Source organism: Malaya genurostris, chromosome 3, assembly GCF_030247185.1.
Source record: "Malaya genurostris strain Urasoe2022 chromosome 3, Malgen_1.1, whole genome shotgun sequence".
Classification (NCBI taxonomy): domain Eukaryota; kingdom Metazoa; phylum Arthropoda; class Insecta; order Diptera; family Culicidae; genus Malaya; species Malaya genurostris.
In genome coordinates, this window is record NC_080572.1 from 246,715,216 (window position 1) to 246,787,304 (window position 72,089).

The 72,089-nt window shown below is 37.5% G+C and overlaps 1 protein-coding gene across 1 annotated transcript; it reads right to left on the bottom strand.

Moving 5' to 3' along the window:
- Positions 1–6,145: 6,145 nt before the first annotated feature.
- LOC131434277 (UPF0746 protein DDB_G0281095-like) lies at positions 6,146–56,204 on the bottom strand (the record flags this gene model as incomplete). The annotated part of the gene is made up of 2 exons (XM_058600941.1): positions 6,146–6,191; positions 55,741–56,204. Coding segments are annotated over 2 exons (510 nt in total), but the record flags the coding sequence as incomplete, so codon positions are not given.
- Between the last annotated feature and the right edge of the window lie 15,885 nt (positions 56,205–72,089).

The window sequence follows — 72,089 nt, forward strand, 5'->3', positions numbered from 1 at the left end:
GATAGTCGATAAATATATAAGCTTTTCAGCCGATTGTTGTGCTTTCGGGCGCTTTGGACGAGGTTCACTAGTTACTGTCCACTCAGATGACGATCGTTTCGATTCCGGGGTGAAGTGATGAATCCATGTTTCATCCATTGTCACATATCGACGCAAAAATTCCGGTTTGTTATGTTTAAATATGGTCAAACACTGTTCAGAATCATCACCGCGTTCTCGTTTCTTTCGACAGCGAGCAAGCGCGGCACCCACTTTGAACAGAGCTTTTTTCATAAATACGTTTATTTCTTAAGGCAGTTTACATAAGTTTTTCTTCGCCGTAGCATCACTTTTACATAAAATTCTCATTATAATATAATTCTAAAATAGTCACAACGATTTAAATTTATTAAAACATATTTCTCTTATTACTTAAATATCATGTTAGGTAATTCGTCATTAATTATGAAATCTACTCGGAAATATTATTTGAACCAATCGATGACCTACCGAAAATTATAAAATAAGCTGTTATTTTCAGACATTTTGTTGATAATTTCATAATCTATTTCGAGTTTATTTGTATCATTACATAATTTCTATTCTAATTCTATTCTATTAAATTGAAACTAAAATTTTCTTTATGAAATGATAAAGAAGTTTCATGTATGGAAGGTCACGACAGTCTAGAATGTCGCGAACTGGGACATTCGGTAGTCTACCTTGGGCACGCAAAGAATTTATTAGTTGAGATCTGACATCACGATACTCCACGCATGTCCAAACGACATGATCAATATCCCGATAACCTTCTCCACAAGCACAATGATTAGTCTCGGAGAGCCCAATTCGAAGGAGATGTGCGTGTAGTGATTGGACATGAGTCTGGACATCACACGAATGAAGTCCCTACTCACATCCAGTCCCTTGAACCATGCCTTAGTCGATATTTTAGGAATAATTGAGTGCATCCACCGTCCCAGATCATCTCTATGCCAACAAGCTTGCTAGCTGGAAAGTGTTCTATGGCGAGATGCACTATATAGTTCGTTGAAAGCAATCGGTCTCTCATAAACTTTACCCTCAATAGCACCACATTTGGCTAAAATATCGGCTCTTTCATTGCCAGGAATGGAGCAATGAGCCGGGACCCAGACTATAGTGATTAGATAATTATTGTTCAATATGTCATTCAGGCACTGTTTAATTTTGCCCAAGAAAAACGGTTCATTCTTGCCAGTCATGGCTTCAATTGCACTCAGACCATCTGTGAAGAGGAAATAATGGTTAGGAGATAATGTGGCGATTACATTCAAGCTATAATGAACTGCTGTTAACTCTGCTATATAAACAGATGCAGGTTCTTGAAGCTTCAATGAGGCGGAAACATTTTTGTTGAACATACCAAACCCTGTCGCTTCTTCAATTCGAGATCCGTCCGTGTAAAACATTTTCTCAGTCAATATGCCTGAAATTACTTGAAAATATTTTTGGGATTTCCGTAGGTAGGAGCGTAGGTGATCCGGGATTCCGCGCACTTCGCGCTGCATGGATGTATCGAAAAATAAAGTTGAGTCAGGGGCATTCAGGATGCTGACACGGATAGGAATATATTTTGATGACATGAATTTTGTTTGAGATCGACGCTCGACTAGTCATGGGATTCAGCACCTCACATCTTAATAGAAGAAGTGATGAACGCTCCCAAAAACGATCTTTCAATGGAAGAACTCCCGCCAGAACTTCAAGACTCATTGTATTTGTCGAGTGCATGCAGCCTAAAGCAATTCGCAAACAACGATATTGAATTCGCTCTAATTTGATAACATGAGAGTTTGCAGCGGAACGAAACCAAACGCATCCATATTCCATCACTGAAAGTATCGTTGTCTGATACAATTTTATTAGATCTTCCGGATGAGCACCCCACCAAGATCCTGTTATTGTTCGAAAAAAATTTACTCTTTGGTGGCATTTCGTTATCAGAAACCTAATGTGTCCTCCCCACGTGCATTTGGAATCAAACCACACCCCAAGGTATATGAAAGTTAAAACCTGTTGGATCATTCTTCTCATCATATGAAGCTGAAGCTGGGCGGGATCATGTTTTCTTGAAAAGACGACCAGTTCCGTTTTCTCCAAACGGACAAGTTATCTAAGGTATCTTGCAATGGTTTTTGCAGATCAATAGCTTTGGGTCCAGTAACTGAAACAACGCCATCATCTGCCAGTTGTCTTAGCATGCAGGGGGTTACTAGACAGCTGTCAATGTCATTTACGTAAACATTATAAAGGAGCGGACTGAGACATGAGCCTTGCGGGAGCTGGTTTACCCGGCTTTTGAATGGCAATAATTTTCACTTGCCTCCAGTCAGATGGAACAATATTTTGCTCGAGAAACTTATTGAACAATTCCAACAAACGTCTTTTTGCGAGATCGGGCAGATTCATCACCAAGTTGAATTTAATTCTGTCCAACCCAGGAGCGTTATTGTTACAAGACAAGAGTGCTATAGAAAATTCCATAATTGAAATGGGGTTATTAATAAAACCTTTATTTGGAGGATGCTCTGCGTAGGAATAATGTTCTGCGTAGGAACAGAATCTGGCCAAACTTTCCTAGCAAAGTCAAATATCCATCGGTTCGAGTATTCATCACTCTCATTGCCCACGTTACGATTCCTCATTCGTCTGGCCATAAAACCATACATTTTCAAAAATTCTGAGGAGTTCCTTCCCGTTTTAAAAACGTCTTGCAAGCATTTTGTTTTGCGAGTTGGGAGGCCTTCTGTTAGTCGTTGGCCCAGGAAAGCGTTTGGTTTGGGATTGTTCTGCGGCCTCCAGAATCGAAAAATGAGGAAGTCATATTCTTCAAGTGGAGGGAGCTCTTCCATTGAATTCAAAATACTAGAGATACTACTTTGGTATTTAATCCAGTCGATATTTTTTGTCATATCACATGGAATACTAGCTGAAGTAGCAATGCCTTTGTTACTGCTAATTGAGATGATGATTGGTAAATGATCGCTACCGTGTAAATCAGGCAATACTTTCCAGGTGCAATCTAGTCGAATTGATGTTGAGCAAAGAGATAGATCTAATGCACTTGGGCGTGCAGGAGGTCTTGGGATCCGTGTCATGCTACCCATATTTAAAACTGTCATGTTAAAACTGTCACAAATGTTTTGTATTAAAGATGATCTGTTATCATTGTAAACGAATCCCCACATAATACCATGCGAATTGAAATCCCCCAGAATCAATCGTGGAGCAGAAGGGCTTCAACCATTTCATCAAGCTGTCGCTGTCTAACTTGTGCTTTTGGAGGAATATAAATCGAAGCTATAAAAAAAATCTTCTCCTTTAATGTTTATTTGGCAAGCAACAACTTCTATACTAGAAGTTGAAGGGATGTTTAATCTATAAAGGAATAGCATTTCTTAATTCCCAAAAGCACTCCACCATACGGAGAATCTCTATCGAGACGTATAATGTTAAAATCATTAAAATTTTCAGCTACGTTTGAAGTAAGCCATGTTTCGCATAAAGCAAATACATCACATAAGATAGCAATAAGATTTTAAATGAATCAAGTTTTGGCATGATGCTTCGACAATTCCACTGCAGGACAGTGATTGTATCATTTGCGGCGGGTGATAAATTATCCATCAAAAGATACAAAACCTGAGACAATTGGTCATTGAGCTGATAACTGCTTCAAAAAGGTGCTAGCTATTGGAAGGAATGCCATTATGAGGGATTCTAAGGGTTTAGATATATTGAATGCTGAGAAAATCCATTCTACAATTTCCGAAAACTTCAGTAATCCTGTTGTTGGCTGTGAAATGGAGCCCACTGGATTATTATCTTTTTCTGTGCTAGATCCTGGATTGGTTTGTGAATTTGACAAACCAGGAGGCACAGTATTTGGTTTTGACTTTTTTTGTTTAACACGGGGATCTTTTTTTGAAGATGAAATTTGAGGTTTTTTTTTTGGTAATTTGGAGGAGGACTTCTTTCTCTTAACTGACCCTTGGGTAGTGATAAACGAATTATCTTCACTATTTTCGTCAGAGTCAGAGTCCTCTGGTTCCTTTAGAATTGAAAACCCGTTTTCGGTTTACAAAGGGGGGACAACGATGACCGTTTTAAGCATTTCTGCATATGTGCGCTTAGACCGTGTTTTAGAAGAAAGCTTAATTTTATCTTTGTGAACTTTAAATGCAGCGCATACTGAAATATCATCATGAAGACTCTCCCCACAATAAATACATTTTTCAATTTCCTTGTTGCAATCATTATCTTTATGAGGCCCTTCACACTTAATACATTTTGGTATTCTTCTATTAAAAAATACTTGGAAATTTTGAAACATATTTTTTCCCTCTTCCAATTTTTGCACCACCCTGGATTTTTTAGTGATAAATAAAGAATTTTTGGGCATGCAAAGTGGTATGTTTTCATATTCTTTAAAAATGTGAACGAACAACATATTTGATTTTTTCTACAAAATTAATTAAAAGTCGACCATGCGTCCCCATTAAGTTCTGTTAAAAGGAAACGCATGGTGCTTTGTTCTAGTAATTTATGCAACTCAAGTGCAGAGCGAAAAGGAGGAAATGAATTTCAACCTTTGCTTAATCATACTCCGAGTACAACCAAGAAAGCCACAAAGCAAGAACTTATTGGTATGTAGTTCATATATGAACGGTAGTCGCGAGTATCACACATATGACATTCGGCTACGACAGTCAAGAACTATTTCAGAAAAATATGTTATCGAGAGAAAAGATTTATGATAAAGATACTGAATTAAAGCCTGATTTGATTTTAACTACACAGATAAAAATATTTTGTAAATTTACATCTATTTTCATGCACAAATTTCGAGCAATCAATCGTTTATTGAAAGGTGCAATTCTATTAATTGGAAATTCAATGCAATCCGATTTTGTTTTGTATCGATGAAGGTGTTCAAACAAACATTCGATTCAACACACGTCTATTCCATGTTACTACTGATTTACATCTCGTGTAAATTTAATTGTTTCCTCAATTGATGTACTCCTATTATAGGAGTGTAAGTTCCATTTTTTCTCAAAATGTATCCCGAAAATGAGCATAGCATATTTGGATAAAATGAAGTAAGCACGAATCATATTTGCGAAAATCCATAGACTGTCTTCGCTTTTCACATAAAAGCAGTCCTTCTGTTCAAGTTCCGTATAAATCGACGGGTGCCGCCTCTACTGAAGATCCATCCAGATGGAGAATAGAAAAAAATGTGTTGAGCTGAAGAAAGTTGTTCTGACACCATCCCCGTCAGTTTCGAAAACCACAGTATGTTTGTGTATGTGTACGTCTGATTAACTGACGAAGAACGACACAGAAATTGGTTTCTGATGCCAACATGCCGATGGAAGACTATCGTCTATTCGGCACAAGGCTGCAAGCATGGTTCGAGTCGAGGAGACATTAGCCACAGGCAGAAAGTTTCGACAGCCCTAGCGGATGCTTGTACCTGTCACGTTCTTTCTTCTAATTAATGGAGTGTCGGACTGCGACTGCTTTCTCGAAATGAGACTCGATTCAAGGTGCGTACAACTCATTCGTCACTGTCACCACAATCAACGGTAGCCACTTTATGAGTCAACAAGTTCAATAGTTGGGCCATTGCTATTATTTAGAGGTTTAGAGGAATCCAATTCCTGTGGAATAAACAGATCAAGAAAAAGCAATACAATCCGAGTCTGGCTCGGAGGAAAATCGGTTTTCTGCTCGGTGGATTCGTAAGAGATATTGGGCCAAAATAAATCCTTTCACCGGTGTGACCTTGTTTGTCATGACTCAACCGGTCCCGAAAGCCCTCCGGCACAAATCAAACATGTCAGAAACATGACACTATTCTCAGTGGACATGTCATCTCTGACCCGAACAATGCAGGACGAACATTCGATGCCGGGGAATGTAATTCAATACGGCTGGAGTGGCACTTGTGTTTCTGGAAGCCAGTGCTGCGCTACAAATTCGTAACGTGTACGTATGGACGTAGCCAGCACTACAGTTTGGTGCTCTGCGGCACCATCATGACAGGACATCTTGCCTGCTGCCTTTCGGTTGGCTCCCGAGGGACTCGTAATGTTGTCATAAAATGTGACATCCAGCTTCACAGGAGCATCTCGTTGGTTGCCAACGTGTCAATCCGTTCCTCACTGAAACGGATTTCAAAAAGAAAAAAAAACATATAAACTCAACTAGTAATGGACAACGCTGTCGTTGGACATGAATCGTTTACGGTTGGATGCCCAGCAAAAGAAACGTTCAACCGAAAACGACTGAACCAAGACAGTGACTGCGTGAGGACCGGGGTGTTTCTGCAAATCATCATCTAGCTGAGTCGTTGCTGTGGCAGCGCGTCATTGTCCGAGTGCTTTGCTATTTTTCCCGTACACATTCTACAGGTGTTCCGATGGGATGTGGCTCGAGCCGGTGCAGTCTGTCCGTTCGACATTACCTTCCGGGAGGACAGCAGCGTGACTGTCTAAACAGAGCAGTTCGATGATTCGTTCTTTCTCATCGGAACGTGATCGGAATGAAGCTCATCGTTTCGTGCACCGCAGTGCGTCCAGGAATGTCTCCATGCGCATAACAACGATGACTTCATTTGCGGTGTTCACCCGTGCAGGGTTTCTTGAAACACAATGGATCTGGCTCAGAATGACTAGTGATGGTCCACCGACCTAGCTAGAAAATAGTTTCGGATTACTTTTGAGAAAAGAATGAAAATAATTCGAGAGTTGAGCTATGAATTGCTAATCGCGGTGCCGACAGTAGGACAGAATTGTGGACATGCATTGCTCGATAATGATTTGAAATGTCACTTTATGAAGGCTGAAATACTTGTATAATAACAATTTAATAATCAATAATAAACTACAATCACTGAACGCTGCCTACAAGGTTCTCTTCCAAATTCTATGCTGTCGTCTAGCACTTTTAGCTAAGGAATTCGTAGAGCCGTACCAAGCGAGATTTACTGACTGCGATAAGACAACTACTCCAGAAGTTCTCTACGGAGAAAACAAAGCTGGTTATCTTTTCAAGAAAGCATGATCCCGCGCAGCTTCAGCTTCATATGATGGGAAGAATGATCCAACAGGTTTTGACTTTTAAATACCTCGGGGTGTGGTTCGATTCCAAATGCACGTGGGGAGGATCTGGTATCTGATAACAAAATGCCAACAAAGAGTAAATTTTCTTCGAACAATAACAGGATCTTGGTGGGGTGCTCATCCGGAAGATCTAATAAAATTGTATCAGACAACGATACTTTCAGTGATGGCTTTCGTTCCGCTGCAAACTCTCATATTATCAAACTGGAGCGAATTCAATATCGTTGTTTGCGAATTGCTTTAGGCTGCATGCACTCGACACATACAATGAGTCTTGAACTTCTGGCGGGAGTTCTTCCATTGAAGGATCGTTTTTGGGAGCTTTCATCGCGACTGCTAATAAGATGTGAGGAACTGAATCACCTGTTTACTAGTAACTTCGAAAAACTAGTTGAGCTTCAGTCTCAAACAAGATTCATGACAGTATATTTTAACCATATGTCACAGGAAATCAACCCTACAAGATATATTCCTATACGTGACAGCCTCCTAAATGTCCCTCCGTCAACTTTATTTTTCGACACATTCATGCAGCGCGAAGTGCGTGGAATCCCGGAACACCTTCGCTTGATGGAAATCCCAGAAATGTTTACAAGTAAGTTCAGGCATATTGACTCTGAGAAAATATTTTACACTGACGGTTCACGAACAGAAGAGGCTACTGGGTTTGGTATATTCAACAATTATAGTTTGAGTGTAATCGTCACATTATCCCCAAACCATTATTTTCTCTTCGCAGATAGTCTGAGTGCAATTGAAGCCATTCGCTCAAACGCTGCTGGTAAAAATGAACCGTTTTACTTGGGAAAAATAAAAGAGTGCCTGAACGTCATATTGAATAATAATTATCAAATCACAATAGTTTGGGTCCCGGTTCATTGCTCCATTCCAGGCAATGAAAGAGCCGATAGTTTACCCAAATAGTGGTGTTATTGAGGGTGAAATTTATGAGAGACCGATTGCTTTCAATGAATTCTATAGCTTGTCACGCCAAAGAACACTTGCCAGCTGGTTTCTTGGGATGAGGATGATCTGGATCGGTGGATGCACTCAATTATTCCTAAAATATCGACAAAGGGGACTTCATTCGTGTGATGTCCAGACTCATGTCCAATCACTACACGTTAGATGCACATCTCCTTCGAATTGGACTTTCCGAGACTAATCATTGTGCTTGTGGCGAAGGTTATCGCGATATTGATCATGTCGTTTGGATATGTGTGGAGTATCGTGATGTCAGATCTCAACTAATAAATTCCTTGCGTACCCAAGGTAGACTATCGAATGTCCCAGTTCGCGACATTCTTGCTTGTCCATGAAATTTCTTTATCATTTCATTAAGTCCATTGGAGTCCCAATTTAAATTTTATTTTATGTTAGACCCCTGTTGACCAAAAACGAGAACGTGTTGATGATTCTGAGCAGTGTTTGGCCATGTTTAAACGTAACAAAACGGAATTTTTGTGTCGATATGTGGCAATGGATGAAACATGGATTCATCATGTAATGAATGTCTTTGCTCTTAGCAGTCAGCAACTTATGCGCCACTCCCAGATTCTGAGAGGCTGCTGATGCGATATTGAGGCTCGGCTAGAGACTCTCTCTTTAGGCGGGTTAACAGTGCTCAAACACCCGATAACAATCCGTCGTCCCAAATGGTCTACCAAGAAAATGTCCTAACTGTGACTATTGTTTAATGAGTGGAGATGAAATGACATCAGCGGTGCGAACAATAAGAATTCAAACCCTCGATCACTTTCAAGGAATCATCACCTAGGGCTAATCAATTACACCGATGCAAGCTTTCATCTTCTATTCACGAATTCATTGTTCTATGGTGACGTCACCCTCTGCTTACGACTAATTTACAATCACTTAATATCTAATCTGACCTGAATGTTGCTTGTGTTAGCGGTCGAACTGAGTAGTGAACAAGCACGTTGTGCAGCGTCCGGAGAACGCCTCGTGGACCCCGATGACTGAATAGACGATTCATGCGGAACATCGGTTTTTTGCTCCTCGTTCGTTAGGTCCTCCGACGACAGCCAGGTGTCTCTGAATTACACCCAAACTAAACTGATGGCGTAGACGGCGTCTAGCAGGTCAGGGAGCGACCCAGGCGAGATCGAACCAAACGGCGGGTGTCGGAATATCAAGAGGCCCTCGCTCTAGGTAGACCTCTATCGGCTCGGTCGAAACTCAAACGTTGGGCTTTGGCTTGGCGGGTAGGCGAATCGAAGGGTTCACCACGTGTTTCGGAATTTTCCAACAATGGCGTCGATAACGACCTAGTGTTTCCGTATGGATGTGCGAGCGCCGGTATACGCACCCACGTTGAACAGTGGGATTTGCCAGTTAATAGTCGCACACGTTCACGTTCACAAACTAGTTATACAGTGTACAAGTTTTTGCATGCCTAAGGTTTAACGTTTTATACATGCTAACAAAGCTTAATAATTACAGAGGCCACATTTCACGATGGTGATCTCGTTCGGTTGACAAACTCCAGGCAAGTGATCTTTCAACTCCCCAATGATAGGCTGAAGGCCCCAAATTCGCAGTCAAACAATACTCAATACGTATTGGATGTGATCTACATTCCATCCCTTCTCACTTCCCTACTATCTCAATGAGGCCTTCTTTGTCTCCCATACATTGCGCAAGAGTTCATTGTTTTCGGCTCGGGATTGCTATACTTGGCCTATCTTTATCATTTCCTTCAGACCATTTGCGAAGGTGATGAGATCGGTTTGTGGAACTCAAAGCTATTTCGAACGCGCGCTCAGCAGCTCTGCCAGAGGCCGCAAGATGACACGCAAGTCTGCTGAAAGATATTGAGCTCTAGACATTGGACGTTACTGTTTCATGCAAGCACATAGGAGGTGCGTTACAATCACATCGGTCCGGAATCGAAACGATCGTCATCTGAGTGAACGGCAACTGGTGAACCTCGTCCCGAAAGCACTACAATCGGCTGGAAAGCTTATGGTCTCGGTATTTTGGGATGTGCGTGATGTAATATTCATCGACTATCTTGAAAAAGGAAATACCATTAATAGTGAATATTATACAGCGTTATTGGAGCGTTTGAAGGCTGAAATTGTAACGAAACGACCGCATGGCAAAGAAAAAAACTACAAGGATCAGCTCCATGAGGTTGTTCGAGCCATTGATGTGGAACATGGCAACCAAAATTTCTAACGATCGACATTTTCAAATAATCGTCACACTTTTGAATCCGCAAATGCACGAGAGTCTGCTTAGTCTTTAGTATAAACCAACACCGAACACGCGAATCCAGAATATAGACGATATTTGTCATGATTTGTATTTGTTTTTTAGCCGACGAAATTACATCAATAGCCCAAATGTATGCAATTATATGTTTATACAAGCTTGCGATACAGATATCGATATTTAAGCTTCTTTTCGCCAAGCTTGTGTTCAAGTTTTGCACGCAAGCAGTTATTTTTATAGCGTTTCTCTACCATTACTACCATTCTGCGATTTCGGTTGAAGCGATAAAATATTTCTCATTATCAATCGAGTTCATCTTATATAAATAAAAAATTAATCTTATGTACTCAAAATTTACCCTGGGGTAGTTGTCGATTTCTCAGGCGAAACGACATAACATGGGATTTCATCCAATCTTTCATGGCACAAGATCAGAGCTTAGCAATTAAAGCTTCAAATCGTTTTATGGCACTTTTTGTCTTGCTCTCTAGCAACAACCTACCTCTAGAAAGCTACGTGTAGGACTGAAACGTTAGCTCTAATTTCGCTTCTATTTATAGATTCGCGTGCTTCCAACAGCTTCGCTTTTGCATCGATTGACCAATCAGAGCGATGCTTTCACTTTGATATATTGCTCACTCTTTCAAAAGCGTCGTCTATGGCAGGGAAATCCGGTATGCCGGAGATTTTTTGCAGACAAAATAGGACACTGCTAGCTATTAATCAACATTTCTATGATATACAATAAAAAATACATGGCTATGAACATTCAAATCAATACGTAGAAATATTTCTAATCAAATGGTGACAAGATATTAATAATTGATACAAAATTGACTGAGCTGTAATTGTTCAAAACCTGACCACATTTCTACGTGCATTTTTCATGAGTTTCTAGTTTGCAGCCCTATATAGAAAACAAAAATGTGTTCCACATTAAAATTTTGTTTAATCATCACAACGCACCGTGTCACAAGTCAATCAAAACAATGGCAAAACCACATGTATAGAACTTCAAATTTCTCCCACATCCACCGTATTCGCCAGATTTGCCTCTCAGCGACTACTGGCTGTTTGCAGACCTGAAAAAAAGCTCGCCGGTGAAAGGTTATCGCTGAAACTGAGGCCTATTCTGAGGCAAAAAATAAATCGTTCTACAAAAGTGGTATTGAAATGTTAGAGCGGCACTGGAATGATTGCGTTGCTCTTGATGGAGATTACGTCTATGAATAAAGTTAGTTTTGAACGGTGTTTTCTTTGTGATCCCCGGGACTTTCATCCCATATGTTATATTTGTAAATGACCTCTCGAAAGTAAATTTTAATGTATATAAAAAAACGGTTTGACAGCTACTGAATTAAATTCACGTTTCTATCGATTCAACCCACCGTGCATCGTAGCAATGTTTTTAATACAATGCCCCCGGTGAAATCATCCTTGTATTTTTACAATATTAACTTGCATCCAGTAAAATCATTGTTTCTTTATCGAACAATCCATCAGGATCATCAGGATACTCTGTTGTTGTCCATACGATGAAAACTAGTCGACATAATTCAATCAAATCCTACCACAGCCTACTGTGGACGACGGCACAGTGGGTCCGATTTGGTAGAGTAAAAGAGTACGGAAAGGAAATTATTCTACTACTCAAAATATCTACGAATAATGGGATATGTGAAGAAATTTGGGAGATTTTTCTCAGAATTTTCAGACGCATTTTGCTTTCTAATGGTACTGTTTTCGGATTTCAATCGAATGGATATGAAGAATTGAGAGGAAATGTATCAAAATTAATTAACACAATTCTATCATTGCTCTGTCTCTCTCCGGGAAGCCTATGGGAGGAGACCACTGTGCGATAAGTCTTTGTTAGTAGCAGATGTGCCAGTGTCAGTCCAGTCATGTGTGCACTCATCATACGCATTCTGCCGGAGGAGGACCCGGGTGGTTCCGGAGGATGTATTTCCTGGGCTCACATTCTGTACTATCACATCACAGTACGATTGTGGCCATTGTTTACGGTATTGATTTCGATATCGTTATTACTCCTGAACACGATAAACCACTGAATATGTCTCTCCGTTGGGTTGTGAAACGTATGAATAAACCATGTGTGTAAACTTCGATCGCTCGAATGGTTCCCAATCCGTTCGGTTACTGGGCTGTGTGTGTGTTGTAACCGAGATGATGAAGCTCATTTTGATATGCTTTCTGTTCGGGTCCATTGTGGGGCACCGACGCCTGGTTCAAGCGAGACCATCGTTGCGGGCAGACACGAAACGGCGGACGGAAAATTCCTTTGCCGGCACCAGCTCAGTTTTTCCTTTAATGAGCAGGATTTATGTCTCGAGGCCGTACCGAACCGGGCCGGCTATTGTCGATGCCTAAGCCTGATGTGAAAGCGACACACCATAACATGTGTTGTTTATTCCAATTGAGCCGCTTCCGAAGAAGAATCGGGCTGCTGGAAAATAATTGTGCGCTTCTCTCTCTATCTCTGTCTCTGTCTTTCTCTCTCGATACGCCACGTGACTACAGCTCGGTTGTATGGATTAATTGGAATAAATTATTCTCCCAAGCCCACTAGAGCAAAGATGGTTTATTCGGTATGTATTGTCCTTGCGGGAAACAGTTCTGGCCGCGTTCGGATAGCAAGGGGTTCCAAGACGGCACGGCATCCGTCGTCCGGCGATTGTTAATGGATTCTTTTTACGGCCACTGAATTAATGAATGGGACCTAGTTTACCAGGAGGGATTTATTTGACCACCGTAAAATTGGTTTCGTTCGAAGGAACATTCCCATTCAGTCTGTGGCTGCGTGGGCGAGACAACGTGACGATACGCATGAATGGTAGAAATTTCATTAATCATAACAATTGATTTTTTTCTAATTGGACAAGCTTATCCTTTGATAGGTTACTTTATTAGCACAGAATGGCTTCATTGTTTACTGGAAGTCCATTAGCTTTCCAAACTGTCCCTTAATTCGGCCAACGAAGAAATTTGTCAGGCATTCATCAGAAGGATTAACAACCGTATTTCAAATGCAACTCATGAAACACTAACGAATTTCAAGCATGATCAACACCAATAAATCACTGCCACCAGAAAAGCCTTGGACATTATCTGCTACGCTGCAGTAAGTTCTTGTTCAAATTAACCACTCACGAACTTTGCGACCAAGGATGCGACAGCCAAAAGAACTTCCAGTCTGTTGCGGAATTTTATCAAAATACTGCAAAACATCTGTTTTCGCAACGCAAGCCACCCGCTACTAACCGAACTTGGTTGTAAGGCGGTGCCATCGCCTGGCAAGTAACATAATTAGCGATGAAGATTATATTGTTAAAAAGTTTAATTTTTTTTTATAACTCTTTTCATTACGCTTATAATCGGTTGAGTTTCGCGACTTTCTGCAACGGTGGTTTCCGGATAATAGAAATACTTTCAGCTCTGTCGAAACAAGTGCCCATCGTGCGGAGGCAGCAACAGCAACGGCTGGTTTGTTTCGACCGAATTCAGCAGGTGACGAAGCAGTTGTCGCTCAACGAGATGCAAAAAAAACATTAAAGCGTCGAATCCGCCTAAAAAACTGTGCCCGTTTTGCAAGTCAAACTTTTATATTCCGAATGTTAGAGAATCACTAAGTCACCGGAAAGTTTTCCCGCAAGAAACCCTACATAAAAAGTAGCGGTTCGCTATATGCCAGCACATTTTACGAAGTCCCTTGAAAGAGAAACGAAACTTGTGGCAAAACAACTACTAAGCTGATAATACTTTCTCGTCCCTTTCGTTGTAGTTTCAATAGCAAAACTCGGAAGACAAATAATTAACTGCTAAATTATCGTGCGAATTTATTTATACTCAACCTAGTTGTACAGTTGGTTTAAAAGACAAACATTAGAAAACCGGCTTGAAAATCTAACCACAAACTGTAGCTATTTCAATAAAAGGGCTGGTTTGGTTCTCGAAAAGTGCTATTACGACACAATAAACATAGGAATACGCAATATAATATGAAAGGTTGCAAAAGCATACTGAAATGTCATACCGCGTTTGTGTCTGAACCAAAAAAATGTATATAAGTAAAGCAGGCCCGTACCCAGAATTTCATTTCGGGAGGGGCCCATCAATAAGAAATAATGCATCTAACTGATGATTTTTATGTATCTAGTTCTAGGTGTGCCTTTAGTAAATTTCGTTTTTTTAAAGAGTAAGTGCAAGTAATTAGCAATTAAAGTATTTGAGTAAATACTCTCATATTTTCGATTGGACACTGAGAGATTGAAGCAAAAAGTTGTCAAAGGGAAGGGATCGATTTTGTAAATTTCTTCTATCATATAATCACACAGTTCGGATTCGAGCAATTCCAGAAATGCTTAGCAGATCATCAGACTCGACCTTCTCCAATTTGGATTAAACTTTGCACATTCCTTCAGTATGGTAAACCAGAGGTGGAAATAAGCCCATTTTGCGCACGAAAATATGAATCAAGATTTTCGATTGTGAATCAAAAAATCGAACACCGTGAATTAAAAAATTTCGATTATTTTTTTTAAATGTGGGAACTGTATATTACACAGCGTAACAGCAGCAGTGCTGGAAACGGTCCCTTCACGTGACAGTTATAAGTGAAATTCATATGTTGGTACCTAAAACTGTAGATGTTTGCTTTGAATGTCGTGTGCTGGAAACTTCCATGTTGCCTACTATCTGAGCAGTCACACATGAATGTCGCGCGAACCATACAGATGAAAGTCGCATGTGACAGTCACGAGCGAGCACTTCATGAATGTAGTGGCGACAGTCTTACTCGTGTTGGACGATGAATGTAACGAAAGAATGATAGTCCTCAATCGAATCGGCTGCATTTTGTTTTCGGAGCGAATTTCATTTCTGGCAATAAACTTTCATTAAGAAATTCAAAACGGCGTCATTAGAGATAGTTTTCATCTCGATACTGTTCCATGAAATGGTCAAATTTCATACTATTATTGCAAAAGGAGAACGTCAATGTCAATGAAATGGCAAAAGACGTGAAAAATAATCGAGAATCACACCATTTAAACATTTACTAGATGCATAGGGTTGTCAACCAGCTCAAATTTTCAATTTTTGAAAAAAATGTGAAATAGTAATTGAATAAAAAAGCAAGTCTTTAGAGTACAAAATTTACTATATTCATGTACTTTATAAGTGCATAGAGTTGTCAACCAGCAAAAATTTACTACTTTTGAACAGTTTCTAGTTTTATTTCAATGCAAAGTAAAGTCAATATCTAAAGAAATTTACCAAGAAAAAAATCTAAATTTTGAAAAAATTTAATGCGTTAGTTGAATGAAAATGCGAATCAATAGAGTTATAAAATTGCTAGGATCATGCCCTTTTTAAAGTGCACAGGGTTTACCAACAGCGTAACTATATCTGTGAAAACTCAAATATCACACCAAAACCTCCATTTACGCAATAATCGAGGATTCGTCAACCGAATCATGAAGCAAATAAAGTTTATGTAATTTAAAATTCATTACGTAAAATAAGTTGACGATATTTCAGATTTTCCACATAATTTTTATCTTATGTACATTATTCGACATAATTTAATGAATATTCTTATCGACATTTGTGACAAACCATAACAATATGAGTATTTTTCGAACGGATTTATTGAGTGGATGTTAGAAAACGACGTTTGAAGCCGTTTCTAAATACAAGATGGCGGCCTGAGGCATATCGATATTCATTACAAACCATAACAATATGAGTATTTTTCGAACGGATTTGATGAGTGGATGTTAGAAAACGACGTTTGAAGCCGTTTCTAAATACAAGATGGCGGCCTGAGGCATATCGATATTCATTACAAACCATAACAATATGAGTATTTTTCGAACGGATTTGATGAGTGGATGTTTGAAAACGACGTTAGAAGCCGTTTCTAAATCCAAGATGGCGACTTCCGGCATATCGATATTCGTTACAAACAATCACAATATGAGTATTTTTCGAACGGATTTAATGAGTGGATGTTAGAAAACGACGTTAGAAGCCGTTTCTAAATACTAGATGGCGACTTCCGGTTCATCGATATTCTTTGTAACGAATATGAGTATTTTTCGAACGGATTCGATGAGCAGAAGTTGAAAACGATACTTGCAGTCGTTTCAACATCCAAGATGGCGAGAATGAGAATGAGCTGTATTATTTTTTTGGTGTGAATTTCATTTTTGGTCATAAACCTTCATAAAGAAATTTATAACTACGTATTCGTGGTTGTTTTCATTTCGTACTCTTATGAATCTAATACTGCTGCTGTGGAGGCGATCAAAAATCGCAGTTTCGTGGTTTTTCAAAAAGAAGTATTTTGGCACAAGCACACCATACAAGATAATGTAATCGCTTGCCTACTGCTGGTTGTCATTAGTATCAAAATTTTCGATCGAATTCAAGATAGCGACAGATTGAAAATCTTGCACTTTTTAACGGAATTCATGATTTGTTCCGATAAATTGAGACAATATAAAAAATTAGGAATACAGATAGTAGTATTATACAGCAATATTAGTATATATTAATGCAGCAATAAATTTCACATCAAAACAAATGCTCATCCCGTCCAGATCAAATCAAAACAAATGCACATCCTATTTAGAACGATTCAAATAGGATTTCTTATTGTTTGTAATATGACAAAAGCTGATTCAAAAATATTTTTAAGAAGTAATAACTTTGGAATGATATGTTATTGCGTTCAACGATTATGTTTTTGAAATCCAAAGATAAATTTTAAGCAAAGACGAAGTTGGCTGGGACAGACAGAAGAGTATACATTTAAAAACCAGAAAAAAGAATTGTTTTTTATTGGTATGACTGTTGACTTATTAGACGTTATCAAAATATGCGACAATTTTCTTATTTCGCCCTTAAATCGAAATCAGATTATATCAATAAAAAGTCCATTTGAAAATGTTTGATGTTTTTCTACCACAAATCAACATTACCTGGAGCGTTGCGATGTATTCTTAATATTACCAATTGAAATCGATTTACTTTCCGATTAGCGTGTACGTGTCTTATAACAGCAACAGAAGACATCATATTATCAAGATATTCAGCTCTCATATTTTCCGAACAAATCATTAGCGACATGCTTTTTTGATAGTATGGCGCTGCCAGTCGTGTCCGCATCGTAACTCGCACATACAAGTAGATGAGAAAAAGTCAAATTCGCGCGTGAAAATAACAGCACTGCATACAGGGCTTGTATTGTGAATCCTCAAACGAACGAAGCAACAAAAAAAAAACACCCGCTGAGAACACTTTGCTTGACATAACTGAATGAGAGTCCTATATTAGAGAGTATCAGGATGCGTGAGAGTATATGCTACTGAGTAGACCAGTTCCCTTGCTTGGTAAATTGCCTGTGCTCTCAGTCTCAATTAACACATGAACTAAGCAATCCATGGCAATCCAAGGGTTCATTCTCGTTAGTACCGTACGAGAATGAAGAACTTTGCCTCACGGCATGCTACAAGATGCGAAGCAAGTTCATACAGGCAATATTTACGGTGTTTTTTAGTGTAGGTTTGCAGAAATCATTTTTGAACATAACGTTTGTACTCCAAGACCAAAATTGATCACATTTCAAACATATTTCAGACATTGTATAGCATAAATTTTGCAATGGAGTCCGTTTTCAAAACGATTCATTTTTTTCTTGGAAGATTATACTGTGTATATATCCTAGAAACACAAAAAGCAATGTTTTTTCAATTAATATTCATCGGAACTAAAAGTATTTTTTTTTTTCAAAGAAGAGCGAATCTTACAAAAGTAAACAAATTGAGTTAACAAGCGTTTACATTATGCTGGTGTGCTTGTGCCAAAATACTGGCAGCCAGCAGAAATGCAAACGGGCCATATCGTAATCATAGATCAATATTGACGTTCTTTTTCATTCAATTCATGTTTAATTTTTTTTTCGAAAGTGGTGAATATTCGTTGGTATAAACCCCTATGTACACATTCTAATGATTTTCGATCCCTTAATTCCGTTGTAGTCCAAATATTATTACAATGTTATTTCTTCAAAAATTGTTTGCTTTCAAAACTGCGATTTTCGATCGCATCCACAGCAGCGATATAAGATTTGGAAGAATATCGAGATGAAAACAATTTATGAATTTATTTATGACAGTTTATAACCAAAAATGAAATTCGCACCGATAAAAATGCAGCTATTCTATTCACCATCTAGGATGTTGAAACGACTGTAAGCATAATATTTAACTTTTACTCATCGAATCCGTTCGAAAAATACTCATATCGTGATGGGTTGTAACGAATATCGATTAACCGGAAGTCGCCATCATGGATTTAGAAACGACTTCCAACATCGTTTTCTTACATCTACTCATCAAATCCGTTCGAAAAATACTCATATTGTGATGGTTTGTAACGACTATCGATTAACTGGAAGTCTTGGATTTAGAAACGGCTTCCAACATCGTTTTCTGACATCCACTCATCAAACTTTTCATTTTATCATTCAATTATAATTTTTCAAAAATTTCCTTTTTGCATTCGTTGACAACCCTACGCATCTTAACAAAGTTAAAAGCTACGATATTCGATCCCCTCCACAGCAGCAATTTGAAATTCAACCATTTCATGGAACGGTATGGATATGAAAACCGTCACTAATGACGCCGTTTTGAATTTCTTAATGAAAGTTTATTGCCAGAAATGAAATTCGCACCGAAAACAAAATGCAGCCGATTCCATTGAGGACTATCATTCTTTCGTTACATTCATCGTCCAACACGAGTAAGACTGTCGCCACTTCATTCATGAAGTGCTCGCTCGTGACTGTCACATGCGACTTTCATCTGTATGGTTCGCGCGACCAGAGATGTCTATCTCCTCTGTGTGACGAAGAGCAAGCAAAATTTCTCCCCTCGCACTGACAACTTCAACGAGAGCTCTTCTCTTTCACATTTATACACCACTGTTGTGTAAAGTGTACACGCATCATGAGTGCGTTTGTTTATTTCCTTTTACCTCTTCCACTGAATCGCACCAAAGTGCTAGAGCATTAGCTAATAAATTCTCTGAGGTGGAAGCAGATACTTTCACAGAGGTGTACACGCCGGTGAGCACTCTGCTGTATGGTTTGCGTAGTAGAAGCGTGGACACGCAAAATCAGCAAAATAAAACAATTTATCGTAAAATTTTCGGTTTTCCTTGCAAATTTTTCATAGCAAGGCCAGATCTACTCTCTATTAATTGAAGTTCACAGAAGTGTTCGCTCAACATCACGCGCCATTGGTCACTTGGGTGTATTTAGACGAGAGCGCGTGTGAGCGATTCATGCGAAGAGAATGTGTTTCACTCGCGCCAGCTGCTTTAACCACAAGCACACACTCAAATGCTGTCTATTCGACACTGAGAAGAAGTGCGCTTTCCGCTTTGTGCGGTGCTTCGTTTTTTTCATCCTCGGTGTGGCAAAAATCTGACTCGTGTATCTCTCTGGTGAAATGCCATCTCTGCGCGCGACATTCATGTGTGACTGCCCAGATAGTAGGCAACATGAAAGTTACCAGCACACGACATTCAAAAAAAAATGTCAGCAGTTTTCAGCACTGAGCAGCAGACCTTATGCATAAGCGCTCTTTTTATTGCGCTGAGACAAATTTGTTCTTATTCTCAGAAGACAACCATGCGCTATGTTATGGTTGTACCAGAAATGAATGTACAGCGCTTCATACGTTCTCAGCGCATTTAGCCAAGAACGAGGTTCGAGTGGTCCAGTTTAATAACATTTATGCAATTTTATAAGAATTTTAAACCGTACATTTTTCAGCAGTTGTGTTTTCTGAGATTTGTTTAATTACTTTCCTTGGCGTACGACACAATATTGCTAATAATTAGGTTTTCATAAGCGGGATAAGGTATCATTCGAAAGTTTTCTTTTATCTATTTCTTAAAAATCTTGATGCGATCTTGCTCAACACCACCTTAAAATTAATTTAAAATTGTTTGCGTTACCCATTCAATTTATGATCTTGAATAAAGAGAGAGTAATCACGTTAGTAATTTTAATTATAATAAACTACTTTTCAAACCTGATAATATCGATAGTTGGAGTAATTTTTAACACTTTAACCACCCGGTGAATGACCATTAATGGTTAAATCCGGGGTGAATTAAAATGACAATGTAATAATAATAATAACAATGATTTCTATACAATTAGATTAAAATGAAAGGTTCGTCATCAATATCCCGTATTCAAAAATCGTAGAAAGTTTCCATGTAAAAATCAACACATTTGCTCTGAAAGTACAGGCTAAGTTTTTATCCGGTAATCCTATTCAAAGCTTTATGCCCGGTTTTTGAACTAAAAATGGCTCTAAACGTTTTCTGCTCTGGAAAGTTCAAGTTCGATTTTGGCATACAAAGTATTAATTCGGTTTTCGTACTCAAAACTAATTAAAGGGGGTTTCAACGATAAGTTGCACTTATCAGCCGTGCATATAACGCTCAATCACTTTTTAAAATCACGCAGAGATTTTTTAATAGAAAGCTTTGGAAATTAATGTTTAATTCATGTTAACTTGAATATGTGTATTGGGATTTTTTTAGATTCAAAAGAAAGCTATTATGAATTGAATTTTATTCAGATTCAACTTCCGATTCTGCAATTTCTGATATATGAGGCTTTTAACCTCATGGTTATTTAACTCTTCGGATCAGAAAAACTCCAAAAAATAAAATAAATAAAACTGGCATATAATTCCACACACAAAGGTTATAAATCTTCAAAACTGCTCTCACACATACATTTCAAATTACCTTTTATGTCGAATGAATAAACAGAATCAGGAATTTATTCAAAAAATATTACGAGCTCGATTTTTATGCTGAGAATCTACGAATAGTTTAGGCATCATTTTTTCATCTAATTAGAAAGCCATACCCATATGTAAAAAATCCTGCAGTTGAATTCTTGAACTCAACAGACAGTGAAACTGATCGCTTGTGATCTTTACCAATAAAGATCACTACTGATCTAATCCTTTTTAAGATCAGTTGATCAGTGATCTATGAAACACATCGATCTTCCGTCACACATAATCGGTAGTGATTTTCAGCTACTATTTCACTGATTGCTGTAAGATCAAATCACTGGACGATAGCCCGGGTTGAAGGGTCACTGCATAGGACACTGGTCTCTCACAAACCAGTTGTCGTATGTTCGAGGCTCAACCTGGGGGTATTCTTAGTGTCAGTAGGATCGTAGCACCAGCCATGCAATGATTCTGTCCGCTATGAATCGGCTGCGAAGTCTTCTGAAACAGAAACGTTAAATTCCACGAAAGAAATGTAATGCCAGGACTTTGATTTTCGATCAGCTTTGAGCATTGTGGAAGAAAATCACAAATGAGTAAGATCATACATAAGTGCCGATTGATTTACGTCTAAAATCGTTGATCCCGATGAGGGGTCCTACAGAAATTTTTAACTATGGATGACGCGTATCAATGAGACTTCAAAAGTTCAGTGACGGGTGATAAGGAATATTAAAGGAGCATGTACATCAATGTTTTTCGTCAGTTCATATGCTTGAGGATGCTCAAATTGGGGAAAATTGTCAATTTGTAACTTTCCGGAATGCTCATTCAGCAGTCCTTATCGCCAAAGTTGGGAAAAATACCGGTTTCATGGTATGTTCGTGCACTAATTAGGTTAAACTTAATAAAACGCTATTTGACATGAATTTGATTATTATAGAAGTAACAAGAGCACAGCATTTGGCGCAAAGTTTGAGTGGTGCGTTTGAATTGGCGTAGCAAAATCCTGCACTTCTGTTACTTCTGTGTATGATGTTCAAGCCTCAAGCGCTTTGTGATTGGGCATGTTTTTCTTATCATTATAATTATTATTCATTGCAGCACGTTAATATTATTAGCTGCTTTTATTGATGATATTACTCCATTACGACGGTATCACTAAGTGAATTTCAAATACATCACGAAACGTGGAATTTCGATGCAACCTACAAAGTAAACTCACTTAACGAGCCTAAAATTATTAATATCGGATAATTCATATCCGGGAAAACTGAGCGGTAATCAGTTTTGACGTTTTTGTCACTTATCCCATTATATCACCGGAACCGTAAGTGACAGCCATTTGAAGATCAAACCTGTTTAATGAACACAGAGTAGCGTTAAAACGAGCCTTACTTTGTTGAAATGTTGGTTCCGGTTATCAGACAGTGATACTGATAACGATGAAGACATTTTTTTAACTCTAAGTGAAACCAAAATTTATGTTATCAAAAATCATTCGTTTCAAAATTTATTATTATATCTACAATAAATATGTGATAGGAAAAAATAATACTGACTATGTTTACTTACTGTGAATCAAAAAATTTTCTTATTTTCACCCCTGTGGCAAACCATAAGTTTTGAATGGATGGAGAGGTCAATCCGACTCACGACTAATTTTTGAAAAGGGCGTATGTATTTTCGCATTTCACAAAAATTGCCTTTTTCAAATCGTTGTAACTCGGAAACCGTTAATTGTACAAAAATGGCGTTCAGGAAGAAGTTGTAGGGAATCAATAGGACACTCAAAAAAATATACACTGAACAAATTTTTGATTTTTTTTCTCAATAATTTCAAAATGAACCAAAAAAATAAAAATAAAAAAAATCAGGGTTTCGATTTTTTTTTAAATTTTTATTTTAAAGCTCTTATTGAAACCTACAGATTGATGGCTATCCCATCCGTGCCTTTGGAAAAATGAAAAAGTTACATCTAAAACAATTTACAGATATATTCGAAATTTCAAGTTCTCGTTGAAAGATAATCATTCAAACAGTAGAATATTATTCTACAGGTTAAAGGCAAAAAATTTGTTCATGATATCCTTTCTTCTAAAAGTAGCTGTTCTTGAGATACTTGGATATTTAATTATAACACTATTTTTTATATTTCCATGCATTGTTTTATTGCTTGCTATATCTACAATTATTACATGTACATGAATATTTCTTGATTATATTTAATATTCTACTTTTTAAAAGATTATTTTTCAACGAGAGCTTAAAATCTCGAAAATATCTGTAAATTGTTTCAGCTGTAACTTTTTAATTTTTCAAAAGACACGGATGGGATAGCCATCAATCTGTAGGTTTTATTAAGAGCTTTAAAATAAAAATTTAAAAAAAAATCGAAACCCTGATTTTTTTAAATTAATTTTTTTGGTTCATTTTGAAATTATTGAGAAAAAAAATCAAAAAATTTTTTCAGTGTATATATTTGTTTGAGTGCCCAATCGATTCCCTACAACTTCTTCCTGAACGTCATTTTTGTACAATTATCGTTTTCCGAGTTACAACGATTTGAAAAAGGCAATTTTCGTGATATGCAAAAATACATACGCCCTTTTTAAAAATCAGTCATGAAAAAAAAGTACGGTTGTGTAATGTCAGAGACATAACTGGATGTCGTGAATACAAATATGACACGGTTTATTTATACTTCCGAATTCGAATTGGTAGTTGATCGGTTATTTGAATTGTGCAACTTTCCCCTTTTTCATTACTAGAATTTTAAACGATGCGCCTAAACTAAATTACAGACTAGTTACATTAAACATTCTGAAACGCAATTAAATATAATGAAATAAACAGTATAGTTTTTTATAATAAAATAATGGTGGATCTGAAAAACCTTTTATGAAAGCGTTCGTGATGGAGAGTGACGAGTTGAGTTCGAATTCCGATGGATACCGTTGACTTCCTTCATCTGTTTCCAGGCTGACCAGGCTGTTGTCCGTGGGTACGATACTGATATGGTTTGTGTAGGTATGGCGTTCGCAACCGATTACAATCTTCCAATAAAGGAAACTTCAAATTACTGGATTGAACAATGATACAATAGGCCTGTGATATGAAAATGGGCCGTATAAAGTACAGTAAAGCAAAATTTCGCGTAATTCTTTGAAGGGATTATTATGATTCTAAAAAGAACCGATAGGAAGAATTCTGAAATTAGGATCTGGATCTGAGTTCAAGAACTAAATTCAGAACTTGGAAAAGACTCAGAATTTAATTGGCTTTTAATTCTAGAACTACAATTTCGATACTGAAATCAGTTCCGTAATTATTTTCCAGAATCCAGATCAGCACGCAGACTCTGAACTAATCTCTGAAATTTGAAGACGATTTTGCGCCATAACTACCAAAATGGGTTGTATAGAGTACACTGAAGTAAAATTCCGCATAAATCTTTAAGATAATTATTATGGTTATAAAAAGAATCGAATAGAAGAAGTCTGGAATAAAGAACTGGACCCTGATTTCAAGACCAATAACAGACTCAGAATCCAGTTTCAATTCTAGAACTACAATTTCGAAACTCAAATCAGTTCCGGAATACAGTTCCAGAACGCAGACTCTGAATTCTAAATCTATATTGCGGAACCAAAATCTGAAAGTTAAACTTCTCCTTACGACTACCGAAAAGCAAATGAGAGTCTCGACCTGAGCGTTTGAGGTTACCACGCAGAAAGTGCACTCTCCGTCGCTGCTGGTTGATGATTTCACTCCCACGACGTCTGCTTCCATCGAACGCACGAAAAGAAATGATCGATTTTCGACCACGGTTCCTCTTTTATACGCAGTCAGTTGAAGATATGTGCCTGACTACCTCAAAATCGTCGTCCTTGCCCGAAAAACCCAAGCAAAAGTAAAGATTTTTCCGCGTTGTTTTCAAAGTTTGAGAAAACTCCATTTTGAGTTGTTTGTGGTTATCTCACACTGTTCAATATATTATCCTAAATTCCTGATCATATTTTTGATGAAATGGTGAAAGAATTATGTTGTTACCATTAATACAAGTCGAGACATTCATGATTAAGTTCTGCCCATTCTTCCATATGGCTAAAGGCACCCCATAGTAAAGTAAGTCGTATTCACGACAAAAGGGAAAGGGAACAGACCATGCAAGCCCATCCATTAAAAACCAAGATTTGTGGAAGCAAAATGAAGCAGTCAGGAGAATATGAGGCCAGTTTTGATAATCGTGATGGATAAACTGATTAATCGCAAAAAAACACAATTTCTTGCGTTGGTATGAAACAATGGACGAAACATGGATCCACCATTTGGCTCCGGAGTCATATCAGTACTCAGACGGAGAAATTCGTCCTAAATCGCGACTGGTATCTGGAACGATCATGGCGTCAGTTTTTTTATGTTTGAGGTATAATTAACATCGACTATCTTGAAAAGGAAAGTACCATCAAATGTGATTATTACATTGAATTATTGAAGTGCGTTTGAAATTCGAAATTGCAAAAAAGCGGCCTCATATGAAGAAGAAAAAATTCATTTTTAACCAAGACAATGTACCGTGCCACAAATCAATGAAAATAATCACTCGAGTCTCTGGTATGTAAGTAACGATTAAGGTCTTTTACCGTTAACTATCCAAACCTGTCAAAAGAAAAGTTGAGATTTTAAAAAAACAGGCAGATCGGGTCTCAAACATACTGGCTTATAAGACAAACACTTTATACACTGAATAAACGATATGTCAGTGACATGTTCCTACTAATTTTTCATTGATCGCCAAGAGAATTTTAACTGTGCTCTGTGACGACATCATAAATATTTTCATTTCCATTCCTATCAGAATCCATCTCAACGTGCTCAATTTCGATATACATTTTTGTCGTTTGAAATTCAATTGCTCCATTCGCAACCGATTTCGCCAACCAGCATTCCGAGACTGACTGGCAAAGATCATCGTTGCATGACCTTAGTTAGCTTCCGTGAAATCAGTTTTCTTCCCCCTCCGCAAATCATCTTCAATGTCAAACGTCAATCACGTGACCACCGAACAGAAAATTAAATCCATCGAATACCACCGCCTACAGAATAGGTCAAGATCAGTAACGCAAAAAAAAATATCTAGGATTTATGCTATTTCGAATATCAGGAATCGTCCCTCGCATCCAGTGAGGATGAGCCATTTGTCGTCATTTTCTTAGCTCTTTCCAGGATATCATGACCCTATTATTGTAGCTAAAAGCAAAATTCAGACAAATTTCGGTGCCCGCGCACCAGTCCTAGAGACTACAATTTCATTTTAGCATAACTACCCTGTCGACAGCAGACACCAACACGCACGTTCCTGAGTTGTGACCCTGCCGGAGCAAAGATCATACCTTGCCAACCTGGTAGAATTAAACTAAAACGCAACTAATGAGAACGAACGAGTGCTGTCACTTTCGTTGGCTGGTGACACTTAAGGCAGAGCTGTAGCTAGCAGATAGCATCCTCACCACCAATCCGGTGCAGCACAGCGGACGCGGGTTACCCCCGTTCACCTCCCCTTCAACCCCTCAGAATCACTCGTAACCATGCGAACATTAGTTTGCATTATTTTAAGAAGCAGCAAACATAATTCACCATTAGAGCCAGAAAATCGTGAATGCGAAAGCGAGCTTCCGAGGACGGTCCTGGTTGGTCTGCTCCAATTTTCGCTTCTTGTCTATTTATTATAAAACGCTGGTAAGCTGGTGGGTCATACGTTTATTTGTCAAGCGCAGTGAGGATTGCGACAAGAACCAAAAAAAAAAAAATCTGTGCCGAACACTGTGCAGTTGGCAAATTGACAATTTTTTGCTTGAGTGCAACAGTGGGAAATAAACTAAGTGTTTCGAAAGAAATTAGTATGCGTCTGGTAGAATTGAACGGGAAATGAAGTTGTAATTCGAACATTGTAAAATTGAGACCTACCATCTACGGCCACTGTTGATGATTTATTTACTTCTATCCGTTTTAATTTTCCGTCAATTATTTTCATGTGCCAAATTTTTTTTGCCACATTGATTGAACACCCAGAGTGGAAGCTGTGTTTGTTTTCAAGCAACAAAAATATACCGAGCAAACTATTTGCTTTTGTTGAAAACGACGAGCAATCTATTTCCGCTTAAGATCAAGCTTGGCAAGTCTGCAGGTAAAAATATCGATTCTATTTTTAGAAAAAATGTTTTTTTTCCAGTGGAGCTCGGTGTTTCACGAGGTTTCATGATCATAAAATTGCATTGTAGAAATTGCTATTTCCTGAACGGGTTCTTTCAATTGAACATTATGGATTAAACTTAAAGCTTAAGGCTAGACAAACAAAATAGATGTTTAAAAATTAAGTCACGTGTCTGAGAATCAAGATAATAAAACAAAATCTGTAGTAGGTAATATTAGAGACATAACCGCAAGATTGACGTAGGACTGCTGCCGATAAGAGGCAGATCACTTTAAAAATTCACATTTAATAAATTATCCATTTCAAGTCAAATCTCCTTAGGTCTTTGTAAAATGCTTTGAATTCTGAAGAGAACCGAAAATTACCATTTCTCCAACTTTCAACACAAATCAACAAAATTCCGTTGCCTCTCGTTTGGTGAACGGCGCACAAAGTCAACCCGCCACTTGCTTGTGGGCCTTTCCTTACAGCGCTAACGTTCCGCGGCACCCATGAAGTTGGACAATTTAGGGTGGGACAAAATATTGATATCAACTCCACCAAACTTTTCGTGTTTCTTTTGGGTCCCATAAGCATCTTGCAAGATTTTAGCTCGATCGGAGAAACTATATTTTCGCGCCCGCGGTTTAAAGTTTGTATGGGATTTAGTATGGAGAAATTCACTTTTACCAAAAAAAAACGGCTGGTGATCAACCTATGAACTCTAATAGTCAGTGCATATGTTATTTTCGTAGGAAATTTATCGAGCAGAAAAACTTTAGAAGACAGCAAAACAATCCGACATTCGTAGAAAAAGTTATTAAAGGAAAACCGGCTCAAGATCCGAACAATGGCTCACTCCTCAATATATCTAGCACCACTGCTGCTAGTGGTAGTAATATGATTGTGCTTTCTTTTATTATGCTATAACGGTTGATTTGAGTTGTTTGATGCCTTCACAAAAGTTTCTCAGCTGAGTATGAGAATTATTTTTAAGTGACAAGCCATGTTCCAAAACTCACTGTAAAGACACAAAAAAGACTAACTTTTTAATTTGAAGAAATAGGTTCTTGAAGTGTTCTACAATATTTTAGATAAACTCAAATCCAAGAACATTGCCGAATATATCAACTCTCTATCTCCTAAAGTTTAGAAGATATAGATGGTATTATTTAATGAAAACAAAAACACAATTTACATGACTTTTTGTGTCTTTATAGTAAGCTTTGGAGCATGTTTTGTCACCTAAAAATAATCTTTATACTCTGCTGAGTAACTATCGTGAAGACATCAAACAACTCGGATCAACCGTTATAGAACATTAAAAGGAAGTCACGTCATATTACTTTCACTAGCAGCTTTAAGAAATGAGCCATTGTTCGGACCTTGTGTCGGTTTTCTTTTAATAACTTTTTCTACAAATGTCGGATTGTGTTGCGGTTTTCTAAAGTTTTCTTCCTCGTTAAATTTCCAATGAAAATATCACATGCGCTGATTTTTAGAGTTCATAGGTAGATCTCCAGCCGATTTTTTGGTTAGAAGTGAATTTCTCCATACTGAATCCCATACAAACTTTATACCTCGGGCGCGAAAATATAGTTTTTCCGATCGAGCTAAAATTTTGCATGGTGCTTATTGGACACAAAAGGACACCGAAAAGTTTGGTGGAGCGAGAAATAAACCTTTTCTTCTTTTTCCCATACAACCTTGTCCGATCCTACGACACTTATTCTGACTGAACTTCGATTTTATAAAATCAAATTAATGTATATAAGGAAATCCAATTAACTCATTGCGTGATTCTATGTGAAGACACTGAATGTGGTTTGGAACTAAATGATGTGACCGTAATTGCGGATGATAACACTATCATTTATGGCGCTTAGAACTACGATCAAAAGAGCGGTTCTAGCGGTTACAAAAATAACAACATATTGAATTTTGAGGTTGATTACTTGATATCGGATTACCGATTTTCATTTTTCGAGCCGATTAAATGTATTATTCCTGTTACTCGCACGCAAACGACCAGCAGCTGAATGATATAATCGCGGGATTCATTTCAAGCTTTCAGAAGGTGGTATTTTCTACGATATTGAACGTTGTTCGGAGAATTTTTCTCGAATGCGAAGCAGTCTAATGCTGGCTTTATTTGCACTCGTTTGGTGCGAATTTAGCACTGCGAAAAGTGCACAAAGCTAATCAATCTATTCTAGGTTTGCACCTTTGATTTGCAAAGCAGTAATCTTAATAGTTCTTCAGATAACATTTAGAGCCAATAGAACGGATGATTTCCTAAAATGTTCCCCATCCACTTTTCGTTTTCTTTTTTTTCCAGTGCAAACGACCAGCAGCTCTGGATGATGCAACCGCTTTTGTTTGAAGCGAAACTCACACTGCGAATGTCCAACAGTAGATATACTCACATGAGAGCTAGTTGTTGTCTTTCTGCGTTTAGGAACAGAACATCATATTCGCCAATGACTGAAGAACCAGTTGAATAATCCCGGAGGTGTAATTCTATTGTCTTGGCGTAGATGGCAGTCTGCGTACACGATGTGTCTCCGTTCTTGGATTATCATAGACTGACGCTAGCTAACGTGCAACAGGGTCTATATTTAGATTCGTTTGATTTTGATGTTTCGTGCTTGGTCCTATTTTTTCACCATTTAAACAATGTTTACGTGATAAACCTGGTATTGGAAACAATCTTACACCTTCTTGCATTCGTTTCGTGAAAGAATTAGAGAAAATACTCTAACAGGGGAAAAAATATTAGGACATCAAATCTGGAGTAATTTCGCTACACTTTCGTGTTGTGAAATTTTTACACTGCACCCAGGTGAGCATAGTAAGGAACAACGTAGTCCTACATCAAAAACTATTTTAATCTTCGTTTGGAAAATTTCTAATTTCTATTTCCGGAACTGGAAACCAGTTGATGGCCGTTATAATCTAAGTCGATTCAATTGGCTCAAATTAAAATCGTTTATGCCTCAATGCCCCACCATCTTTGAGAAATCGAAGTAAGTTAAATTTTAATTTTTAATTTTTTTTTTTAAATTCAAGTTCAAAGATCAAATAGCTGTGACTTTTGGTTCCGGAGATATAATGGTATAAGTGACGTAACCGACAAAACACGTTGTTTTGTATCGCCCTAATGTAAGAGTGGTAATATTTTTGGATCACCTATAATTTTGCTAAGCGCTATAGTTTAAGAGTTTAAGCACCTCGAAAAAAGTCCCCACGCAAAATTTGAGCTAAATCGGACATAGGTATGGGGTGCTGCCCGGCGGGTATATTTTGAAAATGTTCAATTTTGAAAAATTCCCATAGTGTGGAGTACATGAGATTTCCGAAATTGATTTTTTTTATGTCAAACATCTTAGAATAGCATGAAACGTCGAGATTTAGTGTCGGGTGCGCACTTGATTTCTTAATCCGCAAAAGAAACAAGAAATATATTTAGGAAAACACTTTGTAAGCAAATGTGAATTTCTAGCGGCGTAAATTTTTTCAACTTCCATTTTGATAAATCCGATGCTTCTGGAAAGAAATGTCTTGATGTCACGACCACCAGCATTTGCATTTGGATCTAAGATGGGTCTTGGCGTGTACACTTGGTAGACTCGTCCGAAATTTTACTTGGAATTCCTTGTGATTTCCAATTGGATACCGAAAAAGATGAAACAATCCGTTTCGGGCGGAATCAGTAAGTACATTTGGAACTCACAATGAATTCCCTCACAATGGAACTCACAATGAATTCCCTCTTTCCGGCCAATTTAACTGAGCAGCGCTTACATGACGACTGACGACTTCTACTGATTGGCTTTTCTGGTTTTTCTGTGTGTTCGTCTTACACTGTTCTTCAGTACAATTCTGCTGTTCGGCGCTCGCTTCATTCCAGAAGCGTAAGGTCTTCGATGTTGCTTTACCGTATGTCCTGCTTCAACAAGCGTTGTTTAGAAAATTATGGGAAAAATTGGAATGATCATCTTTTATACTGATGCAGTTTTACAGCAGTAGATAAGGAGTGTATCGAAAATAAGCTATTCACATACATTTGTGTTGAACGCATGTATTTGTGATGGTTTTAATGCTCAGATCACAGCATGTTGTGCGCTTGGCTGTCAGCTTTCGTTTGTTTACTTGTTCGTGCGGTTGAAATTCTGCATTTTCAAAATGTCACGTATTGAAAAGGAAGTGAAAATTAAGGTTCTGGACACACGGCTAAGTGAGAAGGGTATGACTATGCGGAAATTGGTGAAGCGATTTGGAATTCATCATGACAGTGTTAAAACCATCATTAATAAGTTTGGGGAACACTATTCTTTGGATGAGCTACCAGAGAGAGGTAGAATACCCGGTTCTTCTAACCCGAAACTGGACCAGAAAGTGGTATCTTCTAATCATGAAGAACAAATCAATATCAATACGTGATTTGACCAAAAAAACAGGAACGAGTGTCGGAATAATCCAGCGTATCAAGAGATGAAATCACATGAAGACCTACAAAAAGCAGAAAATCTCGAAACGAAATGTAGAACAGAACAAGGGCCCGGAAATTGTATTCGCTTTTTTGCAGTGTCCGGATGCATGCGTTTTGATGGACAAAGAGACTTATGTAAAGGAGGACTCAAAAACCCTTCCAGGTCCACAATACTTTATTGTCATCGTTGGGGAGAATGTGAGCGATGCGGACAGGTCGATTCAAGTGGAAAAATTTGGACGAAAGGTACTGGTATGGCAAGCAATATGTTCCTGTGGTTTGAAGTCAACCATTTTATACACTACCGGAACTATAAATGCAGAAATCTATCGATCTAAGTGTCTTCAGAAGAGTTTGCTGCCTTTATATAAGAAGCCTAGTACAACTCCACTGTTTTGGTCGGATTTAGCGTCGGCTCACTATGCCAAAACCACTCGCAATTGGCTTGCGGAAAAGGGTATACATTTCGTTGAGAAAAATATGAATCCACCAAATTGTCCTCAGCTTCGATCCATCGAACGTTACTGGACAATTGTGAAGAGGGTCTTCAAAAAGACTGGTAAGGCAGCCGGGAACATGCAGGAGTTAAAACAAATTTGGGTTCAAGCGTCCAAAAAATGCGATGCAACACTTGTCCGGAACTTGATGAAGAGCGTTCGATCGAAAGTTCGAAAATTCGTGGAGGAATAACTTAAATTTCATCCTGTTTTCATTATGCTCATGTTTAACCTCGTACAATAATATCATAATTTGAAAGAAAAATTTGTGGATAGCTTATTTTCGATACACTCCTTATCTGATTCTCTTCCTCAGAACGTGTTCTGATTGGCTGGTGCTGATATAGGTCAAATCAGACAGGTTTTTTTCAATAGTGTAGTATTGAAACACTTCAATGTTGTTGCAATATACGTTCGAGTTGAAAAGTTTAGCATATATTGGTAAGTAGATTATATGGATCCTTTTGAAACGTTTTACATTGAGTATGCTGTATAATTTTTTATTCTTTTCTTTTAGGATCTCGTGTTAGATTGTAGTTGAAATATGTTGGGACAAATATTTTCCCACCTTTGCATTTACAACACGATGGAATAAGTCTCAATATATTGCATTTAAAAAACATGCAATATCTTTAGATATTCCCGCAACTTTCTTCCTCATTCTTATTCTTGGTAGCCATTGTCAAACATTAGGTTATTGAGCGGTTAGTGGAATGACTCTTTTAGCAATAACCAGTCAGCTAGTACAAAGAAGCGCTGGTTTAATTAATGCAATCATTTCGCAGTTGGTCTAGTTTTAAATCACAGCTAACTAACATAGAGTCTACCAATTAATTAAATGCGTGCCGACTGCAATGGTTTGCGTTCAAGTGGAAGGGGTGAAAATTGTTGACACATCCAACTGAATTGATTAGATTATTTCGTATAAAAGAAATAATTGGAATCGTTTGCTTATCAACTTTGCAACAACACAAAAAAAAATTTCTGTGCGAAACCAAATTTTCCAAATGATTGAGTATCAAACGATTCTAACAGCCGAAGTGTAATTCCATTAGAGGCTCCCCACTGTTTACTTGGGAACGAATAGGAAATAAAACCAGTTGATTCACACCGCCATCGAAATTACCGGCTTAAATCACTGAGAAAATTAAACACTTCCAGTTTAATTATCGACTGAAAGGTCAATACGCTTTCCGGGAGGAAGCAAAAAGCCCAGCATTCACGCACTTGATGACAGTTGAAATTACGCATAATTGATGACGATCGTTTTTGGACGGTGAACGACTTTACGGTCACAAATTTCCAGTTCGCCTACGGATGACCTGACTAAACGAAACTAAACAGTATAATTAAACCCCTCGGCAACTGAAGAAAAAAAAACACGATTAATTGCCGGAGTGGATGGCAAATAATTGAAAAAAATCACATTTATTGGCCAACCACGCCATTAATTCAGATTCAGGGTCTGATTAGATTTTATTAATGAATTTCATCGATTGAGTGACAGAGATACTACCTTTGTTGGTATGTCCAAGGAACATTAAAAAACTGTGATAAGACAATAAAAAAAAATTAGAAAGGAATCCGCTTCAATTTCAAATAACATTTACGGGTAAAGAGCCAAATCAAACTTCCTTGGCTGTCACCGTGAACAATAATCAGCAAAATTTCCAAATCTTAATCATTCATGATGTACTTCTATAATCATCGTTTATAATCGTTTCCATTTCAGTCAACACCGTTAATGTCCTGACAGCTCGTGGCACAGCAAAAACTTTTCTAAGCTTTTGCTCCCCCCATTCACCCGTGAGTTTCTGCTCGGTGCCGTCGGTATTCTGCGAATTGAAAAGCTAATTCCTTGAAAGCAACACTCAGCAGTCAACGCCATATTAAAGTTTGTTGAGCGATGAAAATAAGCCTTCGGGACAAAAAAGAAAATATCGCAATTTCTCTCTCCATCCCATCCATTCGCATTAAATGGGATTTCGGAGGCCATGCCGCGTCACATCAGCTTTGACTTTTTCCAGATAAAGTAATTTGCAAATCCAAAAACCATAAAACGATAAACAACCCTCTTATCTTAGCATTTTGCGAAAAAATAGATCGCTATTTTATGTTCTCATCGCGGGGCCGAAAATACGTAAATGGCAGTCCCAACAGAGTCGTCAGTCCTGCCAAAACGGAAAACCAACGGAACCGTGGCCCATCATTGTGATGCCAGTGATTTCGCTTGTTAATCAATGTCGAAGCACTAATACACACAGCCAAACAGTGTTCCTCCTGACTGTTGCTCCTGTTTTTTGTTGTTGTTGTTGTTCTTACATAAAACCGGGGAGCAAGAAACGGCTCGAAAAGAACTTACAAAAAAGTACGATTGTTCGACTTTTGCGCTCCAAGAAAAAAAAATCCTGCGCCGATAAATCATGGAACCGTTCTTTTGCAAGATCACAGAAAAACCAACGCTCGAAGAATCACGTTCCGGCAGAGAAGCGCTACGCCACTGACTGTTATTACAACCTACTCGGCAGAATTTGTGAAACGAGAAATTATTATTGATCCCGAAGCTTTAAGCATCTGTGTTTCCTCTGATATTTTCACTACAGCAATTTTTGTCGATGATTGAATTGTCTGACAATGGTGAAGTCGCTGGGATGCGGGAAAATAATCAAACAATTGACAATCTAAGAAGAAAATATTTAGCATCAACATTTTTGGCATCCTCCGCCAATCAGAAATTAGAGCCCATGTTTAAAAATTCTAAAATTTAAAACAGAACCTCAAAATTCTGAACTCCGAAATCGGAACTTCAGAGCTGAGAACTAACTCAAAATTCAGAAATGAGAACTTGGAATTTAGACATCATAGCTAGGAATTAAGATCAGAGCTCACAACACGGAACTTAGAACTCGTATCTTCAAACTAAAGTCTCAAAACTGAGTACTTACAATTTGAAATTCAGAACAATCAAAATTCTGAGCTCAGAACTCAGAAATCATCAATTAAAATTTTGAGCTCAAACTTGAAAAATGTGGACTCAGAACTCAAGACTCCGAACGCCGAAAGCCCAGAGCTCAAAAGTGATCTCAGTACTCAGAATTCGAATTTCAAGTTTTAGAATTCATAAACAGAACTTTAAACTTAAAACTTATTAATAGATCTCAGAACTCAGGATTCAGATCTCAGAACTTTGAACTCAAAACTATAAAATCAGAGCCCAGAATTTTGAACTCAGAATTCTAATAAAAAGGTAACAATCAAAACTTAGATTCCATAATTTAAAAGACTTGAAATCAGAAACCTTAATTCAAAATTCCAAATTTTGAAACAAAGCTCATACATCGGAACTAAGAATTTAGACCTCAGAACTAAGCATAAACTGAAAACTCCGAAATAAGCACTTAGAATTTAGATCTCAGAGCTGGGAATGAAACTTAGAACTCAAAACACGGAACCTAGAACTCGGACCTTTAAACTAAGATCTCTAGCCTCAGTACTAAAAAATTTAAATTCAAAACACTAATCTAGTACTAAACTCAGAACTAGTAAATCATAAATAAGGATTTTGAACTCATACTTGAAAAATGTGAACTTAGAACTCCAACTTAAATGTGATCCCAGGACTGAGAACTCAGAACTCGAATTTCAAGTTTTAGAATCCACAATCAGAACTTAAAACTTAGAACTCATAATCAGAACTCAAAACTCAAACCTCGAAACTCAGGATTCAGATCTCAGAACTTTAAACTCGGAGCTCTGGACTCTCCACTTGAAAGTCTGAACTCAGAACACAGAACACAAAACTATGAAATCTGAGCCCAGAATTCCGAAAAATTCAGAACACAAAGTACTATTTAAAGTTTAGAGCATTGAACTCAAAAGTCAGAGCTCTGAAATCTGATATTTGAACTCTTAACTTTGAATTCTAAATCCTTAACTGAGAACTGGAAATCAAAGCTCAGAGCTGAGAGTTCATAACTCAAAAAGTCGAACAGAACACAAAATTCAGAATGCGGAAAACTCTTTTGGAACTCAGTATCTAGAGCTCACTGAATCATTGAATCAATTGAACTTATACTTAGAACTAAGAACAAAGAACTCAAAACAAATAACCGAAAACATATAACTCTGATCTCAGACTTAAAAAATGAGGACCAAGAACTCATTATTCCGAACACCGATGTCTCAGAACTCACAAGTGATCTCAAAACTCAAATATTGAATCCTAGAACTCGTAATCTGAACTTAAAACTTTGAACTCATAATTAGAACTCAGAACTTAGAACTCCAAATTTAGGTCTCATAGCTGGGAATGATGCTCAGAACTCAAAACACGGAAATTAGAACTCGAAACTTTAAACTAAGATCTCTAATATCAGTACTAAGAATTTTAAATTCAGAAATCATAAATCTGATTTTTGAACTGAGATTTAAAAGCTGTGGATTCTGAACTCAAAACTCAAAACTGCGAATGCTTAGAAAACAAAAGTGATCTCAAGACTCATAACTCAGAACTCAAATTTCAATCAGAACTTCAAACTTAGAACTAATTATAATAACTCAGAACTCAGAACTCAGACCTCTAAACTTCAGATTTCAGAACTTCAGGTTTCAGATTTCAGAACTCTGAACTCGGAACTCTCAGCTCTCCACTTAAAAGGCCGAACTCAGAACACAGAACTCAAGACTCTGAAATCTGAACCCAGAGTTCTGAACTCAGAACTCTGATCACAGTAATCTCAATAAAAACATAGATCTCATAAATCAAAATGTCGAACTAGAGACGAAATATGCAGGACACAAAGTACTATCTTATAGCTCTTAGTTTAGAACTTTGAAATCTGAGATCTGAATCTGGAAATCTGGACTCTGAAATCCGAACTCTTAACCGAAAACTCTAAATCAAAGCTCAGAGCCTAGAGTTTATAACTCAATATGTCGAATAGAAGACTCAAACTTCAGAACGCATAAATCCCCCTTTTGGACTCAGGATTCCCAGAACTGAACTTATGTCAAAATCAGAACTAAAACCTAAGAACTCGAAACAGATAACGCAGAATTTAGAAATGATAACTCAGAATTCTAATCTCATACTTCAAAAATGTGGACTCAACATTCATAACTCCGAACACTTACAGCTCGCAACTCAAAAAGCATGGAACTTTTAATCAGAGCCTAAAACTTAAATTACCTAATCGGAACTTGCATTTCAAAACACCAAACCAAGAGTTTAGAATTCAAAACGCTGGTTTCAAAACTCAGATATCAGAGCACAAAACTCAGTATCAATAGCTTCGACTCAAAACTCAAACCACAGACAACAAAACTTTGGATTCAGATTTCTGAACTTGGAACTGGGAGCTATGAACACACTACTTGAAAGTCAGAACTCAGAGTATAGAGCTCAGAACTCAAAATTCAAAACTCGGGAATCTAAGATTACACAAAAAAAAATCTAAACTTTGAACTCGCAACTCTAATCTAAGAGCTCAAAATCAAAACTCGGAACTAAAAACTAATTACTCAAAGTTTTGAACAAAGGACTAAAAATTTAAGACATAGGAAACTCTCTTGGTCCTCAAAATCTAGAACTAAGGATTCAGAATTCAGAACTGATCACAGAGCTTAGGTTGTAAGTCAAAACTAAGAACTAGGAAATCAAAACTGTTCACACAGAACTCAGAATTCAAATTTTTTGATAGTCAGGATTCCAACCTAACAACTACAAATCAGAAACTGTGAGGTCAGCATTAAGAACGCAGCTCTCAGATCCTAGAGTTCAGATATCTGAGCTCTGAACACTGAACTCTGAACTCTAAACTCTAAACTCTGAACTCTGAACTCTGAACTCTGAATTCTGAACTCTGAACTCTGAACTCTGAACTCAGAACACTGAACTCTGAACACTGAACTCTGAACTCTGCTCTCTGAACTCTGAACTCTGAACTCTGAACTCTGAACTCTGAACTCTGAACTCTGAACTCTGAACTCTGAACTCTGAACTCTGAACTCTGAACTCTGAACTCTGAACTCTGAACTCTGAACTCTGAACTCTGAACTCTGAACTCTGAACTCTGAACACTGAACTCTGAACTCTGAACTCTGAACTCTGAACTCTGAACTCTGAACTCTGAACTCTGAACTCTGAACTCTGAACTCTGAACTCTGAACTCTGAACTCTGAACTCTGAACTCTGAACTCTGAACTCTGAACAGTGAACTCTGAACTGTGAACTTTGAACTTTGAACTCTGAACTCTGAACTCTGAACTCTGAACTCTGAACTCTGAACTCTGAACTCTGAACTCTGAACTCTGAACTCTGAACTCTGAACTCTGAACTCTAAACTCTGAACTCTGAACTCTGAACTCTGAACTCTGAACTCTGAACACTGAATTCTGAACTCTGAACTCCAAACTCTGAACTCTGAACTCTGAACTCTGAACTCTGAACTCTGAACTCTGAACTCTGAACTCTGAACAGTGAACTCTGAACTGTGAACTTTGAACTTTGAACTCTGAACTCTGAACTATGAACTCTGAACTCTGAATTCTGAACTCTGAACTCTGAACTCTGAACTCTGAACTCTGAAATCTGAACTCTGAACTCTGAACTCTGAACTCTGAATTCTGAATTCTGAACTCTGAACTCTGAACTCTGAACTCTGAACTCTGAACTCTGAACTCTAAACTCTGAACTCTGAACTCTGAACTCTGAACTCTGAACTCTGGACACCGAATTCTGAACTCTGAACTCCAAACTCTGAACTCTGAGCTCTGAACTCTGAACTCTGAACTCTGAACTCTGAACTCTGAACTCTGAACTCTGAACTCTGAACTCTGAACTCTGAACTCTGAACTCTGAACTCTGAACTCTGAACTCTGAACTCTGAACTCTGAACTCTGAACTCTGAACTCTGAACTCTGAACTCTGAACTCTGAACTCTGAACTCTGAACTCTGAACTCTGAACTCTGAACTCTGAACTCTAAACTCTGAACTCTGAACTCTGAACACTGAATTCTGAACTCTGAACTTCAAACTCTGAACTCTGAACTCTGAACTCTGAACTCTGAACTCTGAACTCTGAACTCTGAACTCTGAACTCTGAACTCTGAACTCTGAACTCTGAACTCTGAACTCTGAACTCTGAACTCTGAACTCTGAACTCTGAACTCTGAACTCTGAACTCTGAACTCTGAACTCTGAACTCTGAACTCTGAACTCTGAACTCTGAACTCTGAACTCTGAACTCTGAACTCTGAACTCTTAACTCTGAACTCTGAACTCTGAACTCTGAACTCTGAACTCTGAACTCTGAACTCTGAACTCTGAACTCTGAACTCTGAACTCTGAACTCTGAACTCTGAACTCTGAACTCTGAACTCTGAACTCTGAACTCTGAACTCTGAACTCTGAACTCTGAACTCTGAACTCTGAACTCTGAACTCTTAACTCTTAACTCTGAACTCTGAACTCTGAACTCTGAACTCTGAACTCTGAACTCTGAACTCTGAACTCTGAACTCTGAACTCTGAACTCTGAACTCTGAACTCTGAACTCTGAACTCTGAACTCTGAACTCTGAACTCTGAACTCTGAACTCTGAACTCTGAACTCTGAATTCTGAACTCTGAATTCTGAACTCTGAACTCTGATCTCTGAACTCTGAACTCTGAATTCTGAACTCTGAACTCTGAACTCTGAACTCTGAATTCTGAACTCTGAACTCTGAACTCTGAACTCTGAACTCTGAACTATTCTTATCTGATCTGGTGTCGTTTATTCGATAGTATTTTATTTGAAGATAGAACTACGGAATCAATTGGTCTTAATAAAATTGAAATATCTTATCAATAACGAAATAAGAAATAATAACTAATTTTGATGCTCAACAGATATTTTACAATTTCTTAATTCTTTCGATGAAATTTCAAGTATCGCTATGACAGCACAGAAACATCAAGACAAGATATGATGGTTAGATTTGTTATTATTTTGGTAACCCCGGGTAGATGAGCATTGGAATGATTGTGTTTATCTTGAAGGAAATTACACCTTTAAAAAGGCGGGTGGGTAATGTCAGAAACATAACTGGATGACGGGAATAATATAATCATACGTACTATTTGATTGAATTAAGAATTCTAACAGTATAAAGGGGAGCACGTGAGAACAAAAAGTTACAGGGTTTTGAATAGGACAAGACCGATTACAATGACATTGAAAATGCAATGTTGAAATTCATTCAAAAATTCATTTATATTAGGAAAAATCACAACAAGAAATTTAGACCATCTAGGATTTCTAAATTTAAGTTAGGAATTTATGTGACATTAATTTCAATCACTCACTTGTCAAACCCGTTTCGAAACTACATATTATATAGTGATTTGAAAAAATATCCGTAAACCGAAACTACTAACGAACGAAACTTGTCGTAAACCCACTGCACTCTATCACTGAGAATATTCCGTATTTTTATGTATCGTTTTTATACGATACGCTTTGTGCGATGATTCGTTCATTTCAAGTAGTTGGAGTTTTACGCACCTTATTTTGGCACTAAATTTCACTGCAATTCTTGTTCATACCAAACATATTAGAGAACTTCAACATTGAATTATTCGTGGTTAGCTCATAATACTGAAAATTTTGTCATGAATTACGATGGTATGGAGTAAAAATTTATATTACTGCGTTGAATACAACAAAAGATATTTAGGATTTTTGTACACATTGAATTTTGGGAAGGCGCCACATAGTCAAGTAAGATCAAAATGTCAAAAATCAAGTTTTTGAGAACAAAATGTTCTTCTTAGCTAGTAACACGACTTATTAAGTGATTTGGTAACAATAAAAATAATAACAATAAAAATGGGATTCATATTTTTCGTTCGTTTAAAAAACACTTGCAGTTCAGAATAGTATTCGTAAAAGTTTGAATCGTTCCTCATAACGTTAAATATAACCCATTTTTATTGACTTCTCGGTTTTGCGTTGATTTTTTATTATTCGGGTGATTTTAGATTATAAATAAAGAGTGAGTATTATTTTGATTTACGATATATATATTAAAAGTTAGAACAATTTTGTCACAAAAAATCAAAAATAATCATAAGAAAAAAGTTTGATTGGAACATTTAATTTTTTACAAAGCAAGTTCACTTTTTCACACAATAACCGATAACTTCCAGGCATTTTTTGCTTCGCTACACCATCTTTACAAAGCACTTTGCATAGAAGCTCCCCGCTTGCAAGTTGAATTAGTTTCCAACGGTGTATAGACCGAAGTGCGTTCAAAGTAAGGAAGTCACTCCACTCGGGACTTTGTCAGTAACATTGAAGCAAAGTCGTGGCATTACATTCCTTTTGTGGAATTTGGCCTTTCTGTTCCCACAGACTTCGCAGCCGATTCGTACTGTACAGAATCATTGCATGGCTAGTACTATGGATCCTACTGACACTAAGAATCCTTCCAGGTCGGTGCTCGAACATACAACAACTGGGTTGTAAGACCAGCGCCCTATGCATTGAACCGCCAACCCGGGACATAACATTAGCTCATGCCATTTTTGAAATTATTACACCAACCTTCTCATTACGAATTACTGTCCTATTACAGTACGAACTTTACTGTTAGTGGAAGAAAAGATTATCGTGGACATTTCTCCCTGTACGCACAGATGGGCAAATGACTGCTGGATCAAAAAATCACCTAAAATAGTACGCGTACGAAAGATATAGGCACAAGTTGAAGTGTGCTTCGACTTGCCGATTTTTAAACATAAGCAAACGGTCCTTACTTTTCGAATATGCCTCGCAGATTTATTTTTGAATCCATTTTACTCTAAAAAATCAGTGAACAAGTTAGGAAACGCAAGCTGGGACATTTTTCATAATCAAAAACGCTGGGAGAAATGAGAATAAAAACTTTTTTTTCCATCACGCTACCCTACTGAAAGGGCAAGCGAATTTTGTTTTTTTCTTTCGAGCCTCGTACCCAGAGGAGTTTCCCGTCCCTTCCATTTGCGAAAAAAGACAGCAAAAGGTAAATCACAATCACCACCATAATTCAATTTCTGGCAGTTATTTATTCCAAAAACCGATTACATCCCGAATTGACTATTCTCCACCCCTGTTCCCTAGCAGACAACGGTAGGCTAAGATCCGATGTAAAAGATAATGGAAGGCGGAAACGAATATCAGAAGGTCACTGATGTAGCCTTTTCCCGCCGTCCGTTTTCTGAATGGATACGAGATGCTAATCTACTTACATGCCGGCTGAGCCGTGTCGAGTATTCAGCATTCAAACACGGTAGACACCTCTGCTGGGTGGGACGATTACTGGCTCGTCTCGATTGCAATTGAGGCCAGTACGAACCGACGAATAGCTGGCCCTAGTTTAGATCTTCCGGCCAAAGGACCGCTCGGTGGAATAATGGTGAACAGCACTCTGAAAAGCTCTTTTTGACGCCTCGTCTAACGTTCATTGCCGGCGGGAGGGTTTTCTGTAAACTGTATAAGCTTTTGTCACTGTCTCTCTCTCTCTCCCTCTCTTTTCACTAAAATATCCGCTCAGTATGACGACTACGCTAAACGGGTGCTCTTATCTAAGCTACTTATGTTCTCCAACAGTGAAGAGGAGCTTTGGGAAAGTTTTTCCTTTTTTATTAAATGCTGATGCCGTTCTGTTTGAACTGGATAGGAGACATTTCTAAGCGTTGAGTCGGTCTAGTATCAACAATGACACATTCATCATTACTATAGCAACAAGTTTCAAACTATTCTCGTCTAAAATTTACTAAATAATCTCAACCGTTTGAAGTTTCCCTCCATTGCTATCAATCAAGCGACTAAAACATATCTCTCAAAGCCACCAGGACGTCTAGCGAAATCGGTTTCGGCGAAGTTTCAAATTGTGTACACAAATCGGCAACCAGCGGAGCCTATCCTAGACAGATGAAAATGATCAACAGGCTGCCAAGATACGGTGGGAATGTATTTTCTTACGATAAACTTTTATCAGTTCGATTGATGCTCTCCGGAATAGAACTTCCACTAGTGATTTGTTTTTATCGACATCTCAATCATTCCGGTTACGTTATGAATCAATTGAACACGCATCCCTGTCTGTCAGGCACGGTATTTTGCGAATTTCGGGTGGGAAATAGTATGGTAACCCAACCCATCTTCATCTCAATTCTTTCATTCAATAAACCATCTGGAGACGTCTGCTAACTCTATTTTATGCGATCGGTTCTTACGACTCGAATTTTGGTTTCGCCAAATATTTTCACTTCAATCTGGTAACGATATTTTTTATTGTAGAATGCCAGACAAAGATACAGATTACAATGTAATCCGTTGATTGTAGACCGAATAATTCTTGAAGAAATATGAGACAGACTTTTAGAATGAATTCAGGCGCCCTTTCCCCTTTTTCGTTTAGTCATATAAAAGGAGCCTAGGAAGGTTTTTACTGAAAGTGTTAAGTGTTCAATTAAACTCATGCCAGCAAAATTATTTATCCCCTGTCAGAGTATGCTAGGGTGTAAATTCTACGGAACGATTCGAAGCATCTTATTTTTTATTCTCTTTACAGCCGACTTGTTAGAGAAGTGACGTTCCATGGTTACTGGTCTAACTGATGTGAATTTGTTTTTGGACATCTACTAACAAGCAAACAAGTTGAATTAGTTCTGAGGACAGTTTTGAGGACTAAACAGGAGGGTTTTATAGTTTTTTTTACAAAATGGTTATACCACGGTGAGGTAGGCGGTTCCGTGCATAAGTCGTTGGTCTTACGTTGGCCAGTTGTCGTATGTTCGAGCTCCGACCTGGAAGGATTTTTAGTGTCAGTAGATTCTGTACGCAACGAATCGACTACGAAGACTGTTGAAACAGAATGGAATGTAACACTCAAACTTTTGTCACGGGGACCAAAATTTGAAAGATCGCAAACAGGACCCCATACGTCAAAGGTCGAATGAGATAATTGTGATAGTGTTTGCTTGAAAACTGTCATTAGGCTGTTCTTTTTCAGACCTGTCGAAACATACGGAGGTAATCAGGCCTGTACCCAGGATTTCGTTTCGGAAGGAGCCTTTTAGATAAAAAAAATAATGTTACAAAAGATTACTTATGTACCTAATCCTTGGTGTGCCTTTTATCGATGGTTTTTAACTAGCACTTTAAACTTTTCTACTGGAACTGTCATTATGGAGCAACGGAAAACATCTTTTAAATTTATAGGTAATATTAGTAGATGGTCATACAAATTTACTTTGGCTATACTGGTTTCGGAATCAGGTTCCCGAAAGTCCTCGGCTCTTCAATTGTTAAAATGGATCAGGGTCATTTCGCCGGAAAGGTTATTTCACCGAATGACATTTCACCGAATGGGCCATTTCGCCGAAAGCCATTTCTCCGAAAGAGTCATTTCGCCGAATCTTGAAATCGTCTTAAAATTGTAATTGGAATTGATTTAAAATAAAGACAAATGAAAGTTAACGCACGCTTTGTTGACCTAAGAAGTGTATCGAAAATAAGCTATTCACATACATTTGTGTTGTACGCATGTATTTGTGATGGTTTTTCATGCTCAGATCACAGCATGCTGTGCGTTTGGTTGTCAGCTTTCGTTTGTTTACTTGTTTGTGCGATTGAAATTCTACGTTTTCAAAATGTCGCGTATGGAAAAGGAAGTGAAAATTGAGGTTCTTCACACATGGCTAAGTGAGAAGGGTATTACTATGCGGAAATTGACGAAGCGGTTTGGAATTCATTATGCCAGTGTTAAAACCATCATTAGTAAGTTCGGAACAGTATTCTTTGAATGAGCTACCAGGAAAAGGCAGAAAACCCGGTTCTTCCAACCCGAAACTGGACCAGAAAGTGGTATCTCTAATCATGAAGAACAAATCAATATCAATACGTGATTTGGCCAAAAAAAGCAGGAACGAGTGTCGGAATGATCCAGCGTATCAAGAGGCGAGATCACCTGAAAACCTACAAGAAGCAGAAAATTTCGAAACGAAATGTAGAACAGAAGAATCGTGCATCAACAAGGGCCCGGAAATTGTATTCGCGTATTTTGCAGTATCCTGATGCAAGCGTTTTGATGGACAATGATGCTTATATAAAGGAGAACTCAAAATCCCTTCCAGGTCCACAATACTTCACTGTCGTCATTGGGGAGGATGTGAGCATGCGAACAGGTCGAGAAATTCGGTCGAAAGGTATGGCAAGCAATACGTTCCTGTGGTTTGAAGTCAACCATTTTTTAAACTACCGGAACTATAAATGTAGAAATCTATCTCTAGAAGAGATTGCTGCCTTTATATAAGAATCATAGTACACCTCGACTGTTTTGGCCGGATTTAGCGTCGGCTCACTATGCCAAAACCGCTCTCAATTGGCTTGCGGAAAAGGGTATGAATTTCATTGAGGAAAATATCAATCCACCAAATTTTCCTCAGCTTCGACCCATCGAACGTTACTGGACAATCGTGAAGAGGGTGTTCAAACAAACTGGTAAGGCAGCTGGGAACATGCAGGAGTTCAAAAAAATTTGGGCTCAAGTGTCCAAAAAATGCGATGCAACACTTTTCCGGAACTTGATGAAGAGCGTACGATCAAAAGTTCAGAAATTCGTGAAGGATTAACTTAAATTTCATCCGGTTTTCATTATGCTCAAGTTTAACCTCATACAATAAAGTATCAATTTTTAGTTTGAATAAAATATCGTGTTTTATCATAAATTGGAAGACAAATTTGTGGATAGCTTATTATCATTCGTAACAGTTGATTGTTTGAAATATCGCTTCCTGAATTGTAACGGTGCATTTATACTAAAGATTGACTTATTTCCGACAAATATTTTCTACCAGAAATATAACGTAGAGCAAATGAGAGTAAAAAATATAGTAGAATGCAAAATTTTGAAGGCGATTATTTCATTTCGGATTTTCTATTTCAGTATAAGAAACTATCAGAATTCTCTATGGGTTTATTTTCTGGCATTCAGAAGGGCGAATTTGCGGATTTTTCTACGATATTAAACACTGCTCGGAGCATTTTGCTCGAATGCGAATCAATCAAATGCTGGCTTTGTTCGCACTCGTTTAGTTCGGGTTTTGCACTGCTAATCAAATTATACTAAATTTTTACTAAACTATTGCTTTTAACCTCCGATTTCCAAAGAAGCAATCTTTATAGTTTTTTAGAGAACGTTTAGAGTAATTAGGAGGACTGATTTTGCATAATGTTACCCATCGTTGTCAATTTTTCGTTGAATTTTGCTTCACTACAAACGACCAGCAGCTGGATGACGCAATCGATTTTCGTTAAAGGTTTTAATTGGCTCTTCGAGCATCCCGCAATTGATTCAATACTGACCTGAAATATTCATACTGGAACTGTACCTGATCCAACCGGAATGATACACTTGCTTTACTTCCTGTTCAGTCAACTGCAAGCTGTAACTGTAAATATATCAAGTGTTAACTTTTTATACCTGTCCAGCTACGAGAAAAGCGTTATGAATGTTCCTCTTTGATACTCGTTACGACATATTTCAGACAACTTTAATTTTGAATCATCAGCGATTATTCCACACAACTGATAATGTTATTATAAATTTATGATCATATTTCATGGCATGTAGCAAATATTATATTGATACATCAAGAGACATTCACGATCAAAAACTAATCACTCTCTTAGAGGGTAAATTTTGAACAGGTTCTGCATAGTAAAGTAATTCGTATTTGTGACAAAACCGCGTAACTCAGAGCAAAAAAATCGATTAGCTTTGAAAATCCGCGTAAAACCCCGTGAAAGAAACCACACGAAAAACCGCATAAAAAGGCCTGAGTGTATTTAGTTGTGGGTTTTTTAATACACATTCATATAAAATCACTTTCTGAATTTACATTTAATTTTATGCACATATTTGGAACAAGAAATTGAATATTGGATTACATACTACATTATACTACCGAAAATACTAACATAAATTGCTGAACACATGTCCGATGGTATGGAGAAAAATTATGTTGCTGATTTAAGTACAACAAGAAATATTCTACCCATTCTTTGGTAGAGTCAATTTTAAAAAGGCACCCCATATTAAAGTAAGACGTATTTCCTTCAAAAGTCCCTATGAAAAATTGGAACTGAATCAGACATAAGTAAGTAGTGGTGGTCAAGATTGGAAAATTTTCGATTTTTCAAAATCACCAAAGTGGGAGCTACATGAAATTTCCGAAATAAAAAACTGAAGCTCTTAAACACGAATAAACTTATATTATTTTTTCACACTTCCGAATATAGATAATCGCTAGTATTAGTTGATTGTGTAACCTTTGCCACTTTTACTACTTCGTTTCCTAAAATGTAACGGTGTACCTTTACTGAAGTACTACTTACTGACGACAAATATATTCTACCTTACAATTAAATAATGCAAAACAAATGAGAATATAAAAAATAAAACAAGAGCTTTCTACTTTTCTCCCGGTAGTAAAAGTCTCATTTCAAACCGGACGAAGAGGAGAATGTCGAGTCGTGGTTGATGGATCGGAAGATTATGAACGTCTTATCCGATATTTGTCCGAGAAACTTCATAAATTTTATTCATATGATATAAAATCAGACAGACCCTTCAAGGCTGTCTTGAAAGGCTTATCAAGTGATCAAAGTACTGATGAAATTGAAAATGAACTAAAAGAATTGCTTGGTTTTGCCCCTTCCCAAGTAATACTTATGAAAAAAAGAGCGAATGGTACTTCTAAACCACGCTCTGGAATTTCCCATGAACTTTACCTAATACACTTTAATCGAAGTGATGTAAACAATTTGAAAACTTTAGAAAAAGTACGTTTCATTTCCCACATTAAAATTCATTGGGAACATTATAAACGGCATAATCGTATTGCAAACTTAACGCAATGTCGTCGTTGCCAAGGCTTCGGCCATGGAACGAAAAATTGTCATATGGGTATACGGTGTTTGAATTGTGGTAAATCGCACTCGAAAGACGTTTGTCCAATGAATGAAACAACCACTGATAAATTTTCGTGTTCAAATTGCGATGGAAATCATAAAACCAATTATTTGAAATATCCTGTCAGGGAAACAAATTTAAACGCTCGTTCGCTTAGACAACAAGTTAAATCAACGACCCTAAATTTATAGAACATACCTGAAAATAAAAAAAAAGTTACAAATGCCACGCCTAATTCTTCTAAGACACTTATTTCTTCGAATTTAGAAAAAAAACAGGTACGCCTTCCAATTCGTCTAATAAACGAATACAATTTATTGGCAGGTAGATCGACCTCGTCATCATCTTTTTCTAACGACAGTTACGCTTTGGTAACAGGTAGTCAACTACCACTTAATTCTTCTAATGTAAACAATCAAAACACAGGAACGCCATTCAGTTCATCTTCTAACGAAAACAATTTATTAATAGGTAGATCGGCCATCTTCTTCTTCTTCTTATGGCAGTTAAACATTAAATTTTACCTTCTTTCAATACTAAAGTTATTGAAAGCTTGGGAATCGAAGTTGAAACCATTCATGGAATTTATTTCATCGCTGGAGCATATTTGCCATTTCAATGCACCGGCGAACAATTGAATTTCTTTACGATTTACAAAAACTCACAAGATATCGACTGAAATTTTTCGTAATAGGGGACTTAAATGCAAAGCATGTCCAGTGGAATTGTAGGCAAAATAACAGTAATGGTAAAATACTTCATAATCAACTCTCAGCTGGTTACTTCACAATTCTTCATCCCAGTAATCCGACTTGTTTCTCTTCCGTGAAAAACCCGTCTTCAATTGATCTGATTCTAACGGATCAAAGTCACATTTGTAGTGAACCGATTACACATGCGGACTTTGACTCAGATCATCTTCCTGTAACATTCAGACTTTCCAACGAAGCTATAATTAATCCAATTAGTTCTATATTCAACTATCATAGCGCTAATTGGTTGGATTACAGATCTCAAATAGAAAATTATGTGGATCATGAAACTATTTTAGAAAATTCTGCGGACATCGACACAGCAATTGATAATTTGAATCATTACATTATCGAAGCTAGAAATCTTTCAGTTCTCAATGCTCAAACTAAATTAAACTCTCCTATCATCGATGACAATCTTGAACTGCTCATTCGGTCGAAGAACATATCAATGTTCTCGTGATCCTGCTATGGAAAACATAGTTAAGGATTTACAAAAAGAAATTAAGCATAGATTTACTCTTTTGCGAAATGAAAATTTCGCTAAAGAAGTTGAACAAATTAATCCTTATTGTAAACCTTCCTGGAAACTTTTTAAGGTTCTTAAGAAAGCTCAGAAACCAATTCCTGCTCTCAAGGAAGGAAATCAAATACTTCTTACAAATGGCGATAGAGCTCAAAAACTTGCTCAGCAGTTCGAGAGTGTCCACATTTTTAATTTGAACGTTGTGAGTCCTATTGAAAATGAAGTCTCACTGAAATATGATCATATTTCAACTCAAGTGTTATCACAAGATGACATTATTGAGACGAATTTTGATGAAATTAAGTCAATTATTAAGAAACTTAAAAACATGAAGGCTCCTGGTAATGATGGAATTTTTAATATTCTTATTGAAAATTTTCCCGATGTTGCCTTGAGACTCTTGGTTAAAATTTTCAACAAGTGTTTTTCTTTAGCTTACTTCCAAAAAAAATGGAAAAAACGCTACAGTAATTGCTATCCTCAAACTCGATAAAAACCCAGCAGAAACATCAAGCTATCGACCAATTAGTTGACTTTCTTTTATCAGTAAACTTTTTGAAAAAATTATCTTGTTGAGAATGATGTCTCGTATAAATGAGAATTCATTTTTTTTACCAGAGCAGTTTGGATTTCGTCATGAACATTCAACTACTCATCAACTTGTCAGAGAAACGAACATGATAAAAGCAAATAAATCTTCTGGGTTATCCCTGGAGTTGCTCTTTTAGACATAGAAAAAGCATTCGACAGTGTTTGGCACAAACGTTTAATAGCAAAAATGTCTGATTTCCAGTTTCCTATTTATTTGATCAAAATGATTCAAAATTATTTAACTGATCGTACTCTTCAGGTTAGCTATCAGAATTGTAAATCTGAATTGCTACCCGTACGAGCCGGTGTTCCGCAGGGTTCGAGTGTAGCTCCAATCTTGTATAATATTTTCACTTCTGATCTTCCAAATCTACCCGTTGGTTGTCAGAAATCGCTATTCTGTGACGACACAAGTCTGTTAGCCACAGGTAGAAATCTAAGAGTGATCTGCAGTCGCCTACAAAGAAGTTTAAATATTTTCAGTGATTATCTGTCAAAATGGAAAATCAAACCAAATGCAGCAAAAACGCAATTAATTATCTTTCCTCACAAGCCAAGAGCTTCTTTTCTTAAACCAAACAATAATCACATTCTCAAATTGAATGGCTTGGAATTGACATGGTCTGATCAAGCTAAATACTTAGGTTTAACGTATGACAAAAAACTCACTTTCAAGGATCACATTGAAGGAATCCAGGCAAAGTGTAATAAATCAAAGACAAAACGTAAACTTTAATGAAACTGGGAATCACCATAAATTTGGGGGTTCACTGCTACACCTAGCATAAATTTGGGGGTTTTGTTGATTATATTTCTGATGACATGGAGAAAGAAATTATGTTTTGTCAAATTAAAATCTATTGGGTGTAATTCAAAACGAGATTATTTTAGAATCAACGTCATTTCATTATGTTCCCCTGCATTTACCAAATTTGGGTGCTTCATCAACAGAGCGGAATTTTTGAACATGTAAAAATTAGCAACAAACTACCAAAGACTGTTGCCGCAAAATTGCCAACTCTATATGACCAACAATTGAAATGCTACAGTTAATATAAAATTATATATAACATAACTTTTCATCGGTTTCTACTATACAAACAAGAGTCTAATTTCATTAGATATATTGAATAATAATTAATAACACAAAAACTTCGACCTTACTCAAGAGCAGTGCGGTAAAATTTCATTTTCAGTCGAATAATATAAGATGAAAATGAAATTTACGGCCGCTGACCGTCAGCGTATCCTTACTAATTCATTTGACTTTTGCTGCCATTTTCAAGTGAAGCTCCCAGAATTCATCGTCAGTTGAATAGTCGTAGCTAGTCATTTGAAGTTTTGCTTGCTCAGTTTCAAATGCCAAGTAGTATAGCTGCTTCAGTGTCTTCGCTCTTGGTAGTAAGCAGATTCGAACGAATAGAATTATAAATGAAGTAAAGTATTAAAAATGAAAACTAAAGGAGGAAACAATTAATTTATGTTTATTCTGTGATTGATATTTCAGCAATCTGGTTTGTCTTTCATCTATTATCTTGAACCAATTGGAATGTTTACATGAACCTCATTTGAAGGCCGCTCTCACACTATTGAAAGAGATATTTTGTTACTTCAAGAGATCAACTGACGGTGGTTAAACTGAGCCTCGATTGAAGAGAAACGAGATGAACTGAATGCTGCCCGTTCGAGCCGTCAGTCAGAGAGTGAAGTTTACTGCAGTGGAGAGATCGTCAACGTGTTCCACATTCAGTTTCAATTGAATTGAATGAAGTTTTACTGCACTGCTCAAGAGTGATTAAAGAACAATAATTCTAATGTGAAATTACTTTGCATATGTTACATGTCTTTAGAAATATTCCACATAGTTTTCAATGAAAACAAAAAATTTAGTATGACAAGTAGAAATTTTAATTTGTTTACTCAATAGCAATACAATATTTCCAAACGCCAGCTTTATGTCAACTATTTACAATCATACACAATGTTGATTGCTAATAGAAGAAATCGTTCCTGATACAAGCCCTTTCAACTCCGTGACTACCGTACCGCCCTTCACCAGCTCAATCAACCGACCGTTCCCAAATCGCCCAAATTAGTACTTGAATGTGACTTGTTAACTGTCTCCCCAGTTACTACCGGTACTAATTTTATGCGCTCTTTCGGCCTACCTTTCAAGGTGAACATAAACCGGAAGTACCGGTCCGTCCGTTCCCTCCGAATGTGGCAGCAGGTCCTCCCTCGTCTAAAGTTGTAACCAACTCAGCTTAGTTAGGTTCACTCGTCCTGGCTGGCTTGTTGGCTGACTGTTGCGTTGTGCCTCCCTCCCCCATTGGAGACCAATGAAAGTGAAAGCCTTTTTATTGGGCGTCATTATGGCTTAGCAGAAAGTATCCCATATATAATCAACTTGGCTTCAGTTCACACTTCCGGAATAGGCCTTAAACAACCAGTGAGAATGGTCTTCGAGAAATGCGAGGAAATAAAATAAAAAAAAAGGGGCGGTGGCACGATTCCGATGGAAACCCTTGTTGACTCGCGACAACGGATGGAATGTTTTTTTTTCTTTCTCTACCCGTCCCCGCCGTTGTTGCTCGTGAACGGAGAAAAGTTTTTGAACGTAGCATTTAACGATGATGCAAATTTGATGAAGCAAAAATCATACGATGCTTTTATGTGGTGCTTTTTGTGGTGAAAATGACTCGGTTTTACTAGTTACATTTGTGTTCACGAATGAAAAGCAGTGATCTTTTCCCATTCGAACAATTCAATGGGACAATAAGTTTGCGTTTCTGTTCAGAATTATTGTTTGTTATATATGGATTCTCATCCCTCGATACGGTTTGTGTACAACTGAGATTACACTAGAACCGATTCAGTCTTTTTCATTCAACTGATATTATTTATTGAAGAAGTATTCCAATTTTTGGATAAATAATTATAGTCGTGGTAATAAAAATTTTACTGGAGCCTTTCTCAAAATTTCGCCGAGGCCGGAAATAAAGAGCCAAAATTCATATGCCATTCGATTCAGTTCATGGAGAACGGAATCTTTGACTCCGCGGCTCTAAAATATAGGATTTTGGGTTAGTCACTTCCTCGTGGCTTTTAACGGAAATTAATGCATATTTAAAAAAAACACAAATATTGAATTGTTGCTGAAGGTTGAAGCTACACAACTGTATAGAGACTTGGATAAAAACTCATTTATAATAAATGCTTTTTCGAATTTCCTAGAAATGTCCTGCATAGCCCCGATCTCCCCTACATTTTTATTAAGCAAAGTTGCGGGAATATGAACAATGTGTAGAAATGCACCCTCTAATGGCTTCAAATTTTGAAAAGTTTTAGTTATATATTGAAAGAAATACTTACCAAATGAAAGATTTTCCACTATAATTTATTAAATTGATCATTTTTGTTAGCGAATTCCTAAGCACTTCGCTCCACGCAATTCAGGTAATACTGCCCCGTAAACTTGACACAACAACTTTGACGATTATTCAATTAGTAGAAAATACAGCATTGAGCAGCAGCATGTGTTTTTCGCGTGAATATTCTTCGTTGTGCTTAGCTTTCATAAAATTATTTTTATGACCGTCGTTTTAAATGAATTGTAATTGAAATTTTGGAACCGTGAGACAAATCAAAGATAGAAATTATGTGAAATCTTAAAATTATTCCTTCCAATCTAAACGTGTAACAATCGACTAAGCATTCCATGAGTTGTAGAAGTGGGATCCTCTATAAAGTTTTTGTCATTATTTATGGTACTTCCAGAAACGGTATTCAGAGACCAGCATAACCAAATGAATTCATGAATTAGTATGACGAATAAATTGAAATAGTTTTGAGCCCATCTTTGAAGATTTTTTCAGTTTGAATTTTAAAAACTCTTAACCCTGTAATTTCAAAATTGGAAAGTCAGAATCGGATAAAATTCACCAATTTTGTATGGGACCATAAGTTTATTTTAATTTGAATTTTTGTTTATTAAAATCGTTTTTTACTTATTTTTAGATTCTCTATTCGCGATACTTTCGGGAACGGAAATCGATGTAGCCGAAGTCAGTTAAATACGCCTAATGGATTGTTACCCATTTCATTAGATTCGAAATTTTTGAAAATCAGTGTAGCCATCTTAGCGAATTCCAATTTTGGCACACTCTCTCCAGCATATCGGTCGGTATTTTTTGAATGAATGCTTCCAGTGCGTCAATCGTTACTGGTATATTCGTGTTGACATGAGCTTTAACATGACCCCACAATAATTAGCTTAAAGACGTTGAATCACATAATCTAGGCAGACAATTGACGAGCCCAAAACGTGAGATAAACTGTTCACCGAAGGTGGCTCTCAATTTGATCATTGTTTCGCGTGCCGAGTGGGATGTGGCACCGCCTTGTTGAACCCACATGTCAGGTATTTTGGGAAAAAACAATCATCAATCATCACACGGTAGCGATTGCCATTCACAGTAACGTTCCGTCCGTCGTCGCTTTTGAAGAAGTACGGCCCGATGATGCCACCGATCCGCAATCCACACCGAACAGTGACTTTTTGGGATGCATTGGTAGCTCTGCAAAGTTTCTGACTGGTCTTCACTCCAGATGGGCAATTTCGCTCGTTGACGTATCCATTCAACAGGAAATGAGCTTCGACAATGAACAAAATTTTTCGATAGAAAAGTGGATAACCGATAATGAACTTTGATAGTGAATTTCTAGAATTTGCAAGCATTGTTCGTTCGTAAGTCGATTCATAAATAATAATTTATAGACACAACTGAGCAAGTTTGACAATGACAAAAGAAGCGATATACGCGTGATCTATCGAAAAGCAGTGTTTCCAGAAAGATCCCAACAAAAAATCACCCTTTATAACCTACACACTTAGAAAATTTCTCAGGATTCGGTAATTTTTTACCGAATTTTCAACAGCTGAACGTTCGGTAATCAGTTCGGTAATTAAATTGATTACCGATCGTTCGGTAATTGCTGAACTGTCAAACAACTACCGTAAACTGTAAGCCAAATGAATCTAACTGATTGTTCGGTAATTTTTTGTTTATTTGTTTTCCTTTGGTTAAAGTTCTGGATTTTCATATTTAAAAAAAACAACACAAATTCACAAAAACGAATGAAGAATGTTCCAGCCTGTTGTGGCTATAGTTTTATTCGGCCCTCGAACGATTTGTGTAGGCAGCAAGTGGACAAGTGATACAATTTTTTTCCTCCTATAAGTAAACAAAAAGCTTTTACTGGTTCCAATGTTTAAAAAAATGTTTCACCTGCATCTCAATCCATTCGATGAACTCTTTAAGATTTTTTTCGTTTGGTTAATAAAAATCACTGAAAATTTTAATAACTGTTTGACAGTTAGTTTCACGACAATCAGTTTTCTCAGAAATTCGGTTATTGGAAGATAATTTTGTTGTTGTTGTTGTTGTTGTTGTTGTTGTTGTTGTTGTTGTTGTTGTTGTTGTTGTTGTTGTTGTTGTTGTTGTTGTTGTTGTTGTTGTTGTTGTTGTTGTTGTTGTTGTTGTTGTTGTTGTTGCTGTTGTTGTTGTTGTTGTTGTTGTTGTTGTTGTTGTTGTTGTTGTTGTTGTTGTTGTTGTTGTTGTTGTTGTTGTTGTTGTTGTTGTTGTTGTTGTTGTTGTTGTTGTTGTTGTTGTTGTTGTTGTTGTTGTTGTTGTTGTTGTTGTTGTTGTTGTTGTTGTTGTTGTTGTTGTTGTTGTTGTTGTTGTTGTTGTTGTTGTTGTTGTTGTTGTTGTTGTTGTTGTTGTTGTTGTTGTTGTTGTTGTTGTTGTTGTTGTTGTTGTTGTTGTTGTTGTTGTTGTTGTTGTTGTTGTTGTTGTTGTTGTTGTTGTTGTTGTTGTTGTTGTTGTTGTTGTTGTTGTTGTTGTTGTTGTTGTTGTTGTTGTCCTCTTTTTCTTTTTCTTCTTCTTCCTCTTTTTCTTTCTTTTAAACTCTGCTTATTGTCCCTTGGTGTACTTTGGGATGGGAATCTTTACAATTTTTAACCATATGTGATTTTTATAACGATATCTGTTCACTGTGGTATTCTTTGAATAAAACGTTCAACTTTAAGGATTACTTAGTGCAAGAGATGTTCGGTGAAGTTCCAAATTTTTGAAACTAAAAAATTCGTGTCAATAAATTCTTGCTAATGAAAACTAATAAATTCTTGTCATTTATGATTCAACTTCGTGCATGTGGAACTAGTTCGCACAATGAATGCAATCTTCTAAAGGGTGATTTTTTAAGAGCTTGAGAACTTTTTTAAACAATAAAACGCATAAAATTTGCAAAATCTCATCGGTTCTTTATTTTAAACGTTAGATTGGTACATGACATTTACTTTTTGAAGATAATTTCATTTAAATGTTGACCGCGGCTGCGTCTTAGGTGGTCCATTCGGAAAATCCGCTTTTTTATCGACAAATTTTGTTCAGCGATGAGGCTCATTTCTGGTTGAATGGCTACGTAAATAAGCAAAATTGCCGCATTTGGAGTGAAGAGCAACCAGAAGCCGTTCAAGAACTGCCCATGCATCCCGAAAAATGCACTGTTTGGTGTGGTTTGTACGCTGGTGGAATCATTGGACCGTATTTTTTCAAAGATGCTGTTGGACGCAACGTTACAGTGAATGGCGATCGCTATCGTTCGATGCTAACAAACTTTTTGTTGCCAAAAATGGAAGAACTGAACTTGGTAGACATGTGGTTTCAACAAGATGGCGCTACATGCCACACAGCTCGCGATTCTATGGCCATTTTGAGGGAAAACTTCGGAGAACAATTCATCTCAAGAAATGGACCGGTAAGTTGGCCACCAAGATCATGCGATTTGACGCCTTTAGACTATTTTTTGTGGGGCTACGTCAAGTCTAAAGTCTACAGAAATAAGCCAGTAACTATTCCAGCTTTGGAAGACAACATTTCCGAAGAAATTCGGGCTATTCCGGCCGAAATGCTCGAAAAAGTTGCCCAAAATTGGACTTTCCGAATGGACCACCTAAGACGCAGCCGCGGTCAACATTTAAATGAAATTATCTTCAAAAAGTAAATGTCATGTACCAATCTAACGTTTAAAATAAAGAACCGATGAGATTTTGCAAATTTTATGCGTTTTATTGTTTAAAAAAGTTCTCAAGCTCTTTAAAAATCACCCTTTACTTCTTCTCAATGCAATAAACGGAATCTTTTTCAAAGCGCAATCACACTTCCAAAAAAAAAGTTCTCGTGCAAGAAAGTTTTGGTGCTGATTGCGTTAATACAACACTAGTTCGCTCGCCGCAACTATGTACAACCTGATGGCAAGAACGCTCAGATATAAAATAAATCAACAACCCGCCTGACACGAACGTTTATCATTTCATTGTCCTGCGCGAACCGCTGCGAGTCTTAAGCTAGCAAATAACAGAACGGACGAGATTCGAAGGAAAAAATCTAAGATTTTTTAGCTGCCAATTCTGCACAGGGCTCAGACGACAGTGATTAATTGTGTTGTGTTCTTGGATCCATACAAACAACGGCCCCGTACGTTTGTTCCTTTGCTGTCGCAAATTCTCCAAACTACTGGGCCCCACATAATCATCGTAGTAACGCAAAAGGGTAACGAAAAAAGGCCCCCTCTACGTTTTGCACGGTTGGTGTGAAATAATAACAAAAATTATTTATCACCCCCTGGTTGCCAGCGGCAGCACCGTTCAAACAGGGCTATCCACGGGTTCCACTTTTGCTTCCTTGACCTTCAATCGAGGGTTGGTTTTCCTCCCGGGGGGTTTAACGGCAAACCGTGCGCCGTATTATTATGTTAAGTGAACGTGGTTGGTTGGTTCCCAGTATCCGCTTCCGCATAGAGGTATGTGAACAACAACAACAGAAAAAAAAACATGCTTCCATATAGTTTCACCTTCGCTTCGGTCCAGTTCCGCCCGCGCAGGATAACGAATGCTGTGCCACCGCACACCGCGGGAGATAAATTGAATTGTTTATGATACTTTTGGACCAGTGACAGGTTTCATATCGCAGAATGAATGGTGCATTTTTGTTTTGCACTAGGGAAAAATTTCATTCAGGTGAGATTGGATTTATGGTTTCAATTTGGTTCCCAGTGAAAAGAAACCAACAATCCTACAACGTATGCATTGTGAAATCTCCGGACCCAAATTATATAACATATTACGTGGAAACTGGGTTAATTCAAATCCGAGCAAAACATCTAATTGCAAATTGCAGTCTGAAAAGTCTATTTCAGAAGATAGTTCCGGCGAGCACTAATTCCCCAGCCTGGTATCTTGTTATGATTCCATTGACGTTTCTATTCGAGTCCCCTAGTCCCAACCTTAACTAGATTTCCACCAACCGCTAGTTGGATTCACACCTCGGTACAGAAACAGAAACCGGTCCTACCGGTGATAATGAACTCATAGAAACTATGGTGAATCTCATTACCTTCAACTTCAAACGTACCGGGATCATCTCGCTCGTGACTTACCTACCGTAACGGATCCCTCAGTCGAGATAATTTCCAAGCAACTAACAATGGCCTGCGAAGTCACCACCACCACCACCTTCTTCCCGGTGCCACCCAGGGGCTCTACCAACCGACCGACGCCGTTGGACGCGCCTACGGATAGCAATCTAATTGGAAAGCAGCAGAGTGACAACAGAGAAAAGTGAGACTTTTCGTCCGTGCCTTTTCAGCATCAGCGAATCACGCACGGAAGCCACCAAGAGCATCCGTCCTCGCCGTTGATGCGACCGACCAACAGCAACTTACCGGCGGTACCAACGGGGAAAATTGAATTTCATCTTGATTTGGTTGAGTTCTCTCCAATGCTGGTTTGCTAGCATTTTGTTTCGGCCGCAGTCTATTATTGCAGCAGTAGTACCTGGCCCGCCGAGGATCCCGATCGCTAATGAATGACTGTTTCGAAAGTACTTTGTGACTAATGGTCCAACTTTCGACATCAACAACTTCATGAATATAATAAAACAAGTGCCTACACCTAAATAATTGCTCAAATTTCGTTATGGATACAGTTTACGCGGAAAAGCAGCCCGCAATTTGGCGATTCAGGTGAACAGGATGTCAAGCGCATTGGTTGGCTTATTGAAGTTGAAATTTTCCGCACCTAACTTGCAGGGTCATTTAACTCAATTTTACTGATGTATATTTCATATTCTCTAACTAATTAGATGAATAAATTACAGTACAAAATGGCCATTTTCATTCTGTCGAACCTTTTATTTACATATCTTTTGCGTGCTGGCAGTTCTATTCTTACTACAACTGCTTATCGCTTGCCAGATAATAATTTATTGTCACATTTTGCTAAACTCTAGTCAACTGTGCCGAACAAACTGACTGACTGGCACCGCACGGCAGTCAGGACACCGACACGTTGATGATGAAGTATCATGCACGTAATTTTGCCTATCAACCTTTGTTGTGTAACAGATCGTGCCCGGTGAGAATACTCCGGCAGTGCAACGGCAGGAACTGTTTCGAAGCAGAAAGGATATGATTAGTTACCTGCTAGAGATTTTGTTCTACGGGATGATGCGGGAGATCTATCTGGCGGATGGTCTTGGTTTTCCAGTAGACAAACTGGAAACGACGCTAGTGACGCTTTCTGTTCCAACGCGTACATATCATATCGTTTTTTATGACCGAATAACAAACAAATTGAATGATAAATTATGAATGTTATGCAACTATTTCCCTCATTTCCGTCTTTCATAACCATGACTGTTATGAAGGCTTTATATTAAGTTTCTTGTTTTCTTTTTTCTGTTCACCAGCTTCTGTCTCTTATTAGCTATTTCGTTCATTGTCTTCCGCTGTCTGTTTTCTTGTTAATGGCTTCAGGCATCTGACGTTTGTTCTCTTACTCGTTGCCATGTCATGCCTCATTTTCGCCAACTGCTTCCGGTTGGCACGTTTTTGTTTCCGAATCTTTTCTCCTTTATTTTCTATTAACTGCATTTCACTAAACTCGAGCATCTGATCACAGTTTTCTTAATTGAGGTTTCCATCGTCATCTGTTTTCAGGGTTGTAGTTTAATGTCTTTGACATCCAACGAATGACATCTGTTTAACATTTTTAAACCTTTCTCTTTTTGACCTTTAGTTTCTGATTTCTAGTTTCTTTCCACTGACATCATTTTGCTAACTTCTGACTTCTGAATGGTTCGATTTGCTATTCTCTAACTTCTGGATTCTATCGTTTAATTTTTCATTTCCATCTACTTGATGGTTTCTGGGTTCAATCTGTTGCTTCTGGTTTCTGACTTCTGGATAATCTGCAGGAATGTGACGTAAATCTGCGGTTTCTGTCTTCCGGGATATCCCGACCTTCGCGTTTTATTGACGTGAACACGTCTTACTTGACTATAGGGTGCTTTTTCAAGATTCGCTATGTGAAAGAATGGTTAGAACTCAATCGTAAATATCTCGAGTTGTACTAAACGCAACAACATAATACTTTCACCATGCGATCAGAAATATGATCAGCAATTTATGATTAAATTTTTAACAGTGTGGGATAACCATAAGTGACTCCAAAAATTAAGTTCCTCTAATATCGATAATTTCTTTCTTTGCGTTAGACGGAAGTGGGTGTCATATTAAGGACCTTCCACCAATAGAAACAAAAACAGAAAAATTCTGCGTGGTAAAAAGCCGAAAATACTCAAGTTACTTTTAGGATGTCGTGGTGAGCAGTCGCCTTTTCAACCAGCAGCAGCAACAACTAATTATAAGTAAACGCATTCAGTTTCTGAATACTTGCTTTGGATTCAGGAACTGAATTCCGGTTCAGAATTTAGCTTAAGAATTCAATTTCAGAATTAAGTTTTAGGATACTGCCTAGGCGTTTGAAACTACGACTCTGGAACTGATTTCCAATTCTAAAACTAGATTTGTGGAAGTTGACTAGATTTTGGAACTGAATTTTGTTCCCTAATTTAAATTCAAAATTTGAATCCAGAATTCTGATTCGGAAATTCGATTTCAGACTTATCGAACAAAACTCATAACATGACCCTTAGATCTGGATTGTGGAAATAAATTTTAGCTCTGAGCTCCGAACTAGTATTTCTATTTTGAACCATAATTTACTCCTGAATTCAGTTTCAGAATTTTATTCCTAAACTCAGAATTTTCAGAATTCTGATTCAGAATTCAGAACCTACATGTTGGAATTGAATTCGGTACTTGTGTTGTGAAACTAGATTTTGGAACTGAGTTCAGTCCCATAATGCAAGTTCGGAATTCCAGTTCAGAATTCAGAATTCTAAAATCAAATCTGGAACCTGGATTCTAAACATTAGCTCAGTTCCTTCTAGGATTCTAAACTTCTAGGCTTCTCGGCCTCTAGGCTTCTAGGCTTCTAATTTTCTAGGCTTCCAGGTTTCTAGATTTCTAGACTTCTAGGCTTCTAGGTTTCAAGGCATTTACAGACTCCTGACTTCAATTTCCGTATCTGTTTACAACTTCTGGATTTTGCATTTTAACATATAGCTTCTGGTTTCCGGTTTCTAGGCTTTTAAACTTCAGGCTTTCAGGTTTCTTGGCTTCTAAGTTTCTAGGCTTCTAAGCTTCTAGGTTTCTAGTCTTCTAGGCTTCTAGGCTTCTAGGCTTCTAGGCTTCTAGGCTGCTAGACTTCAAGACTTCAAGACTTCAAGACTTCAAGACTTCAAGACTTCAAGACTTCAAGACTTCAAGACTTTAAGACTTCAAGACTTCAAGACTTCAAAACTTCAAGACTTCTAGACTTCAAGACTTCAAGACTTCAAGACTTCAAGACTTCAAGTCTTCAAGACTTCAAGACTTCAAGACTTCAAGACTTCAAGACTTCAAGACTTCAAGACTTCAAGACTTCAAGACTTCAAGACTTCAAGACTTCAAGACTTCAAGACTTCAAGACTTCAAGTCTTCAAGACTTCAAGACTTCAAGACTTCAAGACTTCAAGACTTCAAGACTTCAAGACTTCAAGACTTTAAGACTTTAAGACTTTAAGACTTCAAGACTTCAAGACTTTAAGACTTCAAGACTTCAAGACTTCAAAACTTCAAGACTTCTAGACTTCAAGACTTCAAGACTTCAAGACTTCAAGACTTCAAGACTTCAAGACTTCAAGTCTTCAAGACTTCAAGACTTCAAGACTTCAAGACTTCAAGACTTCAAGACTTCAAGACTTCAAGACTTCAAGACTTCAAGACTTCAAGACTTCAAGACTTCGAGACTTCAAGACTTCAAGACTTCAAGACTTCAAGACTTCAAGACTTCAAGTCTTCAAGACTTCAAGACTTCAAGACTTCAAGACTTGAAGACTTCAAGACTTTAAGACTTTAAGACTTTAAGACTTCAAGACTTCAAAACTTCAAGACTTCAAGACTTCAAGACTTCAAGACTTCAAGACTTCAAGACTTCAAGACTTCAAGACTTCAAGACTTCAAGACTTCAAGACTTCAAGACTTCAAGACTTCAAGACTTCAAGACTTCAAGACTTCAAGACTTCAAGACTTCAAGACTTCAAGACTTCAAGACTTCAAGACTTCAAGACTTCTAGACTTCTAGACTTCAAGACTTCAAGACTTCAAGACTTCAAGTCTTCAAGACTTCAAGACTTCAAGACTTCAAGACTTCAAGACTTCAAGACTTCAAGACTTCAAGACTTCAAGACTTCAAGACTTCAAGACTTCAAGACTTCAAGACTTCAAGACTTCAAGACTTCAAGACTTCAAGACTTCAAGACTTCAAGACTTCAAGACTTCAAGACTTCAAGACTTCAAGACTTTAAGACTTCAAGACTTCAAGACTTCAAGACTTCAAAACTTCAAGACTTCTAGACTTTAAGACTTCAAGACTTCAAGTCTTCAAGACTTCAAGACTTCAAGACTTCAAGACTTCAAGACTTCAAGACTTCAAGACTTCAAGACTTCAAGACTTCAAGACTTCAAGACTTCAAGACTTCAAGACTTCAAGACTTCAAGACTTCAAGACTTCAAGACTTCAAGACTTCAAGACTTCAAGACTTCAAGACTTCAAGACTTCAAGACTTCAAGACTTCAAGACTTCAAGACTTCAAGACTTCAAGACTTCAAGACTTCAAGACTTCAAGACTTCAAGACTTCAAGACTTCAAGACTTCAAGACTTCAAGACTTCAAGACTTCAAGACTTCAAGACTTCAAGACTTCAAGACTTCAAGACTTCAAGACTTCAAGACTTCAAGACTTCAAGACTTCAAGACTTCAAGACTTCAAGACTTCAAGACTTCAAGACTTCAAGACTTCAAGACTTCAAGACTTCAAGACTTCAAGACTTCAAGACTTCAAGACTTCAAGACTTCAAGACTTCAAGACTTCAAGACTTCAAGACTTCAAGACTTCAAGACTTCAAGACTTCAAGACTTCAAGACTTCAAGACTTCAAGACTTCAAGACTTCAAGACTTCAAGACTTCAAGACTTCAAGACTTCAAGACTTCTAGACTTCTAGACTTCAAGACTTCAAGACTTCAAGACTTCAATACTTCAAGACTTCAAGACTTCAAGACTTCAAGACTTCAAGACTTCAAGACTTCAAGACTTCAAGACTTCAAGACTTCAAGACTTCAAGACTTCAAGACTTCAAGACTTCAAGACTTCAAGACTTCAAGACTTTAAGACTTCAAGACTTCAAGACTTCAAAACTTCAAGACTTCAAGACTTCAAAACTTCAAGACTTCTAGACTTTAAGACTTCAAGACTTTAAGTCTTCAAGACTTCAAGACTTCAAGACTTCAAGACTTCAAGACTTCAAGACTTCAAGACTTCAAGACTTCAAGACTTCAAGACTTCAAGACTTCAAGACTTCAAGACTTCAAGACTTCAAGACTTCAAGACTTCAAGACTTCAAGACTTCAAGACTTCAAGACTTCAAGACTTCAAGACTTCAAGACTTCAAGACTTCAAGACTTCAAGACTTCAAGACTTCAAGACTTCAAGACTTCAAGACTTCAAGACTTCAAGACTTCAAGACTTCAAGACTTCAAGACTTCAAGACTTCAAGACTTCAAGACTTCAAGACTTCAAGACTTCAAGACTTCAAGACTTCAAGACTTCAAGACTTCAAGACTTCAAGACTTCAAGACTTCAAGACTTCAAGACTTCAAGACTTCAAGACTTCAAGACTTCAAGACTTCAAGACTTCAAGACTTCAAGACTTCAAGACTTCAAGACTTCAAGACTTCAAGACTTCAAGACTTCAAGACTTCAAGACTTCAAGACTTCAAGACTTCAAGACTTCAAGTCTTCAAGACTTCAAGACTTCAAGACTTCAAGACTTCAAGACTTCAAGACTTGAAGACTTCAAGACTTCAAGACTTCAAGACTTCAAGACTTCAAGACTTCAAGACACTATCCTTCGAGGCTTCGAGGATTCAATGCTTCTAAGCTTCTGGGCTCGTAAGCTTATTTTCTTCTAATCACTTTTATTCTGCTACGACAAAGTTGAAACATTGAAGACGTGCGAAAGAAGTCCGTTTTCGTACCGATGAATATCTATAAAACTGCGAGGAATACCCATTTTATATATTATTAATTCGTTTAGAAAGTGGATATCGACAGCACTTCGTATCGCGTAACGCGTGGTTGTTCGATCGATGATAATCGGATATTATCTTGCAAGTATTACGGTTATCTATTCAAAAAATGCGGGTGGGTAATGTTTAGAGACATAGCCGGATGAAGTGAATACGAATAAAATGGATGGTTAGGTTTCTTTGAAGTTCAACAAATCTGAATTCTGGACCAGATATTCTAAAATCGATTTTATGAGTCGAATGCTAGAACTGAATTTTGGACCTGAATTCTGAAACTCAATTTTGATACTAGATTCTGAAACTGATTTCGGAATCTGAACTCGGAAACTGAATCTGGATTGTAAAACTGATCATTAAATCTATGTCCTGTGAATTCTAGAAGAAGTTTCTGATTCAGAACTGAATTCCAAATCTGAACCGTAGCACGGACTCTGGATCTGGATTCTGGTTTGCAGTTGGATTTTAGTTACAGAATTACGATCCAGGATTCAGTTTTCAAATTCGGATCCAGAACTTACCTTCGAGATTTGGTACGAGTTCAAAAATCTTCAGAACCTAGCTCTGGAATTCAGTTACAATTGTGGAACTGAGTTTTGGATTTTCTAAACTTGTATTCTGAATCTGAATACTGAACCTGATTTCTGATGATTTCTGGTTCTGGATATTTTCTCGGTTTATGAATTCTGAACCTGAATTCTGAAATTGAATTTTAAATCTGCAGTCCGTACAGGAATTTTGAAACTGAATTTTATTTTGAACCTCAATTTCAATTCCAAAATTCTGTTTCAAAAATCTGATCCAAGCCCAAAATTCATTTCCGAGATTAAGATTCAAAGTCCTGGTCTAGAATTAAGATCCTGATTTCGGTTCCATAATCCAGGCTCAAAACCAAGTTCTGAAATTCGGTTTCAGTTCCTGAATTCTAAAACTCGATTCTGACCTTAGATTATGGACGGGAAATTGAATGTTTAATCTGGATTCTGGAAATGAAAAAAAAAACAATCTGTTTTAGGACCCTAAAACTGGATTTCAGAACTGAATACGATTCTGAACCTGGATTCTAATCTGAACTGAACGAGTTAACTACGCAGGCACGAATGGGTGAAGCATCAATTTTTTTTTACTTTCTTTACTTATCAAACATTTTAGAAAACATTAAAGTAGGACGTAGTCAAAAGGAAAACATACATGTTAAAAAACTCCTGTTTTCCATATCATGTGAAAAATTTCCATTAGATGAACAAAACGCATTCAAACTAAAACACACAAAATCACATTAAAAAAAAAACGAGAATAAGTTGCAAAAATTTTCTAATGATACGCTTCACTAAACTTATTAAAATAATGCATATTTCAACAGATAAGTAATTCTAAATAACATTTGGGACCATTAGAAGAACTGATTTTATATAATGTTCACGTTTTGTTGCATTTTGCTCCAATTCAGACGACCAGCAGCAGTATGACGCAATCGCTCTTGTTTGAAGCGAAACTCGCACTGTGAACGTCCCGCAGCAGAACTGCTTCCTGTGCGGATTGATTCAATGCTGAACTGAATTCTTGATACTGGAACTAAGCTCTGGTCCTAAGACAACCGGAATGATGTGAAGCAAGTTCATGCTCGGTCAACTGCGCAGGCCAGTATGAACTAAATATATTTATGTCGTTTTCGCTTGAGAAAACTGAAACTGACCCAGGGTAGTTTCATCGAACAAACACTTTTCACGAAACTTTGTTCATTTCGCACTTAGCAACGGGGGTTTTAGCCAATCTGATATAAAAACCAGGTTCGAAACTGACTCGATTTTCAGTTCAACAACGTTAAAAGAAACTAGCTTCAAATAAATGGTTTGACAGCAGTTAGGGTGAAAACTGGGTTAGGTTTGGCATCAAGCGAAAACGACATTAGTGTTAACCTTTTATACCTACCTAGTAGGAAACACAGAAATGAAATGTCGCTTCCTACGTCAGAACCGTCGACCGTCATCAGTTTTACTCGTTGATACCAAATATTTTAGAAAACTTTAATTTTGAATTATTGGTGATTATGCCATGCTACAGAAAATGTTATCATAAATTGATGACCATATTTCCGATGGCAAGTAGCAAAAATTATATTGATACGTTAGATAAAACCAGAGGTATTAGCGATCAAAAACTTATCATTATCTCAGGGGGTAAACTTTGAAAAGGCACCCTATAATAAATTCACGACAAAACTGAAAGAGAAAGTATAAATAAATAGTGGCACTCCGGACAGCAAACTGTCCGTAGTTTTACATGTTTCGGAAAGTAATCGTTTCGTGCATCGTAGTTTTAGTAGAAAATACATATCAATACATAACACGATAAAATTTTAATTCACTCTCGGTAACCGGCTGCCCAGAGGAGAAAAAACACATGAATAACGACGTATTGATTTTTCGGTCGAATGTGGTTCGATCGAATCCTAGCTACCTTTGATTTTGCTAGCGTTATTAGGAATACAAATGAAATACGATCGTGAAATCGATACGACGTTATTCAGAATAAGGGCGAATATTATTCAGACATCTACTACCAAACTATCCCCTCCTGTGATGCATGAGGGAATATATGGGATTCCTTGGTTGTTTGTTTGCTTTTTCGTTCGGTTTTATCAACGATACCACCAAGTCCTCTATAGTCTCATCATAACTTCTTATTACTCCAAGGGCATAACTTTGACGATTCTGGTGTCTTTGGAAAACATCCCAGCCGAAGGGTAAAATAAACGAAACATAAACATAACCATTCCTGTTCGATAAAACTATCATTGTTACTACATGAACACTTCTCTGTCGTAAGCTTCAATAGACAGTGATGGAAATCCTAGCCAATTGTCATCGGTTTCAAGCTTCCCTCAGGTCTCATTTTGCAATCGAACCATTATCAACTGCCTCGAGGTGTGCATTTCACTCTAGTTCTATATTCAATATACTACCGGAAACTGATGAAGATATTGTTCGGTAAATAAATCCGGCATTGAATACAACTGCCATGTGAATTGAGGAAACATATATTGAGCAAGTTTTCCGGGTTGTTCATAGAAATAAATGGCAGAACAAAAGGTATACTCTTCTATCGACTTGGGACTGTACCGTTTGATCATCGTAATCATACCAAATGGACAACGTCATGCTTCATTTTTAACGAGTTTGATTGAACCTATTTTTATACTATTAGGTGAATGCATTTCTCTCAAACCAATTGTTTCATCGAAAAGAGATATATTTTGTTCCTGCAAACGGTTTAAATTACAAAATAAATAATCAAGAGCAAGGGTGACTCGAGAAACAAAGATGAAGATAGGTACGGCTACTCTACTTGCTCAAATAGCTTCCAGCGAGTAACCTTTTTTTTCAGTCAAAACATCTTACCTTTTGGACAGTGTATGCACACTGTAACATTTGACATTATTCTGTAGCATATAGAAAACTGTGTATCGTTGCAATAAATCAGACCCAAACCGTGCCACCAGCACCGGAATCAGTCCCGGTGGAGAACAACAATCAGAGCTCAGTCTCCCGCGGTCTTCATCAAGCAAATAACCGAATCATTTGTAAACACTGCCAGCAAAATGCTACCCCCAAACTCGGTAACCCTCCCCTGCCGGACCGTTGCTGTTCGAGCTTGGAATGTTATCTCATTTCAAAACAAACCGTTCAACTGGTGTAAAGTTTACTGTGGTCCATTCGGTGTGACAAAACTTGAGTGAAAAATTTGATTCACTTTTTCAGCTGGCTATCGCACTTACCGCCACCAAAATAAAGCCATCGTTCATGCTTTTCGGATTATGCACTTCAGTCGACTCGACAATGCTGGTAGGTACTGTCGAGTTCGGCCCGTAATCGTCTCGTTCCGTCGACGGAATGCTCGGGCAAAGAAGGGAACCACCCCAGCTCCGACCGCGTGGCGTTGGACCGTGGCAAATGAAATGCCACAGCAGATCAAGACGACGACGAACCGGCGAAGAAATATGACATCCAAGATTCCTTGAAGCGATGTAAGTACACTTCTTGGCACACTGAAATGCGCTCGGTTACTTTGCTTTTCGGTGCATTGCAGCAAAACCCGTGTCAACAACAGTGAGGAAAAGGGCTGCCAAGATTAAACTAACCGTCTTTAATCACATCCCAGGGAAAAACTTGACATATTCTCAAGAAGTTACACCGTGGAGCCGGATCGAGTCTGGTCCTGCCGGCAGGCAGGTGTTTGTAGTTTTTTTTTTTGGTGAGCTGAAGGTACTTCTAGGAATTGTTTGTCTAATGCGCTTAAGAGAAACCTCTAAACAAAGGAACGGGTTCTGAGTATTCATCATTATGAAATCAAAGGAAAATGACTATTTAATGTTTTCGTTGCATTTTGTCCACCAAATCAAGTTATACCGAGCTCAGCTTTCACTCATCTTATGACATAGCTTATTGTTGTTAATCATGCCATTGAATTTCTGAATCATTTTCACATGAGAAACGCTTTTGTTTATCGGGTCCAGAGATTCGAGGTGTACAAAAATTTGCAATTCCAGAAATTAGCAACAGAAAAGGTAGGTAAAATCCAATGTGACAAACATTACTCTTTTTGTGTTAGTGGATTTTATCATAATAACTATTTATTGGGATATGAGTGAAAATTAAATTATTAAGATTTAAATTGGGTGTTCAGCCACAAGTGATGACTTTTCAGCCGTATTATATATATGATTTGGTTATTACCATGAGGACATCATTTGCTTCCACAATTCTGAGATTTTTGTGTAGGGGAAATTCTAAACCTACTTGTATTGTGTAATGGGGAAAAGGAACTTATATACTAACTTACTAACTAATACAGAGAGCGAATCGATTGAATTAAAGATTGCATCAATTTTTGTCGGAATTTGCTTATAATATTATGTGACATTACACATTACAGGTTTGAGGATAGGAATTACTTTAGCGTTTTTACATCTTTTTGGGAAGTAAGCTAATGAAAAACACTTGTTGAAAATTTTAACCAGGAGTCTCAAGGCAACATCGGGAAGATTTTTAATAAGAATATTAAAAATTCCATCATTACCAGGAGCCTTCATGATTTTAAGATTCCTAATAATTGACTTAATTGCATCAAAATTCGTCTCAATAATGTCATCGTGTGATAACACTTGGGTTGAAATATGTTCATATTCCAGTGAGACTTTATTTTCCATAGGACGCACAACGTTCAAATTAAATTTGTGAACACTCTCGAACTGCTGGGCAAGTTTTTGATCTTTTTCGCCATTTGTAAGAAGTATTTGATATCCTTCCTTGAGAGCAGGAATTGGTTTCTGAGGTTTCTTAAGAACCTTAGAAAGTTTCCAGAAAGGTTTAGAATATGGTTTAATTTGTTCAACTTCTTTAGCGAAATTTTCATTTCGCAAAAGAGTAAATCTATGTTTAATTTTTTTTTGTAAATCCTTAACTATGTTGTTCATAGCAGGATCACGAGAACGTTGATATTGTCGTCGACGAACATTCTTCAACCGAATGAGCAGTTGAAGATTGTCATCGATGATAGGAGAGTTTAATTTAGTTTGAGCATTGAGAACTGAAAGATTCCTAGCTTCGATCATATAATGATTCAAATTATCTATTGTCGTGTCGATGTCCGCAGAATTTTCTAAAATAATTTCATGATCCACATGATTTTCAATGTGAGATCTGTAATCCAACCAATTAGCTCTATGATAGTTGAAAATAGAACTAATTGGATTAATTATAGCTTCGTTGGAAAGTCTGAATGTTACAGGAAGATGATCTGAGTCAAAGTCAGCATGTGTAATCGGTTCACTACAAATGTGACTTTGATCCGTTAGAGCCAGATCAATTGTAGACGAGTTTTTCACGGATGAGAAACAAGTCGGATTACTGGAGTGAAGAACTGTAAAGTAACCAGCTGAGAGTTGATTATGAAGTATTTTACCATTTCTGTTAATTTGCCTACAATTCCACTGGACATGCTTAGCATTTAAGTCCCCTATTACGAAAAATTCCGGTCGATATCTTGTGAGTTTTTGCAAATCGCCTTTGAAGAAATTTAATTGTTCGCCGGTGCATTGGAATGGCAAATATGCTCCAGCGATGAAATAAATTCCATGAATGGTTTCAACTTCGATTCCTAAGCTTTCAATAACTTTAGTATTGAAAGAAGGTAAAATTCGATATTTAATTTGCCGTTGGACAAAAATGGCAACTCCACCACCCATTCCAGTAAACCTGTCAAATCGATGAACCACATAATGTGGATTACTTTTCAATTTGACATTTGGGTTAAGAAAAGTTTCTGTCACAATGGCAATATTAATTTTGTGAACTTTGAGAAAATTATAAAATTCATCTTCACTCGATTTCAAAGATCGAGCATTCGAATTTAAAATATTCAAATAATTATTTAACATCACTGTTAAATTTTAAATTCATTATAATATTATTTGCAAATTGCCATCCGATTTGAAATGCTTCAAAAAGTGATGAAATCGAATTCATTCGGATGATCATTTGAAAAAGTTGATCTTGTAGGTTGATCATTTTATTTTCAGTTATATCGCCTAAAACGACTTCATTTAAAGAAGCGAATGTCATTGAAGGAATATTTGTAGGTAGACTGCCATTAGAAGAAGCTGATATGGCCGATCTACCTATTAATAAATTGTTTTCGTTAGAAGATGAACTGCAAGGCGGTCCTGTGTTTTGATTATTTACATTAGAAGAATTAAGTGGTAGATTTCTACCTGTTTTACTAACATAACTGACATTAGCAGAAGACAATGACGAGGTCGATCTACCAGTCAATAAATTGTTTTCGTTAGAAGACGAATTGGCAGACTTACCTGTTTTTTGTTTTAAAGTCTATTAAATAAGTGCCTTAGAAGAATTAGGCGTGGCATATGTAACGGTTTTTTGATTTTCAGGTATGTTCTGTAAATTTATGGTCGTTGATTTGACTTGTTGTCTAAGCGAACGAGCGTTTAAAATTTTTTCCCTGACAGGACATTTCAAATAATTGGATTTATGATTTCCATTGCAATTTGGACATGAAAATTTATCCGTGGTTTCATTCATTGGACAAACGACTTTCGAATGCGATTTACCACAATTCAAGCACCGTATATCCATATGACACTTTTTGGTTCCATGGCCGAAGCCTTGGCAACGACGACAT